The sequence below is a fragment of the Typopeltis vanoorti genome, chromosome 6 (assembly GCF_054136105.1).
Source record: "Typopeltis vanoorti isolate ZY-2024b chromosome 6, IOZ_Tvanoo_1.0, whole genome shotgun sequence".
Classification (NCBI taxonomy): domain Eukaryota; kingdom Metazoa; phylum Arthropoda; class Arachnida; order Uropygi; family Thelyphonidae; genus Typopeltis; species Typopeltis vanoorti.
The window spans coordinates 137252158-137314200 of record NC_143554.1 but is presented as its reverse complement, the minus strand read 5'-3'; the positions used below and the strand labels follow the sequence as shown (position 1 = coordinate 137314200).

The 62043-nt window shown below is 35.3% G+C and overlaps 1 protein-coding gene and 1 non-coding gene across 3 annotated transcripts; one reads left to right on the top strand and one right to left on the bottom strand.

Annotated features, from left to right (window-relative positions):
- The first annotated feature begins 1398 nt into the window (after positions 1 to 1398).
- LOC150105979 (gustatory receptor for sugar taste 64f-like) lies at positions 1399 to 36691 on the top strand. 2 transcript variants are annotated; one of them, XM_090393734.1, is made up of 4 exons: positions 1399 to 2263; positions 24064 to 24132; positions 25297 to 25386; positions 36549 to 36691. In XM_090393734.1, the coding sequence occupies exons 1-4, from the start codon at positions 1559 to 1561 to the stop codon at positions 36669 to 36671; spliced, it is 987 nt and encodes a 328-aa protein (XP_090249860.1). In that variant the 5' UTR covers positions 1399 to 1558; the 3' UTR covers positions 36672 to 36691. The 2 variants fall into 2 exon arrangements, with proteins under 2 accessions (XP_090249860.1, XP_090249861.1); XM_090393735.1 differs by lacking the exon at positions 1399 to 2263 and adding an exon at positions 6956 to 7018.
- A 7280-nt stretch (positions 36692 to 43971) lies between these two features.
- TRNAC-GCA (transfer RNA cysteine (anticodon GCA)) lies at positions 43972 to 44043 on the bottom strand. The gene has a single exon. It is a non-coding gene; the product is annotated as a tRNA-Cys (tRNA).
- Between the last annotated feature and the right edge of the window lie 18000 nt (positions 44044 to 62043).

Sequence of the window (62043 nt, the reverse complement as noted above, 5' to 3'; positions counted from 1 at the left end):
ATAAACCAAAATTTAAAATCGTCAGATATAAATGAAACCAGTGGCGCACCCAGAGGGGGGGAAGGGGATCTGGCCTCCCCCCAAAGAGAAAGGAAAAAAAAAACACTAGAAAATTTCTAGAAAATTTTCCAAAAATCTTTTCTTAATTGAAATTCTTTTATTTATTTATTTATGTTGTGTCGTCTCTTCTATTTCTATAGTACTTATGAATTAGCGATCATTGCAGATGCTCAGTCATAGGTCATAGTCATATCACACACACACACACACACACACACACACACACACACACACACACACACACACACACACACACACACACACACACACACACACACACACACACACACACACACACACACACACACACACACACACACACACGTATCTAATTTTACCATATACTATGCACATGTAAACCAAAATTTAAAATCTGTCAGATTTAAATGAAATGAGATGGATTCACAAATACTAGAAAAGAAAAAAAAATCATTAAAATCCATCTTGTACACCAGGGGTCTTCAAACGTTTTAGACCATTGACCCCTGCATGGAATCCTTGATCCCTCATCGACCCCCCCATCATGTTAAATAAATGAATAAATGTTATCAGTAATATTCTAAATTTAAAAATAATAATTCCTTTTCCCCCTTTACTTCCTTTCTCCTTCTCGATAAGAAATATTTACAGAAATTTAAAGAAAATACTTAAAGAATTGCATAAAGAACATTAAAAATGTACTTGCATTTTATTGATTTACTTGGAATGGTTAATGAGAAGGATGAGTTTGATGAATAGTTGAATGTTTACTGAGTGTTACTCAAAATCGTTTTAGGTGATTATTGATCCCTGGACTTTTATTGACACCCTTGGATAGCCACATCGACCCCCAGGGGTCGATATCGACCACTTTTCCGACCCCTGGTGTACACAAACACATGGATATTTTTTTAAAAAAAGTTTTTCTATTAGTTCAAAACCTACTAACTGAAATAAACGATATATCTTTTGAAAATATCTTTGATGAATTTTTTCTTATGTAGGTTTTTTTTTTTTCTTGCACAACATTATCATAACAGCGACTATTAACTTTTCGCGATTATTAGACGCCAACGATCTAGCTAGTCTTACAACTCTGTAATTATTCTTCAGAGCGAACAAGATGAGAGCATAATCTATACTACACCAATCGATTCTGATAACAAACAACCATGCACACACTTTTTTCAGTTTATTTTGCATCATGGCGCAACGCAGAGAAGTCAGAGTAATGCCTAAAGAGTATTTCGAAGGATTCAATACGGTTTCTTTATTTTACAACGCATTTCGAATTCTATCTCGCGTTCATTCATTATACGGAAGCAGTTTTATTTCTGGAGTAAACAAGAAAACAGTAGATGGCCTCTCTTTCTCGAAGTGTAGTTTCAATTTCGTGTATGGAGTTTGGTGCTTACTTCTGTATTTTCTCATTGCAGTCGTTTCAGTCGCAGACGTCTTTCTGCGTACAACCCCTGTTGTTTTCAGAGCTTCAATTTTGGTTAATATTGCATATATCATTATGCTTATAAGCGGTTTTTTAATGTCATTTTTTTCCAGATGGTGTCTCTTCAGAAATGCATCGCAAATCGTTAAGCTTGTACGACGATGTTGTACTCTTGAAAAGCAGTTCTCACTTCGTGGTATTAAATTAAATTCTCTTAGAAGAAAGGCTATTATAATTGTTCTTATAGAGCTTTTAGTGACATCTTTTTTCGGTATCATTATGATTGGTGGAAGCTATATTTTTATAATACTTTTTGATATTTCTGATATCAGTACGATTATACTTGTTGCTCTTTGTGGCTTCTTACTTTTTAAGATCATGTGCTTACAGGTAATTCAAGAAATTGTCGTTCCTTTCTGGATAATTATCTATGCTGCATTTTTCCGAGCTATATTTGAAGCTATAAATAAAAATCTTGGCTTGCTTAGAATACAAATCCAAATGGAACGGAAAAGCGCTGATTTTAAAAGCCAATTAGAATGTCTTCGTTTGCAATACATACAGTGCTGTCGTTTGGTTAACGAAACAGACGCTATTTTTTCGCAAGCTACGTTTTTTATGTATGTGGGAAGTGCAGTTTGCTGTTGTCAAATGTTTTTTACTGCCATAAAAGAGATGTCGGAAGGGATTTTGAATTTTGTAATTCCATTTGCTTTTGGATTTTTATATTCATTACTAATGGCTGTACCAGCGATTTCTGCAGATAAAATAACTGAAGAGGTAAGGAAAATTATCTCAGAATTCTGAGTACTATGTTAGATATTTGATTTGAATTTTTTAAAAATTATGTTTCGTTTATTATTTTTTATTTTATTTTATTTATATTTGCTAAATTCGTATTGTGTTTCGCTCTAACTTCTTTGGAAATTAGAGAAACGTTCTTTCCATCTTTCATTCTGTATATACAGTGTTCTAAAAACGCAGTAATACCAGTAATGTTGCTCATAGAGTTAGGATTCGTGTACCTGGTTAGCCAAGTGGATAGTATCTCTGCCTCCAGCAACAGACTGGAGAGCATAATTATCTAGCCTTTTAGTTCAAATTTAACTTCTGGCGTGAATTAGGTAGTAGATGGTTTTTATTATTCGTTGTGAGAATACCACTGTTTACTGGAGGTCTGAAATAGATTGAAAATGTTCCATGTTCAGTTTCTTGAGTAGGCTTCCTGAATTATCTAATCCTTAGGTCATGCTTGGGTTGCTGTGTGTGTGTGTGTGTTTTCCCTCAGCTAAGTGGTTAGTGGAGTGCATACTATTGTCCAATAGTATTCAATGCCTGCAGATCTATGTATTCACAGGGCCGGTTTTGAAGGACGAAAACCCGGCTATGAGACTGGCTAACTCACCTTTGACTGAAAAGCCCTGATAAAGGTTCCTCGCTTCATAGACGGGATTCAAACCGAGGTCTTTCCAACTAAAGGGATTCGTCAAAACCAACTAAGCTACGGAAGATCTCTTGTGGTATTAATATGAGTATCCGTGTAACCTTCAAAAATGGCATTTGCTCTCAAGTACTGCGAATAGAAAGATTGACTTACGTTTGATTCTATTCGCCAACGTGTTTTATTGATTTATTTTTCAGTCAGTTTCGGAAGATGTAGTCTATCAAAGGTAGGGGTTTTGATCGGGTTTTAACTTGGTACCCTACAAAAATCTACTTTAGAACTCACAGTAAAATTTATGACATTCAGGTATTAAACTTTTTGTGACTCAAGTATTATTTATTGCCTCCTGAATATTTTGTTGGAATATTTTTTACTTTTATCACTGCAGCAATCTCATTGACATTCTAAACATCAGATTACTAAGAACTAGATCTAACTAAACCATTGTACTAGTTGTTTTTTTTTAATCCATAATGATGGGAGAGAAAAATAAAATTTCGAAGAAATACAAAAAAATAAAACAACCTCTGCTTTTCGTTAATAATGATTGGAAGTGCCATTATAAAACAATGCCTATCTTTTTTAGCCCTATGATACTTTACAAAATCACCCTCAATTAGTCTTCATATTCCGGCCTGGTTGGCCAAGTGGTTAGTATATCCTCTCTTCAACCAACAGGCTGTTGGTTCGCGTCAGCGGGCATGGATGTTTGTGATTGTTAGACTCTCTCAGTGATTGTCATCTCTCAGTGGGACTACCGCCCAATTTATTGGAGGTCTGGAGAGGCTTGAAAAGTTCCAGAGTCATCCGACTCGTTGCACTTTATGGATCAGAATGCTGGCCCGTAACAAAACAGCATGAACATGCATTACATGTCATGGAGATGCGGATGTTCCGATGGACACTGGGATACACACGACTAGATCATGTTACAAATAATGACATCCAGGTAAACTCTTGGTGTTGCTCCAATCCCAGAGAAGATGAGGGAAGCACGCCTACGATTATATTGGCATGTGGCCAGGGCTGACAAGGAATCTGTTGTAACACGGACCCTTACACTTTGCCCAGATGGACGAAAACCTAAAGGGAGTCCGAAAAAGAGATGAATGGATAGCTTAAAAGAAGACATGGGGCAATGGGTGTCCGCCCTACTGATGCCGCAAACCGAATGAAAAGAAAAAAAAACATTTTCTTTCTTTTTTTCTTTTTTTCTTTTTTTCCCCCTAATATTATCTCTACTCACGAAGAGCAAGTAAACACTCTTTTTACACGAGTTTTACCAATGTCATCGTGCTCGTAAATCCATGGTAACGGTAGCAGATGCAGATATTATATTCTTAAATGATATACACATACCCACCACTGAATTAGAAAGCTTTTTTGTAGATGTATGTAAACGTCACTTAAGCAGCGTATATGAAAAATACTTCCTCACAGGTATCATGGATTTAGCTTTCAAGCTTCCAAATAACATCAGCAGCACGTATGTTCAAATCGAAAGGCTGTCACGCAAAGATTTGAATCTAAAACGAAAAACAAACAAAATTAAAAAAAATAGTTTTATTCCACTAAGTTGAGTTTTTTCAATTTTTTTATATCGTTTACTTATAGGAATTTTATCATCATTTCGTAATATTTGATTTTCCTAATGACAGAAACCTCTCTAGATCAAATTTAGCTGTTGTCTAATTCTGCTTATTTTTACTTAATTTCCAAAAGATTTACATGACAGCAATCGACAAGCACAAAATTTTCAGTTCCTTTTGCATCATAGCATACGAAAAGAACTCATAGTGACGTCTAACGAATGTTACGAATACTTCAATACATTTTACAGCATATTTTGAATTCTAGCTTGCATTTGGAGTGCTTAACAAAAAGTAAGTGCCTTTCATTTTATTTCATAATACTGAATTTCTTTGCAGTGTATACTATAGCGGTGTAGAAAGCGCAACGTTAAACAAACAACACTTGAACTAAGATTGTGCATCTTAAGAGACAGTCTTGAACGTGTCAGTGAAAATCAGTTCTCGCTGATTTTCTGTAATCATATTACAGAATTCCTCGTGGCATTTATTATTAATATTTTTGACAGGTAATAAAGTGTTATTTGACTATTAAAATTTAATTGAAAATTTTAAAATATTATTATTATTATAACATTTAAAAATTTTAATTTTAAACTATTATATTATAAAATGATTATATAATATATTGAGAATGGCAATAAATAATAAATAATTAATTTAATAATTACTGTCTGAGCTTCCTTGTAGCTTAGTTTATTTTAAGGAATTCCACCTAGAACGCGAAGAACATTTATCAGGGCATTTTCATTGGAGCTAAGTTAATCGAACTCAAAACTCGGATATTTCCTCAGGAGAAGATACACAAAATCTACCACAAAATATATACTTAGGCATAGGCTTGACTACACTGTATTTTATTTTAAATAATAGTTTCCAAACCAACTGAGTTGGTTTTGGGCCTTAATGACGTATGACTACTGCAAGTTTGCTGTCATCTTATAACAATGGTGTTATGAAACATCCTTTTTTTTTCTTTAATTGTCTCAGATAATTGTAAACTTAAAGACTTAAAACTCATTGCAGCTATATTATCAAGACATTTATTCCATTAGTAATATTTCAAGTTAAAAGCGTATATACTTGATAAACTTCAAATGACTAGCAGATTGCTGATACAATCTGCTAGTATTTGAAGGGTTCTTACCTTTAGATTATACGAAAACTAGTAATGCTACACCATTCAATTATCTGGAGTGTTTGCTCTTTTGTCCTTCTGTGGATTATGCATTAAGCCTTATCAGAACATTATATTTAAAATCTTTATCATTGGATAATCAAAGTGCTTCTGTTGACATTTTCGGAACTTATAAATTGAGAGTAAATAAGCATTCCAAGTAAGTTCCATGTTCGTTTATACGTAAGTTAAATAAGCATTCCAAGTAAGTTCCATGTTCGGTTGTAGTCTGTATCGACTGAAAGTAATAGGGCCGACTTCTTCCTTCTTTTCAAAAAGCATAAGCACTAGACGCCCATTAGCAAGGTGCTTACTAGTAACGTATTATCATGGCTGCAGAACTGAGTTCTATCGATCTTTCTGAAAAGGAGTTAGTCAATACTCAACAAACAGAAAACCAAAAGCTAAATAATCCAGTATTTTATGAAGTATTTAGAATTATATCATTACTGCATGTTCCGTATGGAAACTGTTTCTTTAATGGGATAACCAGCAAAAAGTTGTGCCATCTGTCGATACCAAAATGTCGCTACCTCGTTGTTTATGGAATTTGGAGTTCTATCGTGGCTCTTCTACCCATTTGTGTGATAACAGTCTTTTCATTTGCAAAACGTGAGGCAATTTTTATGAGGTTTTATATTCCAATTTTAATGCCAATAATTTTTAACACTATGGTTGTAGTTAGCCACAGACTTGTGATTTCGCTTAGAATTTCTCGGTTCTGTAAATTTATCAGTAAATGCTGTGCCTTAGAAACGGAACTTGGTCTAAGTAAAAAGGTTAGAAATTCATTTAAACGTACTGCTAAAATTCTAGTAATTGTAATGACAGTTACAACGTTTCTTATTATCTTTGGTAATCTTGCTTTAACTATCCTTCTTAAGACTAGTTTAATAAATGGAATTTTGCTATTTCTTTTCTCTGTAAGTCACGCATTGTTCCTCTCATCTGGACTAGTTATTCCAACATGGATGCTTATTTACGCTTTTTTCTTTCGTGCTTTATTTCGTTGTATAAAAGAAAGGTTGACTTCAATTAAAAAGCAAATTCTTGCAGACAAAAATGGTAATATCTCCAAGGATATGGAATTTTTTCGAATGTGTTTTATCAATTGCTATCGCTTATTCTGTGAAGTAGACGAAATCTTCTCGCCAGCGATTTTTATTCAGTATATGTGTGATTCGGCTGTGTGTTGCAACTTTGCTTATCAATCGTTTGGTTGGAAATGTCACAAATTGGAGATCTTATTCTATTTGATACTTTCTTTTTCTTATATATTAAGAATGTTTTTACCAGCGCTGATGGCCGAAAAAGTGACAGAAGAGGTAAGAATCACTGTACACAGTATTTTTATTATGTAGTAAGAGATAAAAATCTATATAATAATATTTACCTTTATATTTTATATATATTACTTTATATTGCTATAAGAAGTATTTTATTTAACATATTAAAAGAAACCGAATACCAAATAATATTCAAAAAGCTATCATAAATATATATGAAAATAATCAAATACAAATAAGATTAAAACATGAGCAATCATATACGAGAGAGATAAACCAAGGAGTCCGATAGATATGTCCCCTTTAACCAACTCTTTTTAATATTTATCTAAATGAAATAATAATAAAATGGAATTTCCATCAAGGTATTAAACTTTCTCCTACTGTGAACTTAAGCACTCTCCTTTTCGCTGACGACCAAATAATAATTACAAATGCTAAAGGTAACTTACAGAAAGCTATTTTAAATCTAAATGAGATAGCTAAAGATTATGGAATGATAATATCAACAGAAAAATTAAAAACTATGGTCTTTAAAGGACAAGATCCAGTAAGAACCAAAATAGTAATAGATAACAAGATCTCAGAACAGATGAATTCATTTAACTACCTAGGATGTATGATCACATATGAAAATGAAAAAGATATAAACGTAAAAATTGCAAAATATTTAAAAATAACAGGTGTAATTAACTCTATATTTAAACCAAACCTAGTACAAAAACAAACCAGACTCAAAGTATACAATACATTAGCCCTACCGGTCCTATTGTATGGAAGTGAAATCTGGACAAAAGAACAAAAATGAAATTTATGAGACAAACTGCAACGTATACTCTATTTGATCACAAAAGAAACGAATACATTATGAAAGAATTAAACCAGGAATCAGTAAGAAAAAATTAAAAAATATAAACATAAATGGATGAAACACGTTGAAATAATGAAAACAGAAAGATTACCAAAACAAACCTTAAATTACAAACCATTAGGAAAAAGAAAACCAGGACGTCCTCTAAAGAGATTCAGTGATCACTTCTAAGGCAGGAACAGGCCGCTCCTAAATTTTTGATAGGCATGATGATGATGATATTGCTATGAGTACTACTTCATATTGCTATTGCTAATCTGTAGCCCTCTGAAATTTAATTTTTTCCCATTAAAATAGCTCAATTTAATTAGCATTTTTTTAGATGTTTCTTTTTCCGATGCAACATCTCTGTCTCAAAGCACTGCAAGGGCATTATCAATTGTAGTTTTGTGTAACTGTCTTTCACCTAAAAGAATTAAACCAAGAATCAGTAATAGAAAAAATATATGCATAAATGGATGGAACATGTTTAAAGAATGAAAACAGAAGATTACCAAAACAAGCCATTAGAAAAAAGAAAACTAGGATCCTCTTAAAAGATTCAACGATGACTTCTAAGGCCTGAACAGGCCACTTTAGGCCTAAATCTTGATAGGCATAATGATGATGATGATGATTATGGCTTTCACATATCCTACTCAAAAGAGTAAATGAATAAATAAATAAATAAAAAGAAACAAAATAAAAGCCTGTGTAGCCCTATGGAAATGACGTTTGTATCCATAGTGCTAAGGCCTCTAGATGAAAGACCTTTCTGTGGTCGATTTTAGTCACTAACTACAGGAACGTTTTCTAAGTTTTTCTTCTACTAGTTTCCCAGTTAGTCGACCACTGGCAGTAAGCTGGTTTGACTCTCTGAAACTTTTTTTTTTTTTTTTTCATTCCGTAAACTCGAAAATCTTCCATAGAATCCACGATATTTCAGACAATAGTATACTGTGTTAGGATTATAGTACACAAGATGGAGTTAGGTGTCTCCTGTACTCTCCTCAATGGATGTTGTTTAATATCATTGATTGTTTGGGCCGACTATTACTGACTATGGGTGGAGATTAATTCTCTCCTCTGCCTCCAAAAGTCAAAGAGGGCTAAAACGCCTTACTCCCTTTAGGTAAAAAAGGTCACTAGAAGATATATTATTAAATAATTAATTAATTAAATGAAATTAAATCATTCTTAGATGTTTTATCATGCTAATGATTTCAAACTGATATGTTTGTTGCCGAGATTATGATAATAATTATGATAATTATTATCATAATTATCAATATTAATTCCTTAAAATTTTATAAAATATAATATCATAAATTAAAACAAAGGTATAATATCCAATAAAATATATTACGTTATTATTTATTGATATCCATAACAATTACAAATATTAAAATAATTTTATTAAGTCAACCTGTAACAGATTAAGATTAAATTACATTATACTCTTAAAACGTTGGATGCCTGACGACCTCTTGCGCCACTGACAGAAAAGGCTGCAATTAAATATTTAGTACAATTTTAGGGATCATTTTAATATATTATGCTTGATTTTTCCTATGTGTAATTTTAATTTAAATCCATTTCATGGAGGAAGTTATTTATATAGAAATTATAAGAATATATAAAAATAAAAAACAAAATAATAATATGATTGAAAACAAATAGATCAAATCGATGCTATGAAATACCATAAAATAGTACGTATAAAATATCCTCCATGTTGCAGTGTATAATTTCAACACTTTTTTGAGTGCCCTCTACGAAGAAAATATTTACACATATAACTAAAGTAAGTTTTTTAATGTTCCTTAAAGCAATCTAAGGAAAATTCATATTTACCATTATTTATGTCGTGAACATAAATTATTGCGAATATCCTTTTAATAACAGTCTTGTTTTATTTTCCTGATAATTCATTTTTATAGCATTATTAACAGGGGAGTTTTCAAGATTATTTAGTTGTTTTAGAACAGGTTTTATAGACCAAACAAGACGGACTGGGTAAATTTGAATTTTATTAGGTAGTTTCTCGTTATTTAGAAAAAAAATTCTGCGTTTTAACATTTTGTTTAATGGTAAAGTTACTGCTTCTGGAAAATACATTTATGTACGATAAAAGGAACTTATCCTATTTAAGTATCTTAGATGGCAATGCAACTAACATGTACTTAAGCGTTTAAATGTTTAAATGATTTATATTTAAAACTAATTATAAAACCATTTGGTTATGAATTATGGAAGTAATTGCATTATTTAAGATCTTCATCGCTGGGGAGGTAACAGGGCTGCTCTTCGGATGGAAATAGCTGAGTTCGAATTCCGCTTAGGAGGCTTTTTCAAATGAAGGAAGAAAGATTTTTCTTTGTTTCACAAAACCGACAAGCTGACCAGAGAACTTTTAATTGACAAACATAGTAGACTTGTAGACAGGATTATCATTGGAATTCAATAAATCCACTTAGCTTAACATGTTAATGGAACGTTATGAGATAACATAAATTGTTTGTTCAAAATCTTTCTTCAAGAAAATGGCTAAAAGACTGATTGAAGAATACTCCAGAGTCTTGATTTTATAAGTGAACTATTTCTATCAATTTAAGAAGCAGTTCATTGCTGTCAGGCGGATTCTACTCGAAATAATCAAAATACTTTTTATTTATTTATTTATTTATTTATTTTTATTTTATTATTATTATTATTATTATTATTATTATTATTATTATTATTATTATTATTTATTTTTTTAAAAATTTTTTTTTGGTGAAGAGAGAAAGACAAAATTAGAGCTAATTGAAGTCCTCTTTCAGTGTAAATTCTGTATAGCAATTAAATATTGTTTGCAAAACTCGCGTTTCCGGGAGGAAACATTCTTCCAGGGATGTTTCCTCCCGCCAGTAGTGTCCGGCGCCTGTGTGCAAAACTTTATTTGGCTTCCCTATCCCCCCCCCCCTCCAATAAAAAATTCACTTAAACAAAACGTTTTTTTTTTAGAAGTATTTCTTCCTCTTTGGCGCCTTTACTATCCTGGCGCCTGTGTGCGTCGCACACATTGCACATATGGCCGCCGCCCCTGCATCCTTCCATTTCGTTTGCAAGATCCGTTAATTGACGTTCAGTTGACACACACACACATCATGGTTCAATTCACAAAAGTGACGTTCTGAATTTTAACAGAATTCTTTTATCAACAAAAGGTCACGTCACTATCAAGAGAATAGTGCACGTCCTCTCGCAACAGCATGTCAAAGGAGAATGATATCACATGCTTAAGTAACAGTAAACATAGGTGGTTCCAAAGACTTTATTTCACATAGACCACTTTCAGTTCCAGTTACTTTTCCTTTGTAATTACATTGAAAAAAAAAAGCACAGCACAGTCAGAAATATGGTTGTTTCTAAGCTCTATATATTAGCATTAATTCTGGAAAACGGTATTAAAGGGTATTAAAGTAAGTGAACTTTAATACCCTGATAAATTTCCACTTCCTCGACCAGGCAGTATCATATTGTAATTTAAGGATGCGAGGAAGATTGCTTTCAACAGAGGGCTACATTCTACATAATACCTTGGCTGGTCAGTTCAAACATTTTTTGGAAGAACTCAAAGCAAAATATGAAGTTTTTACTATTCTGAGATGAGATAGTTTGTCGGTATTATACCTTTTATTTCTTACCGATCTAAACTAGCTATTTTTTTTTCACTAATTTCTGATATTTATCTGGTAATACGAGCATTCCCCCCCTTTTTTTTTGACCAACAGTTCATGTAACATTGTTCTATGCAGATTACGTTCATACGACATTCCAATTCATCTTCTAAAGAAGCTTTTCATGATTGTGACCGAGATTCCGTGTAGGGCAGTCAAGTTTTTAAACAAAATTCTCCTCAAATCTAGCAATTACCGTATGGCATCGTGTATTGCACTAATGAAAGAGAAATGGATCTGTTCCGTAAAACTGCCACAACGTAGTAAGCACTGAATTATTCAAAAATGTGTCACCTATCGGTCTGCGTTATCTTTGATAGTGCTACAACTCAAGGTCCCAAACCAGGAGAAAGAATTCCACACCATTGCACTACTTCTACCAAATTTCAGATTGAGGATGATGGCATCCACCATATCCTTATCAAACTTCATATGAAGGAGATCCCGTTCTGTACGAACCAATTAGGATGTTTAATTATTTATTTATTTGTTTATTTATTCCAGTGTTGTCTACGCTGTTGAATACAGTTCTCGCTTCCGTAAAACATGACTCACAGCTTACACAGATCGTTATTCAAATTAGAATATCGAAATTTCCATTGTGTAATAACGTCGTTTGCAGTTGATTTTGGTTTATGCATTTTACCAGCGCTATGATATGATACGCCAATAACATGACATCCTGTGATGCCACGTCAGTGAAAACAGTTTCCGGACTTCAAAAGAAGTCCGGAAACTGTGTGCCAGTGATAGCATACAGATGTAAATTGTTGATTATAAAGATATATCTGTTTACCTTATATAATAGTATTTTATAAGTGTGATTGATGAGATGAAAACACACACACACACACACACACACACACACACACACACACACACACACACACACACACACACACACACACACACACACACACACACACATACAAATTCTTTCAACATAGTGTGAATGGATACTAGCTTCGCTTTTCTTGTGAACAATTTAATATCTTAATCTTCTTAATTTGAACATTCAACAAAACGTTTCTCCCCAGTATAATAGGCAAACGTATTAGAATTAACAGACAAATGCAATTAACAGAGAATACACTAAGCCCATCGCCTTAGTTGCATCACCTGTAAAAAGAGCCCATCTAAAGGCCTTTTCAAAGACCAGTACAGTTAGAAAATTTACCACTCACTGTGACTTTCTTCCACACAATTGTTCGTTAATTATGTCGTAAATTGTCGATCAGTTTCAATGAATTTAACCAAGGTGGAATACTTTATCAAAAATACAAAATGACTAAAATCCCTACTAAAAAAATCTGGTAAAATTAGCTCATTTTCATGAAAGCGAAATTTAACTAATCGATGAAATCTCCACTGTAGAAAAATAAGTTTACATTCGAGTTTCACCACAATGATTAGAAGAAATAGAAAGCACTGTCGACGAAAGGGCCCGGTGAAGACTCATTGCGGAAGGACTACATTAACAATTGCTCACATCACCATTATCAAAAGATGAGGCAATAGCCTCATCTTTATTTGTCGGTGTGTGTTTTTTAACATCATAATGCTCCTCTGAGCAATTTTGCCAAATTTACAATATGCCCTCCTAACCGAAAATTCCTGTACATCCACCATTTCCACCCTCAAATCCTAAACGCATCAATTTCTCACAGTTCAGTTACATAAATGTAACACTTATCATGTAATCTTTTGATCACGAAGTGCATTATCTTATTGTCACTCTGTTTAACTCATCCTGCACGACATCGATATCATCGTTATTTTAATTATTGTCCTTCTCAGCTTTGCATAATCTGCAAACAACTGGAAAATATTCCGCCACGAATCATTACCTATATCAATAATATAAAATCAAACAGGAACGAGTATAGGGGTTCACAGAATCCTATACTCTTCCAAGTATAGGACTCTGTGGCATACCACTGTCACCTTCCTTGTCTTGGATTTTAATTCTCTGCATACTAGCCTTTGAAGTCTGTCCATCAGCCACATTCTTACTTGCTGTCACTAGCTTCAGGTTTATTCCCATTGGCTTCAATTTTCGTAATTGATTTTCAAATATCGTGTCAAATACCATTTGAAAGCAATAAACCCCAAATCAGCCCAACCTTGGAAAACTCCTCCATCCAAAATGTGCATTTGGGATGGCACATTTAAGCCCTCTCTAAGAATGCCTAATTCTATCGAGAAGAGGACAATATGATTATTCCTTTCTTACAGATTCATTCCAATCACCCTCTCATAGAGCTTCTATTTCTGCCTTATGTCTCTTCCATTTACAATGCTCTATTGAACTGATTACTATCACTCCTTTCTATTTTCATCCAAAACTGTAAGATTACAAATAGCAGCAGAATAACATCCATTTACTGCCCAGCTTTTTCAAAGTCATCGAATTCCTCTTCTTTCATTCCATGAACTTCGATTCTATGGGGTGGATGCCTACTGGTTGGCGTATCCGCTCTCCAGCCAAAAGGCTGCTGGTTTGAATCTTGCCGTGGGCATGGATGTTTGTGATTGTCTGTGAAAGTAGTACTAGTGGTGGTGGACAGTAGATGGCGTTGGTGTAGATGATGATAGCATTTGTAGTTCGTTGTAGTTGGTGGATTGAGTGGTGGGGACAGAGTTGTAGAGTAGGTGCTCGCCCTCGATCAGTCTTTGGACTCCCTGCAGGTGTCACACACACACACACACACACACACACACACACACACACACACACACACACACACACACACACACACACACACACACACACACACACACACACACACACACACACACACACACACACACACACACACAGCTGTAGTTGATGTGTGGGTGCGTGTGGGTGATTGCAACCAAATAACTTATAACATGGTACGGGAGTTCGAAGCGTTCAGTCCATCCGTGACTTTTTTTTATAAAGTTATTCTGGTTTGTACTTGATCGCTTATAAATTTTTTCGGATATGCATTACTAAACTTCAGATTTTAAAATGCGGATACACACCACAAGTTCGAATTGCCAGTGAGACAGGTCTTTCTCTTCTTGTTTTTTTTTCCCCCATATAATGCGGTTTCCCACAGCATTTTTTAGGAAAGTAACTACCGTGTTGTTGTTGTTGTTATTATTATTATTATTATGTAAGGTGCCTCCATGGAGTCAAAAGACTCATCGCGGGAGACCCAACATTGACATACTAACCGCTATTCACACAATACCTGTCATACTTCCCCTTAAACTGATTCACAGATGAAGCATTCACAACCACCTCTGGCAACGCATTCCACCCATTTACAACCCTCCAAGCAAAAAATCTAGTCCTAACACCCTTGTTAACCACACTCTTACACAATCTCCAGGGATGACCCCTCGTTCTCTCCTTTCCTTCACTGGTCTTAAAAAGGTTATCAGTATCAATCCTATAAAACCCTTTTAATAATTTATATGCCTCTATCATATCTCATCTGATACGTCTATCAACTAGTTTTTGAAGTTCACAGACCATCAATCTATCCTCGTAGGAGACATCCCATAGGCCTGCAACAATTTTCGTAATCTGCTTCTGAATCCTCTCCACCATTTCCACATCACCAAGAAATCCAGGTGAGACCAGATCTGTGCACAATAGTCCAAATGAGGTCTTATTAATGCTTTATAAAGTGGGACAATCACTTCCTTATCCCTGCTTGTCAGTGTGTTCCTCAATAACCATGTAATCTGATGTGAAGTTTTGGCAACCTTTGCAATATGCCCTCGAAACTTGAGCTCTCTGTCTACAACAACTGCCAAGTCCCTAACCTCATCAACCTCCTGCAGTTCAGTTCCATCAATATAGTAAACAGCAGGTGATCTCATCCTTCCGAAGTGCATCACCTTACACTTGGCCACATTAAACTGGCAGCCATTTAGTTTAGCCCAAACCACCAGCCTATTTAAGTCATCCTGTAAGATATCCACATCATCTGAATCAACTATTGCTCTTCCCAGTTTTGCATCATCAGCAAACAAGTGGATATCTCCTTTCAATTTATTCCCAATATCATTGATGTACAAATTAAATAACAGATGACCAAGCACTGAGCCCTGAGGCACACCACTAGTCACCTGCCTTCTACTGGACTCCGCTCCGCCATAAACCACTCTTTGATATCTATCCATTAGCCACCCTCTAATCGAAATCACTAGTCTCGGATCCATACTCATTTGCTCCAATTTATGCAACAGAGTTCAATGTGGAATCTTGTCAAATGCTTTTGCAAAGTAATATCACTGAAAAAAAATTTCCTTTATCCAACTCCATTGTTGCTTCATTATAGAAAGTGAACATATTGCTAAGGCAAGATCTACCTTTCACAAAAACCATGTTTCCCCTTATAAAGTATCATATTGCTGTCCACCCAGTCCTGAATTCTAATTTTTATCAATTTCTCCAGAACCTTAACCACCACTCCCGATATACTGATTGGTCTATAATTTGCTATCTCAGTCCTGGAGCCCCCCTTATGTAGTGGAATAATTTCCCCCTCAATTGGGACTTTACCAGAATGAGGCTTAAATTAAACAGCCAAGTTAGAGGAGGTGCTAATTCTCTTGCGCATTCCCTTAAAACATGGGCCGATATGCCATCTAACCCAATGGCAGTGTTAGCATTAAGGTTCTGTAATATACTAAGCACCTCAAATTCTTCTATCACTAGACTCTCATCAGTCAATGACACGTCCAGTACTGCAGTATCACAATCCAGAACAAAAACAAAATGATCACTAAGCAACTCAACTATTTGATTAGTTTCTGTAATTTCCTTACCCTCAACATTTTTTAAAGTCATCCTTCCAAAATTATTCCTCCTTTTACTTGCCACATAGCGAAAGAACTCCTTAGGATTTGTTTTGAACTCATCAGCTAGCTTCCTCTCATAATTAGCTTTGGCCTTCCTTACTATGCAGGTTACCCTTCTTGCCTGTATCTTTTACTGTTCATGGGAATGCTCATCACCTTTTCCTTTATACTTATACCACAACTTTCTCTTTATCTGCAACTCTCGCTTAATAATATTATTCATCCATCTTACTCCTACCTGATTCCTTCTCCTGACTCTGGTAATACAGTCAGATACAGCTTTCATTAAATACTCCTATACGAGGGTTATTTGTGATTTATTAATTATTAATTTAAATCTTATATTAGAAAGAATGCTGACCAGAAATCGTACCTAAAATTTTTGAAGCTAAAGATGATTGTTATATTTGTAAAACTTTCAAATTATTTAAATGAAGGATTTTTATCTTTTTTGATTTGTTATTGAACTTAATAATAAGACCTAAAACATTATAATAGTGGATATAATGCAGAAAATTACGAATCAACGCGTGCTAAGCACACGTTGATTTGTAATTTTTTAGTATTTAGAATTCGTAATTCGAAAAGACATGACTTTATCGTGTTTATTGCTATTATTTTATATAGCTGTAGCAATATAAAATAACAGCAATAAACACGATAAAGTCATGTCTTTTTTTCAGAATATTCTCTATGTTTTCTGGTCAGCATTCTGCAATAAAGTTCATTTTTAATCTTTCGAGTTGGCTCATTTTCGCTACGTTATAATGTGACATATTGTTTTCAGGTAAATTAGTTTTTTTTTTTTTTTTTCATAGAATAGTTTATTTTTGTTTATTTTTATTCTTTGGTTAAACAAGAACAAGAATTAAAATCATTTGCTTTTTTATCATCTGTCTGTCACATGATTATTTGGAAGTTTCAGTGTAAACAAACTTCAGACTTGGCAGTCGTTTGGAAGAGGCTGTTGCAGTTGTCAACGATTAAAGATCGCCACACTAAATACTGCGTAGATAACCTTGATAAGGTCACCTGACAAAAACACTGCATAACAAAAACAACACGCTCAAGCAAAGACACTTCCACAGACTGAAACGCAGTAGATTACATTACTGTAATAATAAACTCCACAACAGAAATTCAATTTGCAAAATAATCACCCATAATTTTTATAATTAAATTTTATTCGTCTGTTTTCTGAATGCTATTCGGTGTCTTGAAAATATGTGTGTGTTGTGGCAGCCAAAAGCTCTGATTTAATACTCGTCAATGTGCTCATAAATTAATATTAAAATTTTAATATTCAAAAATACACTATAGTTTCAGGGCAGGGAACACTGTAAAATATTACCTTATTCCTTCTTTATTATTATTATTATTATTATTATTATTATTATTATTATTATTATTATTATTATTATTATTATTACTACTACTTTAATTGAAATTTCACAGGAATTTATGGTTTCATCCTATGAAAATGTCGAAATAGAGACTTTTTTTATTATTTTTTTTTTTAAATTCCCATTTGTAATATTAAGAGGGATATGTTGTGAATGAAATAATAAATTTGTTTACAATATCTACGTTTTACACAATTGCTTTTATTTTATATCCAAATTAATGGGACCTAATGTTTCTTAAACTGCAAGTAATTTATCTTACATTCCTTTAAATTTCAACAAAAGTTACAGAGGCTGTAGTTAGGAGGAATTCGGGAAAATTGTTTTCAATATCTTCCTTATGTAATATTCCAGATATTTAAATTTGTACATAAATATTTTGATAAAAATCAACATTGATATCAAAAATATTTTCTTGTCAACCTGTACGAAAGTGCAGTTCCTATATTTGTAATTGTAAGTTGGACTCTGATGCCAAATTTGAAAGCAGTGCCGATCATCTCACCAATGACATAACTTTCGCCTATTTCGTTCTTGACAATGTAATGTGTGCTGCTTACATTGAAACATTAACTGACTACCCTGCCAAGTGTTATCTGATACATATACACAGAACTTATTGTTACATTGCATCCAGTTTAGCCAAGTCAAATAAACAAAATTTTTTTATTACACGGATAGGTGGCGATTTGCATGTACAGTATCAAAAACATTGGCACATTCATTATATTTTGAAGTAAAGGACCAGTGTTTAGTGAAAATCAAAACGAACTATGGCATTAGCATAAGCAATACTGAAACCAGTATCTTCCAAAGGAGAGTTGAAATGGCTGCCAGTAGATGGTATATGTTGGATAACTTTTTCGCAGACGAAATTTCAATTTATTAGGTTTTTGCCTCAAGCAGATTTGGTTAATTCGATCAGTATGATTTATGAATAAATTGTAATAAATATATTGCATATATAGCATGTCCTATTATTACCTATTTATTATTATTATTATTGAATCTCAAATTACAAACAAATGGGGGGGGGTAGGATTTAGCTATTCTCTTACATCGATATAGAAATTATTGAATCGACATGCGCGCTCGTATATCCTGCCCGCATACATATACACATGGTTTAAAATGTACCTGTTCTCCAAGGATATGTATGCTTCACTCGTTCTGTAGTCAACAAACATGTTTATTGTTTTATAGATCCTGTTTTTTCGAATGAAAATGTCAAAAAACAAGCTGTTTATATCGTATAATTACCGACACGTCATATAAGCTAAAAAGCGAAATTATTTTCCTGATAGTGTAGTTGTGCTTTCAACTTTTCAGGGTATCCTCTCCTTACTATGACCTTTTTCAAGGTCGTTACCATATTGATAATCTTATCTCGCATTTGACCCATAATTTTTTTGAACTGACTTTAGGTTTTGACGTCACGTAATGAAGATAAGACCGGTGTGTGTCAGTATTGTTTTCGATAGTTGCCAGTAAGCTGATAACAGTTTTCCAGATGATTCTCGCTACTTCAATTCAGAAGTTATAAATTTCTTGTGCGGATATGAAATACGTTTTTTTTTTTTTTTGTAAAGACCGTTCATTTGTTTTGCCTTTGAAAGTTATGTAAGGTTAATTACAACTTGGATAATTAATATGAGCTAAAATTATTATATTATTCTTTCGTAACTCCTTACATCATTGTTAATGACGATTTTTGTAGGGTATGTCCTTGGGCAAAGACATTTGAGAGTCATAAATCTGCCTAATGAAATAACTCAATGATAAAGATATGAATAATACTTTCTCTCTCTCTCTTCATACTCTGAATCAGTGGCGGCCCGTACATAAGCACTGCGATACTGCAGCACGCCCAAGGAAAAAATGAAAAATTTAAATTTTGTTAAATATAAATAATAACAATGCTTACAACATGTTAAAGGTTACAGCTTATGTTCTGACATTGATTGAATAGTTAATAATTGGAATTGTTCGATTAACGCTTTAAATTACGAAACAAATGCACTGCGATCTAACGCAGATATTCGCTTGCACTAAGATGCTCTATTTGGAACAGTGGTCGCCAAAGTGGTCGATATAACATTGTTAGGGTTCGATTCGGGCTCAGGGATCGATAGAAAAATATAAGACATCATTGTACGGGTAATATTTAATTCGGTTAACTTGAATTATATCCATCCTGAATGACAACAATTAAAAGTGAATCGTGGGAACAGTGACATGAATAGGACCTGTAAGATGGAGCAAGGTCATGAAAATAGTTACGGAGGTCAACCAAGTAGGCCAAAATGATGTATTTACCAACAAGCAGCTTTTTTGCTTATCCTATTATAATTACGTAATAGTAAAATAGAGGGTGTCGATAAAAAGTCAAGAAACTCTTGAAGGGGGTCGACGGTCAAAGAAGTTTGGCAACCCCTGATTTAGAGGCTTAGTTTGCGCTTGTCATTGCACGTTACGTCTTTAGTATGCTTACGCACGTTATTTCTGTGAGATATGAAGCGTTCATTATTGGTGCGTGTTCGTGGTAAACTATTTTTTGTCAATCTTATTTTATTTTGTTAAAATGACATATAATTATTTATTTATTATAGATACAAGGCTGAATTATGATGAGTGTCACTGTTGTACATATGAAAATAATTATATTTTTTTAATTATCGTTACACGAAACAAATGCAGTGCGATCTAACGCCGATATTTGTTTGAGCTTGTCATTGCTATTGCTACGAAACTTTTATTATTGGTGTTTGTTCGTGGTGAGGATGAAATAATTTTAATAAAGCAATTTTCAATATGTAAATTTATTTATTATAAATTCTTTACTGATTAGGAAAAAAAAAGTTTTTTTTTTTTTTTTTTTTTTTTTTTGTATATGCAGCACCCCAGTTAAAATTTTCACCGGCCGCCACTGCTCTGAATGGATAAAAATATTTATACCGAAATATGCAGATAAATAGTTGGATATAATATGGACACACACACACACACACACACACACACACACACACACACACACACACACACACACACACACACACACACACACACACACACACACACACACACACACACACACACACACACACACACACACACACACACACACACACACACACACACACACACACACACACACACACACACACACACACACACACACACACACACACACACACACACACACACACACACACACACACACACACACACACACACACACACACACACCTCGCGAGGCTTCTGAAAAGTAACGTAACATAATTTTTTTTTTCTCAAGGATGTTTAATAATAAGTTGAAATTATACACCGAGAAATAACGAGTAGTGTGCATTGTGTAGTTTCTCGTGCACCAAAATCACGCCGCTTGTCAGGAGTCCTGGTCGTTTGCGTCGAATGTTGGATTTCAGTTTGTCCAACGTTGCACAATAAAGTTCTGCATTGATTGCTCCTCCCTTGGGTGAGGAGTCCACGAATAGAGCCTTGGTGGGCCACTGTGGCCATGACTTTTCGGAGAGTGGGAAAGGTTTTGAATTTTTTTGCGTACAGAAGATTGAGGACGTTTTCAGGTCACGAAGTCTTGTTTGCTCTCCGGGATAAAGTCAACTCATGTTTTGTCTCCTGTGACTAGGCGAAGGAGAAAATCATCGCTTTTGTCGCTATATCGCAACAGACTTTCCAAACATATCCCATTCATGTCGTCTTGGGTTCCTCTGACAATTGTCCGGACACCCATCGAGAGCACGCCTTTCGAACGCCAAGGACAACGTGAACAATTTCGTAAACAGTGGCCTTACTCAAGTTCACAACTTGTGCAATTTCACGCAGTTTCACTCTCCGGTCTTCAAGAACGATGCCCTTAATGCACGAAATGCTGCCTTCTTTCTTGCTCGATGAAGGTCTGCGCGCCCAATGTCAATCTTCAATGTAAACACGGCCCGCTTTAAATTCATTGTACCAAAACGCATCTGCTTATTTGACATCACCTTTTCGTCTACACAGCAACCAGTTCACGGTAAATATCATCACTTGGTGAAGCCCCTTTTGCTTGCAAAAGCAACAACAACAACAACACAAAAAAAAAAAAAAAAAACCGAATAACTTCACGGATGCTTGTTTTGCACTAAACTCGCACGGTAGCAGGCATCTTGCAACTGAAATTAACTGTTAGGTATAAGTAATGCCGCACTGCAATGGCGGTCTTTTTGAACGTCATTAACGGGTCTGTCTGTCCACCGATTTTTATCTCATTCCCTTTCACCATTATTAAGAAAGAAAAATATGTTAAAAAATGTTAATTTTCTTGACCATAACAGTTATAAAAAGACTTCTAATGGGACTATATTGATCAAGTACATATAATACACAACTATGCTTTACCAACTAGTTTCACCAACTAAGGCTGTTGGCATCTTCAGGGTAAGGTACTAAAAAGTAAAAATCTATTACAAACTATAATCAACCGATTCAAATTATATTAGACAAAAGAACATAGCGCGTACAAAACATGCATTGAGCGTGCATGATCTCATTTGTTATTTAGGAACGTTCTATCGTTGGCACTGTAATTCAGTTCTGGTGAGTTAAGAGATCTAATAAGGGTCTTCCAGATCACGCGAAAGATTAGTACTTGGTTCCTGTTAAGGTTTTGTGTACAGCGGGCAACTGCTGTGGCTTCTTTAATAAATCGGGAGCGGAAGTCCTCCTCTATATAAAGAATTGTGCTTCTATCCCACTGTATGACATGGTTCGTTCTTGAGAAGTGAAAAGCTAGCCCCGATTTTTCTTCTCTGTTATTATTGACGTCACCAATGTGTTATTTTTGCCTAATTTCAAGGCTCCTTGAAGTCTGGCCGATATAACTCAAGCCGCACGAGCAGGGTATGTGGTAAACTCCAGCATATTTGAAGAAAGGATGGTTATCCTTTGGAGATCTTAAGAATTGTCTAATCATTTCTGTCGGTTTAAAAGCCCTTATTTTATGTGGTCTAAGGAGTCTTGCAATCTTATTGGAAACTGTCCCTAAGTAAGGAATGACGATGGTAGAAATATAACGTATGTCATCTCGTTGTCTTTGTGGGGGGTCAGAGAAAAGTATCTTGTGGACGAGTCTTCGAGAAAATCCATTCATGGTAAGGTTGTTAGATATCAGGGATAGTTCTTCCTGGAGGTCCTGTTGCTCTGTTGTAAGGAGAGAAGCACGGTTCTTCAGCATATGCACAATGCTAAGTTTCTGAGAAATGTGGTGGGAGGAAGTGAAATGCAAATAACGTCCTGTATTGGTAGGTTTGCGGTAAACTGAAAGGTTGATACCACCATTCGTTAGCTTCTTAATTAAAGTGTCCAGAAATGGTAGTTGGTTATCTTTTTCAAGTTCTAGAGTAAATTTGATTGTGTGGTGTAAAGAGTTGATCTTGTTTAGGAAGTTTAACAGGTCCTTTTTTGTGTGGTTCCAAGCAATAAAAATATCGTCCACATATCTCCACCATAGTGTGGGTGTTATGTTACCTTACTTTTCGGAAATCCCTCGTGCACTATTTAATTGGCCAGCTAAAGATATGCAACCATATCTTTGGACAGACAAAGTTGTACTCAGTGCCGTAACGTGGGTTGAGTGAGCGGTGCCCTCTCACCCCTTTGTCCGTATTTTGGAATCATGAAGGATGGTTTGTTTTTCTTTTTTTTTTCTTTAGGGGAACCATTTCCGATCCATCCCAGGAGCAAATACACTACCGGAAGCAGGGTGTGCTTATGCTTGCCATACTGTTGAAAGATGTCACCAGTAGTGTGCTGCCTGCTCGCACTAACCGGTTCTTAAAATTTTGAAGAATTTTGAAAATTTCATCCTCCTGCAGACATTACGTAATGGAGATCATCAGCAGCTTATTAATTACAGTACAATAATTTTAATATTGTTATAATTATTATTACGTTACCCCTCCAAGGAGTCCAAGGACTGAAAGTGGGAGGACAATCCGCTCACGCAGCAGCACCATCCATCATTTATACAAACAAGGCCTCTACCGAAATATATAGTCATATAGTCGGTAGTTGAAAGTCGTTATATGGTTGTAATAATTGTTCTTCATGTTCAAATAGTTAAAACTTTTTCACTATTTAAAAACTAATAAAAACTTTTTATTTATTTTTATTTTATTTTATTGAAATAATAATAATTTTGAGAATTAAGAGCTAATTAACAAAAAAGAAGAAAAAATGAATGCGCAAAAATTAATTCGCTTGTTATTTCAGGCTCAGGAAGCGCGAATACAACTTGCCGAGATGCCTTTACGGTTTCTTAGTATTGAAGAATGCGAACAGGTAAGATTAGAATAAGAATTCGAAAGACAAACTAATAATTCGAAACTAATTGCTGGACATTCCGATAAGGAAACTAATTGATATTCGTCGTTCTATTTATTTTGTTAACAAACATACAGTACACGACAGAGGAAGTTTTAAAGGCTGTAGCGAAACTTGTAATTACTGGACCAAGCAGAAGTTCCAAATACTGTATGTATTACATTACATGCAATGTACTGTACAATCGCTCTGCGCATGGCGGTCGCTTTAGCTACTTTGCGCTCTTATTCTTCACGCTTAGAATACTGTTTTCGCTAATTACTAACGTGTCGCCTTTTTAAAATTCTTAAAACTTCGTTTCTGTTATCTGCAAAATCGATCTTCATGCACTTGATATCTTAGTGAATCCTCATGTCAATTTGTTTACCAACATTGGAACGTTAGTAAAAAAATTAGCATACAAATTAACACAAGTTGGGATGTCACCAATTTATTTTTATTTTATTTGCCTATTCTTTTCCATATATTGCCTATGTTTCAGCAAAACTATCCCAAATGCTTAATGTATAAAATTAAAAGTGTGTTAATGCTTATCGCCTGCGGATATAACTTCAACACCCTCATATACTACGAACAGACGATAAAATCTATCGAATTCTATTTGAATGACTGTCTTGTCATTCTTCAAGTCGAAATACCAGATTATTATTGGGCATATTCTTATTGACTCGTGGTTGATTCTACCTGTAGTAAAATCTCTACAGCAGACAATATCATTTTCTTTAATTGCTTTACAGCTTTAACAGAATGTGGTGCAAATACAGACTTAACAATCGCTTCCAATTTTGGTTCTAGCGCTAGAAAAATTTAGACGAATACATACACAGTTCACAGATATACAGACTTTGCAGATAGGATGAACCTTCCGTAATATCATGTGATAGTGTATTTGAATGGGATCTCAATTTTAAATTCCAAATAGTATTAATTAGGTTTTCATTTAAAGCCAACTTACTTGGATGACAGGTGTTAAGCCTAACACGTAGGTAAAAAGATGAGTGAAATATTCTACGCTAGGGACCTCTACGGTCTCTAGCTCTTAATTTAAGTTTTGCTTCTTATTGTCTGTAAAGTTCATGATTAAGGTTAACCTACTGACATTATTTTATTTTCGCTATTTAGGTATCAGCTTTCCAGTCTACTTGTTTGGCATGCGATCCGTGTTTAACTGGCTCCAAATTTTTCAGAGTGGGTCGTCCAGCCGTATTAGCAGTAAGATATTATTATTATTAAAGAACTTATTAAAGAACTTAATTAAATAATTATTAAAGAACTTAAACTCAAAATCAACCCAGACAAAACAAAACTAAGCACCTTAGTACTGACAGGAAAAATAGACATTCCTACAATCCCAAAGTCATGAACAACACCAAGCTAATTGAAAAAGTCACAAATCCAAAATACCTTGGTATTACGCTTGATCAGGAATTAAGTTTTGCACAACACTTCCAGCAGAGCTCTAAAAACATTAAATATACAGAAAAGACTTTGTGGAACAAATTGGGGCACAAAGTCAAAAATCCTCAAAACTACTTACACTACACTAATAAGGCCAATAATGGAATAAGCAACACCTATCTGGTCACCTTCAGCCTCATCGGTAAAGAAAATATTAGACAAAATACAAGCAAAAACATCCAAAATTATCATTGGTGCAGTTTCATCCACTAACATCAGAGCACAACAGGAATGTGGGCTTGACCTGCTGGAGGAGAGATGAAAATTTGCCACCATAAAATTCATAAATAATATCAGAAGCTACCAAAGCGATCATATCTCCCTAAAAACTTATGAACATTGGAATCAAAAATGCAGACTTCGCAGATCATCAACTTCACTATCAGGAAGGAAATAGGTCTTGATTAGCTAAATGCCCACATAAACAAAGAACCTCTATTTTCCAGTCGTTTCCTTCAAATACCTACATAAATCTAAACCTTACCAAACTCTGCACAAAAAAAACGAACCAAAAGAAATGTTCAAAGAAAAAGACCTAAATACTATCAACCTTCTTTCATCCTCCAAACAGGTTATTTGTTATACTGATGGATCGTCAGACACCAATATGATTAATGGAAGCACTGGTTCTTCTCCTTCTACTCCCGAAAGGTGAAAAACTTTCAATAAAAGTTGGATCTGAGAGAATCGCTTCCAATTTTACCAGCGAACTCTACGCAATAAATAAATCACTTGAAGTCTACTTAAAACTATCATCATGTCAACAATCTGAAGGAATTATAATTTACAGTGACTCAAGATCAGCTATGGAGGCAATCAAAAATGACAATACCAAGCTCACACAAGACATCAATAAACTCTTAAATCGACTAAAGTGTTTAGGAAAAAGTTGCATTTTACAATTGATTCCTGCTCATGTAGGCACTGATTACAATGAAGCAGCTGATAAATTAGTAAAAGAAGCCAGAGAACTCAACCAAGAAACTCACATGATAATTCTTGCTGATGCCAACGCACTATCAAAAGCTAAACTAATTCCACTGAAATCAGTGATACAACATCAAATTCCCGAAATCAGTGCTGACAGAAAGACCTCCACACGATAGCAAGACTACGAACAGGACATTATAGAGGAATGAAGATCAATACAGATGATACGAGAACATATAGAAACTGCAACAACTGCTCCAATACTGAACTGACACCAACTCACATCTTTACCTGTCCAGGAATTACAGCAGCCTTGCAAGAAATAGATCCTAATCCTGAACAACAGCTCTATGCGAACAAAATCATCGACATAGCCAAAGTAGTACAAGGAGCACAAGGAAACATCTAAGACTCTTCAAAGGACAAGACAACAACAACAACATATTATTATTATTATTATTTTTAATTTGGATATTTCTTTGAATTAAAGTGTTCATATCTGAATATTTATTTATTTGCATTATGATGAACTTAGAGTAATAAAATGACTAAAAAGTGTATGTGGAGAGGGAGAGAGAGAGAGAGAGAGAGAGAGAGAGAGAGAGAGAGAGAGAGAGAGCATTGAACTCACAGTATGTATTGGAACGAAGATGAAAGAAGAAGTGAGCTATTAGCACGAATTATAACTGAAAGGCTATAAGTATGGAACTAGAGGGTAGGAAAGAGTTACTGAAATTAGTGAAATACAAGACCGAAAGGCAAAGTCTGTTGCACAGAAATGTTAGCTGTAATTTGAGAAGGACCGCGAAGTAAATGAGACAATGCGTAACTTAACCTGTTTAGGAGAAATGGTGTATAGATGTGTGGAATAGATTTGATGAATGGGCATATCTTAATGATTGAACTTGAATGACATTGTAATAAAATGTCTGGAGAAAATATTGTCAGTAGACGAATGGAAGTGCAGAATAAAAGTAAATAGGGCTATTATGGTGTAAAAAGAGAATTGGTATTAATCATCTAGTTTGGCCAAAAAAGTATAGATATCGGTGGGAAGTCTTGCATGGAGGAGGTAGTCAAAAGGATGGAATTTAAGAAATGCTATATTTTCATAGAGGACAAAGAAATAGGTAAAAGCTAACGGGACAAAATATATAGTTGTTGTTGCTATAGATCTGTGATTTCAAAGGAAGATGTGAATGGCTTAGGAAAAATACTGAGGGAAAATTACCTAAAATAACGTGTGATTGAATGAATTATGGGTTTGATTGCGCTGTATCTGGAAATAATATTAAAAGCTTGTTCGCAACCACTTTGTACCCAGTTGAGGAGAATAATTATACAGTTCTAACATGGAATGGCTCAGCATGTAAAGCTTTCATGGAAGAGTGAGTGATTATGACAAACGTAGAAAGCTGCTTGGATCAGTAACATGGTATCTATAACGGTAAGGGAATGACGTTAGTAGTGTGTGTGTGTGGTGGATGGGTGGGTTTTTTTATGTGACTCCGCCCATGAAAGGTTGTCATCCCTAAATGAGACCCTGCATTATCAGAATTAAGAAGAATAAAATGAAAAATGTTGCGAAAGCAATTTAAGCAGAAATATAGTGAGCAAGCTAGTGAGTAGTACAAAGCGTAGAAAAGAATGGCCAACATATTAAAACAGGACTAAATTATGAGTAAAATTAGTGTCGAATAGGCTGAAAGAAATCCCAAAGATTTCTTTTACTGCTGGGCTAGCAAAAGAAAGAATGATTATGAATGAGTAACTATAAAGGAATGGCTTTATAGTTACATCATTTTACATCACTTTAGAGCATCGCACACAGACATTTTAATCTATAAGGATGAATTTATAAGTTTGTAGAAAAAAAAGTTTCATAGACGAAAACGAGGATATATGTGGATGATGCATGCGAATTAATAAGGGGGTTTTATATGACAGATGCAAAATAAATGTTTCGCTACTAACATAAAAGATGGGAAGAAGGACCTTGGAAGCAAGGTAAACTTGGATATGTGAGGACTCATATTTTGCTAATAGATCACTAAGAGAGTGAAATGGATTGCCAGGAGCTGTTCTGATTTGTCAGCGAATCTATTTAAGGAGAGTGTGACAAGCATTGTGTGGGTTAATGTGGACCTCAATCAATGAGTCCTCATCTCATGAGGCCCACATTGACCACACTGAAATTCTGTTTTAGTATTGTTTCAATGGTAGATGTGGCAACTGCATTCGAATGTAAAAGTTTCATTTAACTTGAAGAAATGTTTTTCTGTCAGTAGCATAATAATGTTAATGAAATGTGGGAAAGTGCTTTCAGATAGTGAAGAACTTTAAAGAAGACTGTGATGTGCTTGAAGCTGATATCAGATAGAAAGCTCACATCTCGAGACAAATTCAGCATGGCAAAACTACAGAATGAGTTGAGTTATTTAAAGAATTAACGAAGAAACTGAGGTAAGTATATTATGTGTCTGTTCTTTGTGTTCATCATTCCTTTTTTCTTTGGGATAAAAACACCGTTATGTTTGAGTCTGAATGTTTGTATTCAATAGAAAAGGTCTGGAACACATTCTTTAGGATCCTTCATTCGAATCTCTTTAACCAAAGGACAATCGTTCTTCCTGCTGTATCACAGACGCAAAAGCACACAGAATATCATTGTAAGTGAAATAAGTTGCATGACCCTTTTTTATTATTATTTTTTTTTAATGAGGAAAGAAGACTGACACCATTCTTGGGTTCACCATATTTTGCCTCCACAATGTTTATGATAAGCTCATCAGCTTCTCCTAATCTTTACAAAAGCGGGGACCGATATTTTCAGTATAATTGTTTCCTACCAATCACCTATAATTACATATATTCATGCATGTATGTAGTTTCTTGAATTAAATAAACAGGTTGGTAAGATTAGTAAAATTATCTATAATAATATAGATGTAGATATAGATATAGATATAATGACAAAATAGTTTGAAGAATGATATACTACTTTAAAATTATGAAAATTATTTTTCAGATATTCGAAGATTCCATGATAATGATATTATCTAATATATTTACTAGTATTTGATATCGATTAGGCAACTGGCCATTCCTAATCAAAGCCCGTTGATATTTTGTATGTGTCTATACACTTCTTATTCATTTAAATAAATAACTGTCACATTTATGTCAATAAATACATTTCCGTCTTTTCATTTGAATTTTTATTGATTTTAGTTTTGTTTTCACTGCAGGCATCTCATATGCCATATTTGAATTTCCTTTTTTTCCCCTTCTAAGGATCTGTAGTTTTTTTTTTTTGTTTTGTTTTGTTTTGTTTAAGACTAGTACTTACTGCACCACACTTTGCGAAAATAACTGCTCTAGATTGAAAGAAAAAATTGTTAGCAAAAAAAAAAAAAAGCATGCTGTCTCGAGGGCAGTATGTGGCCCTGGGAATTGGCATTTGTTTCCATAGGGTTATATTACCAGAAGACTGTTATAATTTGATTCTAGTCATCATCATCATCATCATCATTCTCTCAGGGATTTAGGCCCAGTGGCGCCTGTTCCAGTCTGATTCCATCTTTTCCTTGGTCGTCCCTGACTTCTACACCCCCCCCCCTGTCCAAAAAAGAAACAGAACTTTTCGAAAATTGAAGAAACTAGTAGCGCCACCTGTTGTATATTTTTGTTGTCGAAAGCAGCATCCTTCATTAGTGTTCTGTCAACTGTTTATGATATTTGTTTAATTGGAAGCCGAGTTATAGTACCAAGAGTGACAGTGTGTTTTGACGAACGGTCGGTCGTCACGATATTCATGCAGTACGTGACGAATTCTCGCTATCAATCGCTTGAAAACTTCGACATAAAACTCACCATTAACCTCTTGGCCAGGCAGAATGAATTCTTCGTAGATGATGCCCTTGGAATCGTAGAAACAAATCAGCATTGTCTTTACTTTTGACTTCTCCAAGCGACGCTTTTTGGGATGGTGGTCTCCACTCCATTCTGGCACTTTGTTTCGGGCTCATACTCAAAAAACCATGTTTTATCACCAGTAACGATCGTTTCAAGGAAGTTTGAGTCCTTATGAGCGGTTTTAATGAGGTCCTTGCAGTGTTCAATTCGATACTTTTTTTGGTCGTCTGTCAACTTGTGGGGAACAAATTACGAATTCAATTTACGAAGGCCCAAATTCTCGGTCAAAATGTTCTGCACAGTTGATTTTGGAATCCTCAATTCATCTTCAATCAATCTCACAGACGATTTCGGTTTTCTTTGATGAAATACGCAGTTTGTAGATGTTAAAGTCCAGTTTTTGGACGGCCCAGCTTTTCCTCAAGCATCTCATGACCACATTGAAATCGCTTAAACCAATCGTAAACTTGAGTACGGGATAAGCATTCATCACCGTATGCTTTTTGAAGTATTTGATGCTTTTTTTTTTGTAAAACGTTTACCAAGTTTAACACAAAAGTCAATCGCAGGTCTCTGTTTGAAACTCATTTTCCGACAGTTCGTCAAGACACACTGTCACTCTTGGCACTATAACTCGGCTTCTAATCAAACAAATGTCATAAACAGTTGACACAACACTAATGAAGATTACCTCTTTCAACCACAAAAAGATACATCAGGTGGCACCACTAGTTTCTTCAATTTTCGAAAAGTTCTGTTTCTTTTTTGGACAGAGGGTGTATATCCTCCAACTGGGTGGTATCGGAGTATTTATTTGAGTACAATTGAATTTTCTATTCTTTCGATATGTTCAGTCCACCTTTTTCGGTATTCATATACTTTCTTCATTACGGAATGTATTTTTATTTCTTTACGCATTTCTGTACTTTTTTTTTTTTTTGTCTCAGAGAGTACATCCTGCCGTCCGCAGGAATTTCATTTATCCAATTTCTACTCTTTTTTTTTTGTTTCAATGCTCCGTAATTCACTTTCGCACAGTAGAGAGTGTCTTGCCAAAACTTTATCAACTCTTGTTCTTGTATGTTTTTGAACTTGGTTATGTTTGAAATTATTAGAGGTCATTCCTATTGTCTTTAGAGGGTTTGAAATTTTGATTCAAAATTTCAAACCTTCTAAAGTCAATGTCAGCTTGTTTTGTATGTGATATTGAACATCCAAGGTGTTTGAAGCAGCTGATTTGTTCTAAAAATATTTTTTCAATCATGATTTTATTTCTGACTAGAAATGGTCAAAAATAAAGTGGTCCTTTAAAAGCCATGAATTTTGTTTTGTCTGTTGATATTTGCATTCCAATTTTGTTTGCACTTATGTTTAAAGCGTATATTGATCTTTGGAGTTCACTTTGGAGTTTTATATTTTTCTTCCATTTCTTTACTATTTCATCTATATAGATATGAAATAAGTCTAAGATTCTAGTTTAATGACTAAAGGAACTTTAGTGAGGCATTTCGCTGGCCTGGTTAGCCGAGTGGTTAGTGTATGCTCTCCAACCAATAGGTCGCAAGTTCGAATATCGCTGCGGACTTTGTGATTGTCTTAACTTAACCATGATTATCACATAGCCTTTCTTTTTTTAGTTGGTTCCTGAGTTGGTCGATCTGTGGCACAGGTAAGCAGGGTTCTTATAATGTATTAAAAATTTTAAAATATAACCTTGCCTTTCAACAAAATTGAGCGAAGAACACACACACTAATTCAGATAATAGTATAGTATATTTAAGGAGTACGAAGTGACACTCGCCCATGCTCTTTCTCAGCTGTATGTGAAATCACTTGATAGCCTTGGGACAACTATTAGTGATGGCTAATGTGGAAATTGACTGTTTCCACCCTTAAGGAGTGCACTTATTTATTTATTTCATGTAGCTTTGGATCTGTTCGCATTTCCAACAAAAATCAGTATGAATTTTTTTCATAGACATTTATACCAATGTCAAATAATATCACAGCTTGTCTGGAATAATTACTACCAACTAAATAAAATTTATTCCAAACGACTAACGTAAATAGAATTACAGGATCTGTACTTCTAGATACAGAACCTCACAATACTTTAGTGGAGTACATTTCAAATGTACTCATAAAAAAAAAAATTAAATTAAAAATAGAATAGTAAAAAGTAAATAAAAAAAATTATGTTGGTACTCAAACTCCGCTCAGGTATTTTGAGAGGATTACTTTCCATTGCAACTTAGTATAACACAGAAGCAGGCCGTACTTATGCACAGGCGCACGAGGCTCTAGCTGGGGGTACCGAAAAATAAGGACCAATTTAAGGTCCCCAAACGATGAAGGGAGCTTGGAGCACTCTAGCGCCTCGGATCCCGCTCCCTAGGGAAACGTTTAAGTACTGCCTTGAACAGAAGAGTAAAAATCTGATGACTTAAGGGTCCATGCGATTGGAATCCTTCTTTCAATTCATCTCTCTCTCTTGCAGTTTTTCTTGCAACTTCTCATACATATACGCTGTATAACTTTGCAGCATGAGTAAACGTTTTGTCTCTGCTTCTACTTTTTAACCAAGTGAAAGTTTTTCACTTGATTAAAAAGTAGATTACACTTGCCGAGTTTATATTCTTATTTAACCTTTTACCCAAGTTTAAACAAAGTTTGCGCGTAAAATATCTTCACAACTAGGCTAATTTTATATAGAGGTTGTTGACTTCATGTCAATTGCCTTCGTATCCTATAATGTAATAGATACTTCCTTTCGGAGGTGTACATCGCTGTGCATTATGGGTCCACTATCCATACTGTTCCGACCTTTATTGAGGTCTCATCAGCGGGAGCCAAACCTAAGAAGATAAGCAATATCACGTCCGAAAGGAAGTACATTTCTGATGAAATGTGTTCCTTTCATATTACTGCTTTATTTCTTAATTAACATACATCCGATTTCCAATAATACTGTTCACGTGTATTCTATCCGCTGCTTGAATTTCTGTAGCAAAAGAATGAAAAACATGACTTCAGAAAGTCAAAAATAACACTGTACACTGTGAACAGTGCTATTTTGACACCCATCGTTACGCATGCGCAAGTCAATGGATAAGATCATTTTCATGAACTTATTAAATTTCGGTAAGTTTCTGCATTTTGAAGTGAAGTGAATGCTATCATTGTTAATTTATTGAATATCACTTCTATCACTGGTATTAATTCTGTCAGCTTGGCTATATTGAAATAATACTTTTGTTTCTATTTACAAAGGTTGTAATGCTATTTCAAATAAATCCACTAACACTTTTTATTCTTAAATGCAATTAGTTGAGGCCGTTTTCGCTTTAACCCTTTTTTTTGAATGGCCAATCGTCTCTACCCTTAACTGCCACTGACGGCTGACCCAAGACTATCTAAGGGTCATACTGCAGATAACTCCTACCATCTCGTGATTCCTAAACTATAACATACAGTATTATTGTCTGAAATACTATGAACTCTGCAATCGATTTTGTTCAGTTGTTGGGTATTAAAAACTCGAGATTTCGAGAGAACTTTACTTCCCCATGCCAAAGATCAACTAAGTCGTCGGGAACCGGCTAATAAATAAATAAATAATAGAGGGTAGTGACTTTTATTATTTATTTGCCGAATAGAATATCTAAATGACAATTTAATTTTCAGGTGTTTCTAAAATGATTACTTGTAGCATTTTGTCCATTTGTGTGTTTGAGAGAGAGAGAGAGAGAGAGAGAGAGAGAGAGTAGGAGAGGAAGAGAAGAGGAAATTTATTCATATGCCTTTAACTCCAAAAGAATGCAATCGAGGTAAATGTAAATGTTTGATTAGGCTATAAGATATTTTTTTAAAATAGTTTATGTTCTTTTTAAATCCTTGCTTTTACTTTGCTTCTTATCTGTTAGACTTTGGACATTGTTTATTGGATAGTTTCAGATAGATGCGATAATGCATATTTTTGCACACTTTATCGGTGTAATTTGTCTCATTCCTTTGAAATCAGGAAATAAATGAATAATCCTCTAACACCTTTTTTATCTCCCAAAAGCTAATTTAAACGTAATTATTTTAGTTTACCAACTTTCAGAAATTGTTAGGCATCCTCTCCTTACCCTTAGTCATTGATAGTTGAGTTCATTTCTGCTTACTGTGGGTAGAGTTACGTGAACTTACTGTGGGTAGTTAGAGATACACCAGAAATGAATATATAATACAGGAGACAACTGATATCATCTGATGATTGTAATCTTAACTGTTAATACTGAATATCGTCTATGTTATATTATTGATTTTTCCAAGTCGCACGATTAAAAATGCAAGTGTTTAGAGGGAATGGGGAAGACTTTATTTGCCTACCTGCATCAAGGGATACATCAAGCTACTCTACTAATATACTCTCCAAAATAATAAACGTAACATGTATTTTCTTTACAGAATTTTATAACATATTTAAATAGTAAATAAATTAATAAAATAAAATCCGCTAACGCCTTTTATTCCTCTATAGAAAGTAGGCGAAGCTGTTTCAGTCCTATCTAAATTTTGGGGACTGAGGAGGAAGTTCGGTCTCCACAGGTAGCCGATCAGCAATAGCTGGCCCAAGACTCTAATTATACGTAACATCAGGTGAAGAAAGGCTGCTGATAAGTGCCGCCATCTCATGGTCGCTTAGCCTAACAGCATATAAATTTTTGTCTGAAATAGTGTAGGTTGTACGGTCCCTTTGCTTGAGTTTTTGGCACCAGTTTCCCGAGAAAAAACCCGATTGACGGAGTCAGTGATCGACAAACTCAGAATCGGTCGAAGAAAGGACTTAGAAAAAGTTCCTCTAGTCGCGACTAGATTCGAATTGAGAACCGTTTTCTTCTGGCAGCCTGACGCTATGGGTGCAAACGTCACTTCCACAGGGATAAACATGCCAGCTTTTTATATAAAAACAGTTTAAGTTTCTAGGAATTTATATATCATTCTGTATTATTTATATCGTCCTATTGCGAACGACAACTTTTCCTGTCCGTGAAATAAACAATTTAAACAACCACAAATACGTATGGCGAACGCACGAGAAGATTATTTAAAAGACGTTTCATGCAATGAACAGCCGAGGCATGATCTTCAAGCCCTGACTTTCCATATTGATGAATTCGTAAATAATTCATATATTATTCTCTTCTAATTTCTGCATAATGTCCGATCTGCCCATAATAATTTTACAAGCAATGATCGTGTAAACTCCTTATCCTTCTTACTAAAACGGAAAGAAAGAAATTGACTTTCGAAACTGAGAAAGTAAGCCAAAATAATTAAACTTGTTTAAAATATGGCCAAACTTTACTGAGTTGCTTCTCATTTAAGAGACGGTGGTTATACGATGGACACTGTGATGCTGTTCTGCTTTGAGAATGCAATTTGTTACTACTGTGTTGATCGCAGACACTGAGCCATTAATATAAATTTCAGTCATATTTTGTCATCATAGTGATGAGTTCATAATTTTTAGATACAAGGCTATTTGTGCTATTTTCTAATAATTTCGATTAGTCGGTGGTGGATCTATTATTATGATTCTCCTTAATATTAACCAGCGAAATTAAAGATTATTTATTTTATATTAAACGCATGCATTCTCCTTTTAAGGCGCATGATTCTGAGCCTTTTGTGCTGCAGATAATGTTTTGAAAAAGTGTAGATTTGACCAAAAGTTTAAATGACCAATTTTAAATTTGAACCACAGAAGATCTAGCACTGATTAAACAACTGAATTATTATCAGCAATCAAACGATTGCGTAAATACAAAAATTGAAGTTTCGATTGTATATGATAGCTAAGCAGCGACTTAGTTGATACAATAGCTATCTCCAACACACTACTGATCTGGGAATTTACAGCACCATTCCCTAATGAGATTTTCATGGTTACTCTTATTATAATTCTGGATATTTTGTATTAGAATGGCATTTCTTATCTATATGGATATTTTTTCTAAACGTATTTTTATAATAATTTCATGAATTGAGCGAAAAACTAAATAAAGACTTCATTTTTGTTTCAGATATTTGGTAGCATTGTGACTTACACCATCGTCCTCATACAGTTTTATAATGGTGAAGAAAAAGCTAACAGGGATTGCTTCGTTTCTGTATTTCATAACGTCTCTCAGTTGTTAAATATTTAAATTAAAAGAATTGTGAAACATTCTGCACTTATATATTTTAGATGAAAAGGACAATGCATAAGAGATCGTAGAAAGAACACAGAAGTAATTTTACAATTCAATTATAATTTCTAATATGCGCTGTGATCATACTGATTAGATAATCTCTACCCCCCCCCACATGATCAAAGTAAATACAATGCAAAATCAGAATCCGTTCCAAGTCTAACGGATATAACGAGGTTTCTTTCGACAAATGCAGCCATTGAATTAGAAACTTCTCAGTAATCAGTTGATCTCCGTGTAGGCATGGGACAGCGAATATCGATCCTCTTCAATTCCCTGCGCATAGTTCGGTGAGATATGGATCGGGAACAGCCTTCATTAAATGCTTCTATCAACTGCTGTGCACAGGAAATTCTGTTTGTCCATATAAGCCTTCTCAGACCAGCGATCTCGTTCCTGACAGATTGTCATAGTACCAGAATCAAAAAAAGTAGGTTATTTTCTCACTGATTAAACATACCGGATATCTCACGATTGTGATCAAAACTGTTGATTATTAATTAAGCAGCATTCATAAATACTTGCCTAGAAAACACGATGGAAGTGACGAAGTATTTTGCATATATACTGCGTAAGTGACGTTTACGTACATCTACATAAAGGTTTCTAATGCAGTGGTCGGTCTGTGTATATATTTTAAACGAAGAACGCCTCATATTTAATGTTATATGCTTTAACAATAATTAAATCGTACAGTTTTTGCGACAAAAACTCAGCTGGTGGTGTAGGATTCCTAATAAATAAAACAATCAAGCACAATGTCCTGTTTGTAAATAAAATAACATCAAGAATAGCTGCAGTCTCTTCATAAATAAAAGATACCAACTAAAAATTATACAAATATACGTCCCAACTACGGACCATCCAGATGAAGAGATAGATTTCTATGAAACATTAGAATCCACATTAAATAATTCTAAAGAATTCTACATAATTATAATGGTGACTTTAATGCCAAGATTGGAAGCCGAGATGACCATCTGAAATCCATCGGTAAATTTGGATTTAGACAGAGGAATAAAAGAGGAGAAAGACTTATTGAATTCGCAGAAGAAAATAACCTCTTTATTACGAACAGCTTTTTCAAGAAAAAAATCAATCGAAAATGGACTTGGAAAAGCCCAAATGGACAACTTCAATGAACTAGACTTCATCCTTTCCAACAGAAGATATATAATAAATAATACCGAAGTGCTTAATGGATTTAATACAGGAAGTGACCATAGACTAGTAAGGACAAAAGTATGGATCAACAAAAAATGGGAAAGGAATAAGCTCATAGGAGAAAAGTCCAATTTAGTGAATCTACAAAACCTCTACCACAATTAAACCTCTTATAGAGAATCACTCAAAAATGAACTAAAAACGTTAAACACAGCTACTACCATCGATGATGCTAATGAAATCTTAACAAAATCTCTTGAATTGTGCACTAGAAATAGGTGTAAAAAGGCACCAAAGAGAAGAAAAACTAAGACAATAAACCTTAGATATGATGAAGAAAAGAAGAGATATGAAAAGAGATTTGAATGACACCAATAAAATAGAATATGTGGAAATTTGTAAAACTATACGTAAAAGGATGAAACATGAAATTAGATGGTATAATACTAGGAAAATTAAAGGAACAATAGTAATATGAAGGTCCTAAGACGATCATTATCAGCTGGAACAAAGGAAATAGCTGCTGTAAGAGGGAAAATGGTGAATTTATAAAAAATAAAGATGCAATAATCAAAAGAATTCAGGAATTTTATACAGAACTCTATGAAGACAAAGACCGAGACATCCAAGAATCATTTATGGATAACTCGAGTCAGGAAGACACGATGCCTCTGAGATCTTACAAGGTGAAGTGGAAATGGCACTGCAGGAAATTAAGAATGGAAAGGCCCAGGAGAAGATGGAATTAGGTAGACTTTAAAACTGGGAGAAAGCGCTGTTATCAAACAGCTGACTAAACTCGTTAATAAATGCCTAAAACAGAGAAAAATTCCAAAAAATTGGAACAATTCACTTCTAATATTGATTTTTGAAAAGGGCAATAAGGAAGAAATTAAAAACTACAGACCTATAAGCCTACTCCCCACCTTATATAAAGTCTTCACAAAAATTATAATAGAATAAAATCTAAACTAGAGGGAATGCAGTCCTGTGAACAAGCTCGAGTTAGAAAGAATTACATTACTTTGGACCATATTCACACATTAAGACAGCTCATTGAAAAATCAATTGAATACAATAAACCCTTATGTATGGCCTATGAAAAGCAGACTACGAAAAAGCATTTGATATAGTTAAAACATCTGCAACACTAAAAGCACTTGAAACCCAGGGAACCGAGAAACTATATATTGAAACACTAAAACATATTTTAGTGTTTCAATGCAACTTCTGTAATTAAAATATATAAAAATAGTGAAAAGTTCCCAATACAAAAAAGGCATCCGGCAAGGCGACACCATATCTCGCAAATTATTTACACTGCACTAGAGGAAGTCTTTAGAAGCCTTGATTGGGAAACAAAAGGAATAAACATAAATGGAGAAAGGCTGCATCATTTGAAATTTGCAGATGATATTGTCCTAATAGCAGATAATCTTAAAGATCTGGAAGAAAGGCTAAATCAGCTAAATGAAACCTCCAGAGTAATTGCATTGAAAATAAATAGAGAAAAAACAAAAATAATGAGATAATGAGGAATATATAAACCATAGAACTGTGAAAGATGAAAACTATGAAATAGAACAAGTTGCTTATATGTATATTTGGGCCAATTGTTATCCTTTGAGGATTGCCAAAGAAAAGAGATTCAACGAAGAATCCACCTTGGGTGGATGGCTTATGGGAAAATGTGAGACATATTCAGAAGTGACATCCTGTCTGTCGTTCACTAAATGGGGCGAGAAAATTTTCTAGTGTTTGAGTTCTGGTTTTCATGGTGGTTATTACCAGCACTTGAAGTTCGCAATAGCATTCCTCTTTATTTATTTTTTTTTATAGTTGCGCCCGTTCATCACCGTTTTGACGTTTCTTTCAGTTATTGACAATGATTCCTGTTTCCGTCGGGCGAAGGACAGATGGGCTTATACACGTGATAGAATGAAATGACTTCGCATTTCCTTTAGAGATGGAACGTCAGAATGTCGTTCGATCTCTCGGTATGTTCATGGACTTGAAGTAACTGCGCCAATGGCGGGCGGTGAAAATTTTAAGTGGCGGTGCTGCATATAAAAAAATAAAATAAAAATAAAAAATAAAAAAAACACTTTTCTTTCCTAATCAGTAACGAATTTATTAATAAATAAATTTACATATTAAAAATTGCTTTATTAAAAATATTTCATCCTCATCACGAACAAACACCAATTCGTATCAATAGCAATGACAAGTGCAAACGAATATCGGCGTTAGATCCCAGTGCATTTGTTTCGGGTAACGATAATTGAAAAAATATAATTCTTTTCATATTTTCAACAGTGACACTTTATAATTCAGTATTGTATCTATAATAAATAAATAATTATAGGTTATTTTAACAAAATAAAATAAGATTTACAAAAAATAGTTTACCAGGAACACGCACCAACACCTATAATAAACGTTTCATATCTCACAGAAATAAGAGCACAGGCATAAGATACACTGCCCAAGCGGCAGTGTATCTTATGCCTGCGCATTAGATCGCAGTGCATTTGTTTTGTGTAGCGATAATTGAAAAAATATTATTCTTTTCATATTTTCAACAGTGACACTCGTCATAATTCAGCCTTGTATCTATAATAAATAAATAAATAATTATATGTTATTTTAACAAAATAAAATAAGATTTACAAAAAAATAGTTTACCAGGAACACGCACCAACACCTATAATAAACGTTTCATATCTCACAGAAATAAGAGCACAGGCATAAGATACACTGCCCAAGCGGCAGTGTATCTTATGCCTGCGCATTAGATCGCAGTGCATTTGTTTTGTGTAGCGATAATTGAAAAAATATTATTCTTTTCATATTTTCAACAGTGACACTCGTTATAATTCAGCCTTGTATCTATAATAAATAAATAATTATATGCTATTTTAACAAAATAAAATAAGATTTACAAAAATGTTAAAATAGCATATAATTATTTTCAAATTATATTATTTTAAAAGCGCGTAAGCTTACTAAAAATACACTAACGTTTGAGCAGTGCAATGACAAGAGCAAATGAATATCGGCGTTAGATCGCAGTGCATTTGTTTCGTAATCTAAAGCGTTAATAGAACAATTCCAATTATTAACTATTAAATCAATGTCAAAACATAAGCTGTAACCTTTAACATGTTGTACTGCATTTATATAATGTTGTAAGCATTGTTATTATTTGTAAACACAAACAAAATTTAATTTTCTCATTTTTTCCTTGGGGATGTTGCAGTGTCGCAGTGCTTATGTGCGGGCCGCCATTGAGCTGCGCCTAATTTTTCTAGAGTAGAAATTACATTTGTCATTTAATTATCTACCCAGATCGAGTCATGAACAAGATGAGTCACGAAGCTTACTGTTGCTTTCAGCACTCCATACTTTATATCGTCTAGGCGCTGGTCTTGCCTCTCTTTGAGCTTTCTATCGAATCACTTTTGCTAGAGAAAAGTGTCGACAACACTCGCAGAGCCCTGTTCTAAACTGCCAGGGAAAGCGGAAGACAGAAAAATGGCTATTTGGCTTGAAGCCCGTGCACTGATTCACCTGTCTTTGCTAGATAGTATGCGTCCATTGAGAATCAAATTCATATATTAGGTTTTTTTCTTGATGTCCAGTCTGCAACTATGGTACGTCATATGACGATCTGCTGCCATAGCAAAGTCAAAGCGCTGTCACTAGACTGTAGCCATCTTCTTTGCGGTCGGCAGGATTTGGCTATCGTATGTTGGGTGCAGGTGCTTGCTCACATTTTGAATCGTTCAGACTACTTAAGGATTGGTCTAGAGTTCATCTGCTCCTTAAGACCTCCTGCTGAATTTGGATTTGAAGTAGTGTCTGAAGAAATTTTTTAAAACGATTCAAGTCAGCATGCACTAAAGTGCCACAATGTGTGTTGATATATATCAAATGGTAGAATCGCATTCGGGCATTCCGGGTACGCCTCCAAGACTCATTGAAGCGCACCCTACACGATATAACACTTCTACACCGCTTTATATTCCAACTACACCTTACCTTCAGGATCTTTTTTATGGAACTCTCATCTGCGAAATGTTGTAAACCTATTGTACATTAAAAAAGTGATTAATTCTGTGTATCTTTTGTATTTTTATTTATATTTTACATAGTCATGAAATCCTGTTTCAAGCCACTTTAGGCATCCAATAAGCGGACTGGTGGGCTCTCACTAAGCAGTGAAATTAATCTCACACCTAACATTATTATTAATGTACAGGCACATCTATGGAGTCCGAACACTCATCGCGAGAGACCCAAACTATCCTTAGTCTATCATCCTTCTCCTTGAACCCATTAACAGCACTCGCAACGGACTCTGGCAACCCATTCCAATCATTCACAATTCTCCAAGCAAAACCTTTAGCCCTCACACCCCTACTATCCACACCTTCATTCAACTTCCATGGAAGAATTCTTGTTCTGGTCCAAGTTCTGAAACATTTCTCCTGTATCAACCCTATGAAATCCCTTATTAAGCAACTTAAATGTTTCTATCATATCCCGTCTGTTTCTCCTATCAACCGACTTTTGCAATCCACGCCATCCTCAATCTATCGTCATAGGGAACATTCCACAGTTCATTCACCATCTTGGTCGCTCGCCTCTGAATCTTCTCCACCGCTTCCTCATCCCCAAGAGACCAGACCTGCGCAGTAATCCAGATATGAACATATCAAGGCTTTATAAAATGGAATAACAACTTCCTTATCTCTACTTGTGTGTTCTTCAATAGTCAAGTAATCTTATGAGCTATTTTAGCAACCCAAGCAATATGCCCTCTAAACCTTAACTACCATCCCTAAATCTCCAGCTTCATCAATTTCATGGAGTACATTGCCATCAATGTGATATACGGCTTGTAATCTATTTATCCCCAAATGCATAACTTCACATTTTTTGACATTAAACTGACATCCATTAATTTTTCAGTATACTGACATACATATTTAAATCGTCATGCGAGCTCTCCATATCGCCTTAACTATTACTTCAACATTAGATAATGGTGACTGGCTATCCTGCCAGTTTGCAATAAGCTGTATTTACATCTTTGGAGCATCTCAAAGTCTAGATATATCAACTTTCATTTCGGGATTTTTTTTTTTTTTTTGAAAGTACTCTTCCTGATTGTACCTTTGTGTGTGTGTGGAGGGGGGGGGGGGATAAGCGAACTGCAAGTATAATATGGTGAATGTATATACAGTATATATATATATAAAAAAAAAAAACAAGAATACCGACTCGTTTATACAAAAATTTGTATAAACGCCAGCTTCAATCCATCCTCATAGGGAATATTCCACAGACCACAGCCAGTTGGTATTCTTGTTGGTTTGAGTTGAAAAAGGTCTGTATTATTGTTATGATGTAAGGAATTTTTATGCTTATTTCCCCACTCCCAATTCAAGGTACGTTAACAGATCTCGTATGGTTTTTGTTGTTGTTTTGTTTTTCTCTTCTTTCTCCGAAGCTTGGGATTTCGCTCATATATAACAAGCAGATGTGCCAAAGCATACAAGCAATTAACAAACAGAAATGTATTTGCGAAGTTTAGTGTGGAGTGCACATAAGAGGTGGATTTGTGTGATATAGTCAAAAATAGTGGTCATTGATTGGCATAGTTTTAAATGTAGTAACTTAGCCTACCTAGCCACTGAGGTTTAACAATTATCGCAATCACAATTAATAGACGTAGAGTACATATTAAGGGCAAAATTTAAATCAAATTAAAAGTGAAATATAATTTTGCATATTAAAAATTTGTTTAGCATACATTATAACTTTTTACAAAATTTTAATTTAATAATTAATTAGTAATTAATATACAAAATCGATTAAAAAAAAACAGCTGAATTTTGAAGAACATTTCTTTAAGCTCTATATAAATTACACACGTCTTGTGGGAAACCGCTACATAATATAAATTTATAATTTGTTTCATTAACTATAGAAATCGTTTCATAACTAAAAATCTTATATATATATCGGTTATTTTAACTTGGTGTTCTTAAAATTAAATACAGAGAGACAAAAAAAAAAAAATTTCAGGGGGCACCCGGGATTGAACCGGGGACCTCTCGATCTGCAGTCGAATGCTCTACCACTGAGCTATACCCCCAACACTACATATACATCTTTTAGATCATTATAAGTACTTGTCTTTAAGGACTTTAACATTCACTTAATTTCGAATAAGGATAGACTAATACGCAGATTTAAATTGTATTGCTGGTATAACTGAAATACATCTTTTTCGTTCAAAGAAAAAAAAAATTGATTTCGACAATACAGCTGTCTTAAGGGCTGACAGTTCGTTAAGATCGAAGTGGCTGGTTGTGTTGAAATTATTATGTGAGGATAAAAATAATGAAAATACATACGGAATCAAGATTTCTTTGAATACATATGGGTTTCATCTATAGAGCTGAACGCTGAGCTTTAATGATTAATTTCTACCTATATGAAAGTACATTTCTAACTAATGGTGGTGATTGGAGGTAGATGGCGTTGAATGTAGATGATGATAGTAATAACTGGAAAGTTGGTGGATTAAACGGGAGTCGAATAGTAGAATGCCTTCCCTCGAGTCCTTCGAGGTGTCTCAAAATAATAATAACGTATATCAGTTATAATAGCAATAAAATATCGACTAATTATTTTGAATATACACGGCGTGAAAATGAGTTTTTATGACATATTTATCAATTTTAACAGACTTATCTAGATCTGTTTCTTTTTTTCATGGTTATTAAATACAAGAATATTCAATAATACAGTACTATAATAATATAATACAATACAATAATGTGAAAAGTAAAAAAAAAATTCTTCAGTTTTTAGAATGCTAATTAATAATAATAATAAAAAATAGTTCTCTGTTTCTGTAAAGAGCCCCCTCCCTCTCCTATTAATTAGCTTTCTAAAATCTGAAGAAATGTTTCTAAATATTTTTAATTCGAGACTGATATATTTTCGCTATGTATGTTTAGGTAGAAAGTATTACTGGAATTTGTCCATCATTTATACTGAGACTGTTACCAATACAAAACAGAAATGCATTTGTTATTATTATGCCAGGCATCCTGGAACCAAGACATTGTAGGTAAATCAACTCATTTGTACATATATTAACTTCTTTAATGTCATACCCACAGCTGTGCAATATCTGAAGTACCCATTAGCATTAAAAGGATGGTTATACTTTGACATACATATATGGCCAGCAATCCTCCTATATAAAACATTTGAGGAAAGTAATTGTTTGTTTCAAGTACAATTGCTGTTAAAATTACAATTACTGTTTGCTTAAATGTTTTTTACAGGTGCAGGAAGATCACTCACCATGCTATCTGTCAAGACATGACCATCCTTTTGTAAGTGGAAATTAGATGCTATTTTTTATTGAGGAAGTATATGTCACTTACATAATACGAAAGAAATTATTGATAAGTAGTAGAAACTGGCTCACTTACTTTCAGGTATGACACACTAATTTCATAAGAAATAACAACCACTACTAAAATTGCCAATTGTATATTACACTTATTATTATACAAGCATTTCCGTGGAATCAGAGACTTATCATGGGAGACCCAAACTATCCACACAATATTATTATTATTTCGGGCAACTCCAAGGAGTCAACAGACTCATCGAGGGAGGCCCTAACATCTTGTCAAGAACAACTATTCGACATTCACACAGTATCTATCATACCTCGTCTTGAACTCATTCACGGTCATAGCACCCACAAAAGATTCTGGCAGCTTATTCCACTCATTTACCACTCTCCAAGTAAAAAACCTAGTTCTAACACCCTTGTTAACCACATTCTTGCCCAGCTTCCATGTAGGGCCCCTAGTCCTCCCACCACCAGTCCTATTTTGAAAAATATCTTCTGGATTAATCTTATAGAAACCATTCAGTAATTTGAATGTCTCAATCATATCACCCCTCTTCCGCCTATCAACCAATTTTTGCAACCCACAAATCCTCAATCTGTTCTCATAAGATTCATTCCACAGACCTGCCACCATCTTGGTCACTCGTCTCTGGATCCTCTCCACCTCTTCCCCATCAAGAAGAAACCCTGGCACCCATATCTGGGCACAGTAGTCCAGATGGGGTCTTATCAAGGCTCGATATAGAGGAACAATAACTTGTTTGTCTCTGCTTGTTAAAGTATGATGAGCTGATTTAGCCACTTTTGCAATATGCCCCCTAAACTTCAACTCCCTATCCACCAACACTCCCAAATCCCCAGCCTCATTAATCTCCTGGAGTACAGTTCCACCAATGTGATATATTGCTGCTATACCCCAAATTTTCACCCCAAAATGCATAACCTTACACATTTTAGTGCATATGCTCTAATCATATTTCTTGTAACAAGATAACCATTCTGCAATGTGATTTTCGAGTTGTGGCCATTGGATGATTCTCATTCTCATCACACACTTTTTCTTTGGCAATTTTTTTAAAATATCTTCTTTCTTCCTCCATTCTCATACCATCTTCTTGGTTATGTCAAACTTTCTTGCAGCAGCATAGTTATTAGTTTGCTTTGCCATTTCAATTATCCTTATTTTAAATCAAGCTTCATACTTTCTTTGTTTTGTTGCTGGTTCCATGATTTTAAATGATAACAATTTCTCTCCTTAAAAAAAGGCCGGAGAATGTATGAAATGAAGAGATATTCCATTTATCTTATTATTTGGCCTTAGTTGCGATTGAAGATTTGTGGGTTGCAAAAATTGGTTGATAGGCGGAAAAGGGGTGATATGATTGAGACATTCAAATTACTGAAGGGTTGCTATAGGATTAATCCAGAAGATATTTTTGAGAATAGGACTGGTGGTGGGAGAACTAGGGGCCATACATGGAAGCTGGGCAAGAATGTGGTTAGAAGGGGTGTTAGAGCTAGGTTTTTTACTTGGAGAATGGTGAATGAGTGGAATAAGCTACCAGAGTCTGTTGTGGGTGCTATGACCATGAATGAGTTCAAGGCGAGGTATGATAGATACTGTGTGAATGTCGAATAGTTGTTCTTGACATGATGCTAGGGCCTCCCTCAATGAGTCTGTCAACTCTTTGGAGTTGCCCGAAATAATAATAATAATAATAATAATCCTAAAATTAAAAAAAAAATGAAAAATAAATAAGTATTTAAAATTGGGGCTAATCACTTTTAATTAGGGTAATTCACATAAATACTAAATCTATGCTATGCAAAAAAATAACGGCTTTGCATAGATATAAAAATAATGGATATAACAACAATACCTAATGTTGCATTAATACAAGAAAGAAGAAATTGAGGGGTTGTCTTATACAACCGACAGAAGCTTAAAACCTAAAAATAGCCTATAATATAGGCCTCATCTTATATGCTGGTTGTCCTATATGCCAACATACAGTATATTATTCCTACACCATAGATTGCAGAACTTATAACAAATTTATGCTGTGTGCATTTTGAAAACATTCCATTTTGGTTTGTGAGATTTCTGAATCGTGATCCTTAGCATACTCACAGTATGAAAACGACAATAGTATTCTGTTCGCTATTTATCCTGTTAATAAATTTTTAAAGAAATTGCTATCAGAATTTGGAGGAAAAGATCGTACCTTTTTTCTTAAAAATTTTTCCTATCATTTTTGTAGAACTGTGATTTCATTTCTGCTTTACTGTTTTTGTGTGTGTGTGTGTGTGTGACATCTACCCATGAAAAGTTCTAAACCTATAATATCTACTGTTGGTATGCTAACATTTTTTATATTTTTTAATTAAATTAGAATCACTGCTTAGAGACTAAACATTGAATTCTTTTTAAGCTGCTTAAGGTCTCTGACAATGAAATTGATCTTCATTGTAAATGTAATCACAAACAGTCAAGGAGATAAAAGCCTTTTCACATCTCCTTTTTTAAAGGAAATGTAAAAAGGCTTTTTTTTAAAAAAACAATTTTTCTTTATTTATTTATGTCACTTGCCCTTTCTAATAACTCATAGAATTCTCTCTGTTTCTTTGTTACTGGCCTTCAGTGAGATCCTACCAAAGGCCAGTAGCATTTCCAATTTCTGCACATCTGCAACTTGTCCATTGAATTACCTACCATTGTAGAAATTTATTGCGATGTTTAATCTTCAATATTATAGCTACTCCGTCCTTTTGTGATCACATTACCTGTTTTAGTCCTGTTCATCCTAACAATATCATTATTTATTATTATTATTATTATCCCAAGATCCCATGAAGTAACAGATTCATCTAGGAGGTCCCTTTTGTCATACATGCACAGCTCATCATACTACATCTTAAACACATTCAAATTCTATGCAGACACCATGCTCTCAGGCAATACATTCCAATCATTTACAACTCTCCATGCGAAAAACCTGCTTCTCACTCTCCTGCTCACACCCTCCTTACACAGCTTCCAGGGATGTTCTCTGGTTCTTCCCTGATCTCCCACCATTTGCTGTAAAACCTCTCCAACATTGATCCTATAACAACCTCTTACTAACTTGTAGGCCTCTATCATATCACCCCTCTTCCTCCTATCCACTAGACTGTAAATTGCATCTTCTCAACCTTTCCTCATATTCGACATTCCAGAAATCAGAAACTACCTTAGTAAGTCGTCTCTGGACCCTTTCCAACAAAGTTGAAAGTCCTTTTGAAAACTAGGTGACCAAATCTGTGGACAGAAGTCCATGTGTGGCCTAATCAAAGCTTTATACAATGGAACAAAAATCTCCTTACTCCTACATATATCAATTATGTTGTCGTGATATTTCTGTAAATCCTCTCAGTAGATGCTCTATTTTCCCAATGATGCTTATTATGATGCTAGTTGTGTCTGTTTTTAATTCTGTTGATTGTGAAGTTGTTGTTAGCTTTCTTACAAATGCTCACTCTGGTTTCCTGAAAACAGTTGAAAATATTGTTTAACAAGTGCCCCCAACCAGTATGACAACTAAATTGTGCTGTGTAAACATAATGTATAATCAACATTATGTTTACACAGCACAATTTATTATATAATTTTAAATACAATTTGCAAAAACAAAAATGTGATATGTAAATATGAAGAGTAAAAGTTGTTACTTCCTTGTTATCATGAAAATAAAGATAACAGTTTCCACCCAGATGTGGCTATCTGAAATACACAATCAGTTTAAGGAAATGAGTTCCATTCACAAGATATGGATTATCTATTGCCTCTAAATCATTAAAAGATATAAAATCTGACATGTCCCAATCACAGTTTCTAACATGTATAGGTCTGTGGAAATAAGGCATGTGAAGACCAATCTGAAGGGGATCAATTATCACTAATTTATCACTGATATGGTTATGCTGGTCTAACAGAATAACCTTCACCTGAAATTAATAAAAATATTTTAGTACATTGAAAATAAATGGTATTAAAAATTAATACAACAAAATCAAAAATTCATAAGAAGTTGTATTATTATTTTTATTATTCTGGTCTCCATGGAGTCAAAAGACGCGTCGTGGGAGGTCCTTCCCAGGAAACACAAAGTCTATCATACCCACTCCTTGAACTTGTTGACCGTTCTTGCTCTCACCAGTCTATCAGGCAATGCATTCCATGGTTCAATCACCCTCCATGCAAAGAAACCACTCCTCACCCTCTGCTCACAGCTTCCTTTAGTAACTTCCAGGAATAGCCCCTTGTCCTCGCTCCTTCCCTCTGTTCCATCATGTGAAAGAACTCCCCAGTGTCAACCCTGTAACTACCTCTCAACAGTTTAAAAGTCTTAGTCATATCAACTCTTCTTCTATTCACCAAACTCTGCAGTCCACATTTCCCTCAGCCGATCCTCATAACTAACATTGTATAGTCCTGAAACCATCTTTGTTATCCACCTCTGTACCCTTTCCACAGTTAATTTATCCCCTTCAAATCCTGGGGACCAAATTTGAGAACTATAGTCTAAGTGTGGTCTGATTAGGGTCTTATACAATGGAACGATAACTCTTATCTCTGCAGGTCAGCATCCTTCTCAGTATTGTAGCAATCCTCTGGGTTACCCTCATTACCTTTGCAATATGTTCCCTGAATTTCAGTTTTTCTATCAATCATCACTTCTGAAAAATTGTCATATGACATGGTAATTTTTCAGATTGACAGAATTAAGTAGATAAGGCATTGCACCTGAATATTTTTATTATACGTGTCTAGTGTCCATGAAATATGTGGCAAACTTAAAATGATTTCTCACTGGCTTACACTTGGTCTTAATGTTTATATCAACATGAGCTGAAATCGCAGCTGTTACACAATTATAACGAATGGAAAAGTAGAAACTCCAAGAAATTGGAACAGTTACTTGGCTACATTAGAAAAGTATTCTACTATTCATGTAATACAACACTAGTGTAAAGATAGTGGACTAGCCTGTGCTGTAAGTAAATAACCAACCAAAAAGTAGCAGGTAGCTTGAAAGGCTGTTATTTATTATGCATCTGCTTGTTTATTAAAATAAATACCTATGACATGAGAAATGATGTAAAGCTTACCATTCATTCTACTTACATATTCTGTAATGGAAATCTACAGGTGCCAGTATGCCAAGCACAGTTAGTGTGTAACAAAGGTGGAATGAATGGAGCATGTGCTCCAGGCTCAAAATAACAGGGGTGCAAAAATTCAGGTGAGTTAGGTTGTCATCTGAAACAGCAAATACAAGAAATGAATTATTATTATTATTATTATTATTATTATTATTATACAGTTATCTCCATGGAGTCAGAAGACCCAAACAAACTCTTATATTCATAATACCTGTCATATCTCTCCTTAAACTAATTCACTGTCAGGGCACTCACAAATAATTCTGGTAACCCATTCCACTCATTCACAACTCTTCAAGCAAAACATCTAGTTCACATGACCTTGTCAACATCCAAGTAATCCTTTGAATATTTTACCAACTTTTGCAGTATGTCCTCTGAACTTCAACTCTCTGTCCACTATTATTCCCAGATACCTAGCCTCATCAATTTCCTGAAATCCAGTGCCATCAATGTGATGCACAGTATCTAATATTTTCAACACGAAGTACAGAGCCTTACATTTTGCAACAGTAAATTGACAGACATTATCCTTTGCTCACAATGCCAATTTATTTAAATCATCCTGCATAAGATATCTACATCACCTTTATCAAGCATTGCCCTTCCCCAGTTTTGCATCAGCAGCAAACAACTGAATACTAGTTACTTAAAACTTTCCCTATAGTGTCAATACACAAATCAAAGAGTAATGGCCTTAGCATGGACCTCTGAGGCACTCCTAGTCACCCTCATTCTCCTAGATTCCATTCCACAGAGAGACAAGCACTACTATACTGTGGTGTCTGCCAGTTAACAAAATTATATCATAAAAATGGAGAAACTGATGCTAGAAGGTAGAGAAATGAGTACAGAGAATCAGATCAAGTGGGAAGTGATGTGGAAGAGCAGGAGAGTAAGATAGGAGAGATTGAAGAGGTGGTTATGAATGAGGAAGTGAGTGGCATGAGTATGGAAAATGAGAGAAATGGGTGTGCAAGAGGACAGGGAAACGGGTACAAATGCTAGAAGTATAAGAAACAAGGCAGATGAAATGGTTGCACTAATTGAGTCTGTTCACCCAAAAATTGTTGGAATAAGTGAGACATGGTTAGATGAGGATGACAGGAATAGAGATGGAAGGATATGATGTGTTTCGTAAGTATAGAAGGGGTAAAAGGGAAGGGGAGTGCTATTGATGTTATGTGCTATTGAGTTATGTCCATACAAAGTAGAGATGCAAGAGAGGGAAATAGTGCCAGTGGTTTTGAGGCAGTGTGATGTGAGATAGAGGTGAATGGAATGAAATACTTGGCTGGATGTTATAGACCTAGTAACGTGGATGGTAGTGATAAAGAAATGCATAATCAAATTAGCCAAGCAAATAAGAAAAGAGAGATCATTATGGGCGATTTTAATTATGGCAATACAGACTGGAATGAGGAGATAGCAACTGGAAGTAAAGAAAATGACTTTCTTGAGTTTTTGAGGGATAACTACCTCAGACAGTATATAACAGAGAGCATGCAAGGATCGAGGGTCTTGGATTTGGTCATCTCATCAGAAGATATAATTATAAATGTGGTGTCAAATCATCCACCAACTGGTGAGAGTGACAATGAGGTGATTAGGTGGTTGCAGCAGTGTGAGCACCTCTGTGAGAAAAGGGTGTATGTGGAACTACAAGGGGGGAGTGGAAGGAGGATAAGATTGTGCCACTTCATAAAGGAGGTGATAGAACTCAAGCATCAAACTATAGGTCTATCTATGTGTCAGGTGTTGTAGTTAAGTTGTTGGAGAAGTTTGTGAGAACTAGGATCCAGACTTGTGTTGACAACAATGGTATTATCTTTGATAGACAGCATGGATGCTAAAGGGAGGCCATGTTTTAGTAATCTTTTATTTATTACAATAACGTGACTGCTTCCTTGGACAGAGGAGAAGGATACATAGTAATATACTTAGATTTTGCAAAGGTTTTTGATAGATTACCGCATATGTTGATAGTCAAACTAGAGCGAATGGGGTTGGATATTAGATTATTGCATTGCATTGGAGACTGGCTATCCGATAGGTATCAACAAATTGTGTATGGGGGAGCGATATCCAGAAAAAGGAAAGTCACTAGTGGTGTGCCTCAGTGGTCTGTTTTAGGCCATTACTGTTTAACCTGTATATTAATGATATTGGTGAAGATTTGGTTGAAGATATCATTAATATAAGATATCTTCTTATAAGAAGACTTGAATAAATTGAGTGATTGGGCAAGCAAATGGGGATGTGAGTTCAATGTTGCAAAATGTAAGGTTTTAAAATTTTGGGATACAAAGATGGGATGAAGAATTTATGCTTGGTGAGGATATGTTATTGGAGGTGGAGGAAATAAGAGATCTGGGGGTGATAATGGATAAGGATCTGAAATTTAGGGGGACACATTGCAAAAACTGTGAAGACAACACAAAGGCTTCTGGGAATGATGTGCATAACACTGACTTGTAGAAGTAGGGAGATTCTTGTTTCATTGTATAAGGCTTTGAGTATGCCACACATGGACTATTGTGCCCAGATTTGGTCACCTGGTTTTCAGAAGGACAAAGTGATGTTGGAAAGGATCCAGAGGCGACTGACTAAGGTAGTTTCTAACCTCTGGAATGTCGAATATGAGGAAAAAGATTGAGAAGATGCAATTTGCAGAGTCTGGCAGACAGGAGGAAGAGGGAAGATATGATAGAGACATACAAGTTAGTAAGGGGTTGTTATAGGATCAATGTTGGAGAGGTTCTACAGAAAACAGTGGGAGATCAGGGGAGAACAAGAGGTCATTCCTGGAAACTGTATAAGGGGGTGTGAGTAGGGGAGTGAGAAGCAGGTTTTTTTCATGCAGAGTTGTGAATGATTGGAATGCCTTGTCTGCAGAAAATTTGAGTGTGTTTAAAGCATGGTATGATGAGCTATGCGTATGATAAAAAGACCTCCAAGATGAGTCTTTGACTTCATGGGGTCTTGGGTAATTATTATTATTATTATTACCCAAGACCTCATGGAGTCAAAGACTCATCTGGGAGGTCCTTTTATCACACACACTCATCATACCATCATCATCCACACTCAAACTCCTTGCAGACACCACAATCTCAGGCAAGGCATTCCAATCATTCACAACTCTGCACGAAAAAAACCTGCTTCTCACTCTCCTACTCACACCCTCTTTATACAGTTTCCAGGGATGACCTCTGGTTCTCCTCTGATCTCCCACTATTCTCTGCAGAACTTCTCCACAACTGATCTTATAACAACCCCTTACCAACTTGTAGGTCTCTATCATATCTCCCCTCTTCCTTCTCTCCACCAGACTCTGCAAATTACATCTCCTCAATCTTTCCTCATACTTGACATTCCAGAGATCAGAAACTACCTTAGTCAGTCACCTTGGACCCTTTTCAACATTTCTTCATCCTTCTGAAAATCCGGTGACCAAATCTGGGCACAATAATCCATGTGTGGCCTAATCAAAGCCTTATACAATGGAACAAGAATCTCCCTACTTCTACACGTTAGTGTAGAAGTAGGGAGATTCTTCACAATTTTGGCGATGTGCCCCCTAAATTTTAGATCCATATCCACTATCACCTCCAACAATATATTCTCACTAAGCATAAATTCTGCATCCCATCTTTGTTTTCCAAATTTTAAAACCTTACATTGAACTCACATCCCCATTTGCTTGCCCAACCACTCAATTTATTCAAGTCTTCTTGCAAGGCCACAACATCTTCACTCTGTTTATGGTTTGTCCCAACTTTGCATCATCTGAAAACAACTGAATATCTCCATCCAAATCTTCGCCAATATCATTAATATACAAGTTACATAGTAATGGCCTTAAAACAGACCCCTGAGGCACTCTACTAGTGACTTTCCTTTTCCTGGATATCGCACCCCCATACACAACTTGTTGATACCTATCAGATAGCCAGTCTCCAATCCAATGCACTAATCTAATATCCAACCCCATCTGCTCTTGTTTGACTGTCAACTTATCATGAGGTACTCTATCAAAAGCTTTTGCAAAATCCAAGTATATTACTGTGTATCCTTCTCCTCTGTCAAAGGAAGCAGTCACTTTATTGTAATAAGTAAGTAGATTACTAAAACATGGCCTCCCTTTAGCATCCATGCTGTTTATCAAAGATGATACCATTGTTGTCAACCCAACCGTGGATCCTAGTTCTCACAAGCTCTCCAACAACTTAACCACAACACCTGACACAGAGATAGGCCTATAGTTTGATGCTCGAGTTCGATCACCTCCTTTATGAAGTGGCACAATCTTGCCCTCCTTCCACTCTTTAGGAACTTTACCAAGTGCAAGACTCGTATTAAAAAAATATAAGGCAGGTGTGAACTCTCTGGCACATTCCTTCAGAATACCTGGTGATATATTATCAAGTCCCACAGCCTTATTTACATCTAGTTTACTCAACTCTCCAAACACCTCTTGCTCACTTACAGTCAGTCTCTCCTCCCCATCATCAACTGCTCTCAATCTCTCCATGAAGTCACATTCACGAGATTGAAAGATCTTTATGAACTGCTCATTAAGTATCTCCACCACACATTCTGCAACAGCTGTCTTTATACCATTTCCTCCAATCAATGTCATCCTTCCATAATCATGCTTTCTTTTGCTGGCTACAATAATAATAATAAATTTATTTAATTACATATAATAAAATATTGTGTATACATTGAGCTAAAAATACTTGTTACTATACTATTTCACCCACTTCCTAGGATTCTAATTCTGCCAGTTATGGGAGTGGGGGAGGACATGTTCTTTCTTTTATCCTGAGCACTAATTGCCCCAGTTACATTACTAAGCAAAGCAGCATTCATTAGGATACATCAGTACTAATAAGGTGCAGAATCATTCTTCCCAAGTACCAGGGACCATAATGTATGACACTGCAATCATAGTCATGGAGAACTTGACTATGGAAGCAGTTATGGAGAACTTTATAATTAGAAGGGTCTATACTCATATCACTGTCAATGTATGCAATCTCGAGTAAATTTCTGTCACTAGCCTGTGAAACATTAGTTTTGAAACACATTTTCTAATGAGTCAACTAATTCACATGAAATGAGAGAAACCAACTGCCAGAAGATAAATGTGTGGTGCTCCAACAGTCCTCACCATTTCACTGTAAGCAACTTCCAATACTGTTTTGCTTTTTTCATAACATGTGGTGTGGTTTTTATTAATGGCCAACTAATTGAGCACTTGTTCTAGAGAGCAGTTCAACAGCAGAAGACCATCTGCATTTTATTATTATTATTATTTCGGGCGACTCCAGGGATTCCTTAAACTCATTGAGGGAGGCCCTAAACATCATGTCCACACAATTATACGACATTTTCACAGTATCTATCATACCTTGCCTTGAACTCACTCACCGTCATAGCACCCACAACAGACTCTGGCAGCTTATTCCACTCATTTACCACTCTAAAAGTAAAGAACTCAGCTCTAACACCCCTGCTAACCACACTCTGGCCCAGCTTCCATAAGTGTCTCCTAGTTCTCCCACCACCAGTCCTGATCTCAAAAATATCCTCTGAATGAATCCTATAGAATCCCTTTAGCAATTTGAATGTCTCAATCATATCTCCCCTTTTCTGCCTATCAACTAGTTTCTGCAACCCACAAATCTTCCACCTGTTCTCATATGGTTCATTCCATAGACCTGCTATCATCTTAGTAACTCGCCTCTGGATCCTCTCCTCCTCCCCATCAAGAAGGAACTGAGGTGACCAAATCTGGGCACAGTAGTCGAGATGAGGTCTTATCAAGGCTCGGTACAGAGGTACAATAACATGCTTGTCTCTGCTCGTCAAGGTATTTTTCAACAACCAAGTGAGTTGATGAGCTGATTTAGCTACTTTTGCAATGTGCCCCTAAACTTCATCTCCCTATCCACCAACACTCCCAAGTCCCTGGACTCATCAATCTCCTGGAATACAGTTCCACCAATATGGTATACTGCTGCTAATCTTTTCACTCCAAAATGCATAACCTTACATTTTGTCACATTAAATTGACATCCATTCTCCTTAGCCCAGAACTCCAATCTATCCAAGTCATCCTGCAAGATTTTGACATCTTCTGCATTCACTATCGCCCTACCCAACTTTGCATCATCAGCGAACAAATGAACTGTTCCACTTAGATCCTTCCCTATATCATTAATGAACAGATTAAACAGCAGTGTCCAAGAACAGAACTCTGCGGCACACCACTAGTCACAGGCTGTCTTTTGGACTCTACTCCTGAATAAACTACTCTTTGATATCTCTCCATCAACCACCCACCTATCCATCTCACCAACCCTATATCCATTCCCATATGTTGTAGTTTACGGATTAGAATTCCATGTGGTATCCTGTCAAACACCTTTTGCCAGGTCCAGCAGTATCACTGTAAACCCTTATCCAGTTCAGCCGTCATCTTGTTATAAAACTTGAGCAAGTTACTGAGGCATGATCTACCTTTCACAAAGCCATGCTGTCCCCTGTACAATATCTCATTTTCATCAATCCATTCCTGTATTTTTCCCTTGACTACTTTCTCCAAGATCTTGACAACGACTCCTGATATGCTGATCGGTCAGTAATTTGCAACCGTAGTCTTGGATCCTCCTTTATGCAGTGAAACTATTTTCCCCCTCTCTTTCCACACCTTCGGGACTAAACCAGACCCGAGACTCAGATTAAACAACATGGTGAAGGGCACTGATAATTCCTTAGCCGCTTCACGCAAGACCTGTGCCGGTATACCATCCAATCCCACAGATGTATTCACATTAAGGTTCTGTAATAGATTATTCACCTCCATTTCATTCATCACAATTGCCGTATAAACTAATGGTTCCTTCATTTTTTCAATGTCACCACCTGGATGATATACTTTTGCAAAGTGCGTGCTGAGCTCCACTACATCGACTGATTCAGTGACCTCCTTACCATCGTCATTCCTTAAAATCATTTTGCCGTGTACAGTTTTTTCTTGCTTGCAGCATATTGAAAGAACTGTTTGGGATTCTCTTTAGCTTGCATAGCTAGTTTCCTTTCATAATCTGCTTTTGCTTTTTTTACCACACTCGTTACCCTTCTGGCTTGCACTTTATACCGTTCGTGTGCCTGCAGGTCACCCATTTCTTTAAATTCCCTCCACAGTTGTTTCTTTTTTTGCAGCTCAAGCTTAATGGTATTATTCATTCATTTAACCCCTACTTGTTTTACTATTCGAACCCTAGGTACACAACCAGCCATAACCTCCTGTAAATGCTCCTTGACCACTTCCCATGCTCTATCGACGTCCAGCCCTTGCAGTTGTACATGCCATGGCACTGATCCAAGCAATCTCCTAAGCTTGTCACACTTGCCAGCCCTGTAATTCTACATATCCTGTCTTAACTGAAAATTCCATATATTTAGCCACCTCCCAGGTCAAGACCTTATGATCACTCTCATCAATAGGTGGTAATATGGTCATATTCATTACAGTCAAATTCTGAGATGCTAATACCAGGTCAAGCACTCTCACACCTATAGTATTTTCAATTACATGCTGTTTCAGATAGTTATCCCTTAATAATTGAATAAAATCCATTTCCTTCCTCACATGTGTCCTCTCCTCCTTCCAATCAATGTTACCATAGTTGAAATCCCCGATAATAATTACCCTCCTTCCACTCATTTCATCAATTTGTTTATGAATACTATCTCCACCATCTATTCCATCACCTGGTCTATAGCAGCACCCAACTGTATATTTTATTCTGCCAGTCTCAATCTCACACCAAATAGCCTCAAATGAGCTCCTTTCACTATCCTGCAATACAACTTCAATTCTCCTTGGTTGCAGTTCATCAGCTATCATCAATAACACCCCCCCCCCCCATTTTATTCTCTCTGTCCCTCCTAAACACACTATAACCTACACATTCTATCCCACTAACTATATCATCTTCCGTCAGCCATGTTTCACTAATGCCAATAACCTGTGGCGGAAGAGCCAATCAAGGCCAAAAATTCTTCCTTCTTGTTCCTAATACTCCTGGCATTAGTATATATGAAATGCAGTGATCCCTTTGTCTCACCCTTAGAAAGAAAGAATTTCCAAAAGAATGAGCTCCTACTTCTGTCAGAAGATATTACTTTCTTGATTACATTAAATGTGTGGCTGCTAACCTGATGGGGCTTCACCATATTTCCATCAACAAGTCAGAGCACTAATTCAGTGCCATAGGATTCACTGGATTTACTTTCACTTTCCAGGATTCACACCACTGATTTCTGCTTGTGGTGAGAGATGAAGAACAATGTATTATGGGGAGTTGCAGAAACATGAGCTATTATTATTATAGTGTATCATAGACTGTGCTGCTCCAATATGGAACAATCATGAAAGCATACAGAAATCAACATGGATCATTAATGGGCTGCTGATTCACAATACAAAGCCTTTCCTGGTCAAGCCAATTCCTACCTTCCTATGATATGGTCTGTACAAAAAGAACTCTAGCTAGGTAAATATTGCCACCTTATAAGCATACTTCTGTAGATAGAGGAAATGCCTACTAGATCTCTAGATGGAAGATAACTTTCATTACTTAGTGAAATATCATCACTTTACTTATTTGGGACATGAAATGGCTATTACCATGTTTCTTCTTCAGAGTAGGAGTTCCTAGTTTCTGTCCCGACCCTTTCTTCCCATACTTGCAGTGTGGGTAATGGTCTTACTGTGAATGCTATGCAAAAGTGTGTCACAATTAATTAATTGGATAGTACATTAATTAGATAGGTTGCGAAGCGCAAAGCCACTAAGCTAACTGCGTAGACAGCAAGCTGCTTGTTTATGTATATGTTATAATTTACATAAAATGTGGACAGAAAATACTGCTTGTTTGTTTGTAGTTTAATTTTATTCAATATATGCATTTCTTTGAGTTTTTCACTTTCCATTCATCCTACCTATAGAACAGCTAATAGAATAGAAACTTTTTCACTCAAAATAAGCCAACGAACAACACCATCTGAAGTTTGGTATATGCTTTGTAGGACATTATTTCACCAAAAAATGTTCTTATAATATCAGCAAAATTATCTTCATGGTCACATTAAGCTATCACATTTTACCTTAAACGTTACAATATACATTTAAATTATGCATTTTTAGAGTTTTATTATGTTTAATATTAACTCCATACACAAAAAGTTGCAGAACCTATAGCACAGCAGTATCATAGGTGATTAAGAGATTATAAAGAGAAGGAGACTGGTGTTTTGGCATTGGTTAGCACAACTTGGCCAAAAATTATAGGCAATAGTGAGACTTGGTTGATTACAGATGATACAGTTACAAGAATAAAATGCAAAGGATTATAGTGTCATCAGAGAGGACAGAAGAAACAAGTTGGAGGATAGGATAGAGTTTTGCTAATAATATCAGAAGAAGAAGAAGGAGGAGAATTCAAGCCAAAAAAGAGCAGAAGTACATGAGGAGGACAGGGATAGAGAGAACAATTCATTAAAGGCTATTTTGTTGTTAACATTACTAAATATATAAATTAAAGATTCCCAGAAATTATATTTTGGCATCTTGGATACTTCACATGCGAAATTCGTTTGGTTACACTTGGATAAATTATTATTACATGACACCTCCAGAGACTAATTGTGGGAGGGCACTCTACCATATGCATCCCATCATCTACTTAAAGCTCCATCTACACCAGTCCATCAACTACACACCTCTATCTACCACCACTAATAGTATTTTTGTCTGTAAATTGCATGTGTACTATGACTGATTTGCTTGTATGTCTTATTCTATTATTTTTAATTTGCTATTTTAACTAAAAAATGTATCTAATTAGTTAACTGTGTGAATTCACTACCAAGAATGCAATTGTTGTTTTCTGTTATAGTGCCTATATTAGTTTTAGTCATCTGTTGCTAATTTTAAAAGCAAGTTTGTTTAATTTTGCCAAAGACTTCAAAACTTGCAGCAGACTTTTTAAAAGAGTAATATCACCTACAAATTATAAAGAACTAGGTTTTACATAATGTAAAGTTTTAATATCCGTACTAAACCTCTTTTCCTTAATGATGCAATATGCGTAATTTATAAATAACAGATGATCCTGCATTATAATACTTCATTTAAGTTGAAAGTTTTTTCACTTGGTTATACTATAACTTAGATGCCAAGAAATCATATTCTTGGTTTCATCCTTTATCCAAGTGTAAGCAAACAAAGTTTGTGCAAGTCACTTCACACTGTCTATCTCTAACTCAGAGTATTTTAGTAATAAGGTGTGACACCTTTTGGCCACTTGTATATAGAAATATTACTTCTGCATTGCTTCAATCTTGGTATCACTACAATAAAGGTCAAAACAGGTCTGGGTAGTCTAATGTATATCTTCAGGTTGTCTTTGCCCCCCCCCCCCCCCCTAAAGACAACCTGAAAAGTATCTAGGATAACCATTCTTTGTAAGGTTATTTGATACCAGGGAGAATTCATCTTTGAGGTCTTTATAAAATCTGTCATAATAAGAGAGGCTATATTTTTTAATGTGTACAATGCTAGGTTTCTGAGAAATGTGGTGTGAAGAAGTGAAGTGTAAGAATCGACCTGTATTGGTTGGTTTACGATAGACTGTAAGGCTGATGCATCCATCTGTTTGTTTCATAATTAAAGTGCCCAGAAATGGTAATTGGTTTTCTTTCTCAAGTTCTAAAGTGAATTTAATTTTGTTGTGCAAAGATTTGATCTTGCTTAGAAATTTGAACAGATCCTTTTCAGTGTTTTTCCAAACAATAAAAATGTCATCCACATATCTCCACCACACTGCAGGTTTAAGGTTTAGTTGAGATAAAATTATACTCTCAAATTTCACCATGAAGAGATCTGCACAAGGTGGTTAAAGAGGGCTTCCCATTGCAAGGCCTGATACTTGTTGATAAATAGTTTTATTCCATAGGAAAAAGTTGGATTTTAAGCAATGATGGAACAGAGAAGTAATGTCTTGGAGAAAAAGGCTTCTTAAAATGTTGATTACTTCCTCTACTGGAATGTTAGTGAATAAAGATGTAACATCCAGGCTTGCCAGAAGATCTGTATTGGAGATCGAGATGTTGTTTAATTTCTCCACGAAATGTTGTGAGTTACGTATGTAAGTATCTGAATTGCAGATGTATGCCTTAAGGTGTTAAATTTATTTTGATAATAAATAAGTAGACAAGTTAATTCCATCAACAATGGGGAGTAACGGTATTCCATTTTTGTGGACTTTGGGAGAGCCATATAGTCTCGGCGTTAGTGGATGCATAGACTTTAATCTAAGTTTTAAGCCTGCGTGCCAGCTATCCATATTGCATAATAAATCATTGGTATCATTGTGATTCTTTAATGTGGGGTCTGAATCTAAAACACGGTAGGTAGATGTATCAGACAGTAAGTTA

Coding starts and splice junctions, on each gene's coding strand:
- LOC150105979 (XM_090393734.1), top strand. CDS start 1,559: ATGCTTATAAGCGGTTTTTTAATGTCATTTTTTTCCAGATGGTGTCTC. Junction 24,133..25,296: donor GTATTGAAGAATGCGAACAG/GTAAGATTAGAA, acceptor TTCGCTATTTAG/GTATCAGCTTTCCAGTCTAC. Junction 25,387..36,548: donor GTCGTCCAGCCGTATTAGCA/GTAAGATATTAT, acceptor TTTTTGTTTCAG/ATATTTGGTAGCATTGTGAC.